Below are 70,487 nucleotides of genomic sequence, written 5' to 3' on the forward strand. Positions count from 1 at the left end.
TCTAGCTGTTTCGCATCACATATGAATCAATAATCTCAAGTTGTCTTCTGCGATTCCTGTGTTTCTGAGGTTTTACTTGTGGAGGTCTGATGATCGCCTAAAACGAATGGACTGCTTTGCGGTTTCACAATGATCTGAGTGGTTTGTTTCACTCTCCGGTGTTTTTTTACAAACAGAATACTCTTCCGCAATCAAATAATATTCAGCACTTGCTGACCAGTAGATATGCAAGGCTAAACGTTATCTTGGGTTAGAAAGATTCTAAACCTCTAATGTGCAGAATTTTGCATTGTGCTCCTTTGCCCTTTTCCAATAGTTTGCAAATTCAAAAGTTCATCAGAATGCTTTGCGTCTACTTCCGGACATGTTTCTTCTTGAAGAGCATGGAAAAAATAACTCTTATCCCTCCCCATGCTTCGGGGTTCAAGCAATGTAACATTTTTACGGTAGTTGGAACTGTAACTCGCATGACTAAAATCTCCACTCCATGGGTAGATGCTGAATTTGGGTGGTGTTTCGTTTTCACTTTCAGCATCTGTGGAAATTAATTTTGTGCTCTAAACGGTGTTATGAGGCCTTCCACCGCTCGTCCAAATATGAGTATAGGCTTGGACTGATGGGGGATGGAATAACAGCCCAAGAGGCTTGTCGTCTCGTGGGGTGTCGGGTGAGGTCTGAGAACGCTTGACCCACTAACTTATCCAAGACTTGTTTATCTGTAACCCGCTCCTTCTGGTTTTCTAAGAAGAGGGGGCGAAAAACCTTTGTGGGACCTTTTATTTTTATTTATTGCTCCGAGCAGGATTGTAGATAAGGTCACAAACAACGTCTTGGAAATTGAAGTTGGAATATCTTCATTCCCAGTGCCTGCAATGGCTGCTCCTCTGTCAACAGCTTTGGATATCTATTTTAGTGGGCATAACTCAGACACCAAGCTTACAAGGTTCCGCCATACCTCTCTCCAAAACAGCCATAGAAAGCTCACTATTTGCTGTACTATTTCCAAATCCACTCCTGAAGCTCCTCCTAGTTCAGATGGACCCGACGACAAAAACCCTTCCTTGTCTGAGCAACTCCGACCCCTTGCCAACACCACGTTATCTAACTCTTCCACGCACCAACCCTATGTCTTGTCCAAGCCTAAATCCACCTGGTTCAACCCAACAAAGCCCAAGCGCTCTGTGCTTTCCCACCAGAGGCACAAACGCTCTCCTTACAATTATAATCCCCAGATCAGAGATCTCAGGCGCTTTGCTCAGAAGCTCAACGATTGTGATGCCTCGGAATCAGATTTCTTGGCTGTTGTTGAGGAAATCCCAACCCCGCTTACCAAAGAAAATGCGCTTTTAATTCTCAACGGTTTGAAGCCGTGGCAGAAAACCCTTCTGTTTTTTAATTGGGTCAAAAAGCAGAATTCGTTTCCCATGGAACCCATATTCTACAATGTCACGATGAAGTCTCTGAGGTTTGGGAGACAGTTTCAGTTGATCGAAGACCTTGCGCATGAGATGATTGAGAAAGACATTAAGATGGATAATATCACTTACTGCACCATCATAAGCTGTGCCAAAAAGTGTAATCTGTTTGACAAGGCTGTGCATTGGTTTGAAAGGATGTATAAGACTGGTTTGATGCCAGACGAGGTGACTTATTCTGCTATTTTAGATGTTTATGCCAGGCTAGGAAAGGTTGAAGAGGTCCTTAGTTTGTACGAGAGAGCCAGAGCAACAGGGTGGAAGCCTGACCCTATCACTTTCTCTGTGTTGGGAAAGATGTTCGGCGAGGCTGGTGACTACGACGGTATCAGGTACGTTTTGCAGGAGATGAAGTCGCTAAGCGTGCAGCCCAATTTGGTCGTGTACAATACGTTGTTGGAGGCAATGGGAAAAGCTGGAAAACCAGGGTTTGCACGCAGCCTGTTTGAAGAAATGATTGACTCGGGTATAGCTCCAAATGAAAAGACTTTAACGGCCGTCATCAAGATATATGGGAAGGCAAGGTGGGCTAAAGATGCTCTGGAATTGTGGGAGCGAATGAGGCAAAATGGCTGGCCCATGGATTTCATTCTCTACAATACATTGTTGAATATGTGTGCGGATGTTGGACTGGTTGAAGAAGCTGAAACGCTATTCAGTGACATGAAACGGTCCGAGCATTGCCAGCCAGATAGCTGGAGTTACACTGCAATGTTGAATATATATGGGAGTGAAGGGAATGTGGAGAAGGCAATGGAATTGTTTGAAGAAATGTCTGAATTGGGTATTCATCTTAACGTGATGGGATGCACTTGTTTGATTCAATGCTTCGGGAAAGCTATGGAGTTTGACGATTTAGTCAAAGTTTTTAAAACTTCAGTTGAGAGTGGAATCAAGCCAGATGACAGGCTATGCGGTTCCTTACTATCTGTTGTGTCTTTGTCTCAGAATAGCAACGATGAGGAAAAGGTGCTTGCTTGCTTGCAACAAGCTAACCCAAAATTGGTCGCTTTTGTAAAGTTGATGGTTGAAGAGAAAACTAGTTTTGAGACAGTGAGAGAACAGTTCAAGGGTATAATGAGTGACGCAGCTGTAGAAGTGAGAAGACCCTTCTGTAACTGCTTGATTGATATATGTCGTAATAAAGATCTGCAAGAGAGAGCACATGAGCTTCTCTACTTAGGAACCTTGTATGGATTATACCCAGGTTTGCACAACAAGACAGCAGATGAATGGTGCTTAGATGTGAGGTCACTGTCAGTGGGAGCGGCTCAGACTGCAGTGGAAGAGTGGATGGGGACACTGGCCAGACTGGTTCAGAGGGAGGAGACACTGCCTGGCTTACTCTTAGCCCAAACTGGAACGGGAATTCACAAGTTTTCCCAAGGATTGGGCATTTCGTTAGCCACTCATTTGAAGAAAATGGGTGCTCCATTTAGGCAGAGTGAGGAGAAAGCTGGTTGCTTTGTGGCAACAAGAGATGATTTAGTGTCGTGGGTGAAATCAAAGGTTCCGTCACTTGCTGTTACGACCTAGATGAGGAAACGGATTGGGCTTTCATTCACCTTCTCGCTTTGTAGCCCTAATTCCTTCGTCGTCGCATAGTACCAGAGAAGGGTTGTAATTTTCCCCTGCGTTTATTATTGCATAGTATACGCTTGCCTGGCTTTTACTGGTTGCATTCTTGTTGATGTGAAATGTGAATCGGTCATTTTTTATAATTTTATTATTAAACGAAAATGTTTTCAAGTTTCAACCCACAAAGAAAATGCTGTGGGAAACAAGAGTGAACACTGCATTTCAATCTTGGCAGTAGTAAAATTTGATGACAACTAATTTTCAACGTCTTGTTAACCATTTGAACGTCAAAGTTCTTTACTGTAAGCAACTCTCAATGTTTTCTTCCCAAAATCAAAAAATCAGTAAATGGTCGCAACAAAAAAAAAAAAAAAACAACGGCAAACACTGCTAATTTCAGCTTGAGTTCAGATTAATCCCCCCTTAAACGTTTCTCCATACAAGTATTTTGAGGAGAAGTCATTTTCAATTTCATACGTGCAATACTATATGAAATTATAAGATTACTCTAAAGTTGCATGTCTTTTACTAATTTATTATAGTGAAGTTATCAATTATTAGTAAGAAAAGAATTCTTTCTTCACTTTCCACCCTTTTAAGTTCAATTGACAATTAAGCAACAATAATTAACTTTGACAGTAAATGACAGCTTCAAAAAAGGACGTAAGATTTTAGATTAATTTTGTGAATTCATATAATTTTTGTGTATTTAAATTACTTTTTGTACAATCTAAAAAAAATATAACTTCATACCCTTATACTTTGTTTGCGTTTTACTATTGATTCTTATATTTTTTTCAGTATTTTTAGTCCCTATATATTTTTTTTAATTATTCTAGCTCCTTCTAAGGTCTTTATACTTTATTCATGAAGAGACCTAAGACAATGAAAAACAAAAGTAGAAAAACCAAAAATACTGAAAAAAAAATATAGAGACTAATAATAACACACAAGTAAATGTAGATATTTAAAGTTATATATTTTTTAAAATTCTAAGAATAATTTTCCCTAATTTTAAGAGTCAGTGTATATTATAAGAAAAAACATGACATCTATTAAAGTAAAAACATCAGAAAATTATTTAAAATAATTTGGATATATATTTAAAAAGCCGTGAGAAACACGAATAAAGAGAGTTGAGAGCAGAACAAATAATCTTATCTTGAGTCTCTAAAAAAAGGGAGGGGAAAATTAAAGAATGTTTATAGAAATTATTAAATAAGATCTTTGGATTAATATTAATAATATAACTAAACACTTAATTATTGATTAAATATATGATATTGTACAACCTATATAGCAAATAACACGTAATGAAATTAAGGTTTGTTATTTTGTATATTCCTGGTCCAATATATGTAATTTGATGCATCTAATTTTTTGAATTAATTCTTAAATATTTTTAAATTTAGAAAATAGCCCCGGGTTTTTTTGGGGGGGGGGGGGGCGATTTTTTCCTGTATCTTTAATCCTTTACATGTACTTCAACTTCTTTTCTTCAAGTAGTCGTACGTACTTTTCTTTACGTTAGTTAAATAAGATCAAAATTCAAAAATCGCAGACTTGTGTTAATATAGAAATAAAAATAAAACTAATTTCACGCTAATGACTATATCATCCTCAACTGGTTAGCCGTGCAGTCGCACAATTCTCAATCTGAATCATCAATTCGAAACAAATAAAAGGCCCTCTCGTCTCAAGCATGTTCTAGATCTCATTAGGAGCTCTAATTTGCTAAAATGTTAATTGAAGACCCAAAATAACAATTACCCCGGACCTGAAAATTCAATTACATAATAATTTAGTTTTTTTCATTCAATAAGCAGAAAACTATGAATAATTATTTTAAAAAACAAGCATTTATACCAAAAACACATTTTAAAAAATAATTTGAAGATGAAAAATTTAGCATGGATTTGTTGCATCCGCAGCCTAAAATGGCTACTTCAAGGAATCCAGAAGTTTCAGACAGAATAGCAGCATATCTTTTTATACAAAAGGAAAGGCAGGTGAAAAAAGAAAGCAAGGCTTGGTACTGTCATCCTGAGATCCCCCAGTTAAGATTTCGCTAGGACCTATCTCATCCTACAACTCGAAATGATTTGATTCACAGAGATCTCAGTAATTCGGAATCATATCGATCCGTAATGGCGGAACCCCACCCTCAATTACAGATGCTCGTTTCTGACTAGGGAATGATCAAGTTAAAATAAGTACATTTGTATCCCCACCCCACCAATGTACACCCATATTCTTTTGGCTCCAACAAAGAAAGAAAACAAAATGAATAATAGAAAGAGCCTCCGCTACGCAAAATTTCTATTATTTTTCACCTCTATAAACTGGGGAAAAAGAGAGAGGAAAAGAAGACAGCTAAAGGGGACAAAAAGAAGCAGATTCATAAAGACTTCACTGCCTTCTCCTCCTAGAGGAATCCCTAAAATTCCACCAGCAATTTCCCATCCTCGAGCCCAATCCCAAATTTTGGATGAAATTCTAACGGTAGTCTATTGCGTTTAACATCTGAGATGACTATACCTTCATGCCGCAAAGACCCCGGGAAAACACCTTAGGACCCACGAAAAATGGATCAGCTGCAAAAGTTTGGTGCCAATTGGATTTCACCTTCAGGTGAAGAAAAGAAACGTATAATCACATGTATAGAGCCACCAGCGAGTTGAAGGTTGGCCTCACAGATACTTCCCTGATGATTTCCAGATTCTACCTTCAAGTGATATCACCATGACAGTAACATCGTCATGGTATTTCCTCCTGTCTCCTTGTGGGATATCCAATAAGTCATGTAAATCCATTCCTACAACAGTTGTTTGCACCCTCATTAAATGCGAGTTGTACACGGCACAATGTTTTGGACATATCACATGTTCACAGATAGCACATGAACAGGCCAGTATGTTGAACACGTCAAAGAGGGAGCGTGAAAATAAACAAAACAATAGCCAAAAATTATACGCCATTAAAAATCTGAAAACAATGCACGAGCAAGCTGGAAAAGATTGTTATTTTGATATTTGCCTTATCAGAACGAGATATCAATCCAAAATTATTCCACTTCATAAACCAAGTCATTTCAACACCATAACATGACTGCTAAAAGAAAAATAGTATGTCAGAAGACTTATTTACCAGCTTTCTTAGCCGCACGGAGGAGAAGCTCCTCAATCAAATGTTGAGCAGGATCTCCGTCAGGAAACTTTTCCATGAAGCTCTCAACTTGAGAAACCACTTCTTGATTGCTTAGATATTGATATAACCCATCAGATGAGAGGATCAAAAACTGATCTCTTGGGCATAATCTATGATGACGTAGCGAAGGGCAGCAGGATATATATGGAGCAGTACCAATATATTCATTGCGGAACATTTCCAGTAGAGGATCATTCCACTTTGGCTGCAGCAACATGCAAACAATACTATCATGTAAGCACACGCTTGTTAAAAGTAATAAATACATGCAGCAAACGACCAGAGACAGGGAAGGGAAGCAAGAATGAAAAATCCTATTGGTGTGCATAAGCATTAGTGTAGGCAGCAGAGCCATAAGCACTTTAGAATTGAATTTATATGACTTGCGCATCTCTTCCATGGTCAGAGCTGAATCTTAGTGCACTCCACAATGACAGAATTCACTTCTTACAACCAACCACAGAGACAAAGACAATTAGAAACATAAGAACCATATACTGGATTTCTGTGTGCACCCTTAGAAATTACTAATATACTTCTTATTATACTGCTTATTACTAATTTTTTACCAAACCTAATGTCTAAACTCAAGGTCCAAGAAATGTATGAAGGAAGACTTCTCTCTGAGCAAAAAGACCTTTTAATGAAGCAACATATAGTCATTTTTGAATGTGTATCGATATCATTGCTGTATCTTAATACTGGATACCTGAACGTGTTTCAATTATATATTGGACTAGTTTCATGGCAACGTCAAGGTCTTCAATGATTTTTTATTTTACACACACTAAAATATGCGCCCACGCATCCATATCCTAGAAGTTTCTAGAAAATTGTCATATCCTCATATCCGATAACTGACATCTTGTAAACCCAGCCTCAATCTTTTTAATACGCCTTTTTTTAAAAAAAAAAATCTCAGTAATATAAACACACACACACACACACATCAGAGCAATAACACAGTAAAAATGCACAAGATTAATAAAGAATCTTCATTCACATAAAGAACTGAGAACCAAGATAAATTGTTGGATGTCATAATTATGAAACTATGGAAATCTACATATTCTCTTCTTTTTGAAGAAGGGAGAGAGGAGTTCAGAGGAGAGTTACTAAAGAGATTCAAAAAATCTATAAATCTGCAAAGTCTATTAGATGAACCTGTTTCAAAAATCCTGCCCCAAATGCTCTGGTGACCTTAAGACGACCTTTAACTCTGTCATTTACAATACAATGATTGTCATCTGGATGTTCATTCTTAATCCTGATGACTTCCTGCAAAAAAATGGACTCCACGTTTTAGAAAACTAAAATAACATGAAACGTAGCATGACTGGAGAAAGAAACAAACAACAAAATCATCAACAATTACAACTAAAAGCAGAATTTATATATCAAAAGGAAAGTTGCAGATAAGCACAAGACTAGTGATCTAATCTAAACGTCAACAGTGGTCTTATACACAATCAGAAAGATAGGCTCCAAGAAAAACAAAAATGGCACAGCTAAGAGGAATGCACAATCTGCTCAAGGAAAATTACACAGGGACATCCAGGGAAAGCATATATGAACCTACGCGAAAAGCATAAATGGGATGGGTGAGAGAAAAGGCCAACGGACAAAAACTGAATAAGGAAAAAAATAAAAGAAAACCAATAGAAAGGCAGCCAACGTATTATGTTCCAAAATATTTCCAAATGCATTATTGGACTAGTTTCATGGGCGGCCAAGCTTTATCAAATTTATGGAGAGCAAGTGCAACCTGACTGGAAGAAATATAGTGAAAAGATTGCAAGGATGCAGCTGTATATGCAATGAAATGGGACATGTGCATATCCTTATAGTTTTCAACCAAACGTGGCTGGAGTGAAGGAAGAAAATTTTCATATCAATCTAGTAAAGATTCGTGTGAATCATGCACATGTCTAAGGCTTGTGTGGGAGTAATAGGAAAAATACACAATACTACATGCTAAATCAATATCTAAAACTTATCAAAGTTATTTTGCAGTTAATATTCTTGAAAATGTAGTTAAAAATAAGAAAATTACCGACACCAAGAGATTACAATGCATGAGAAGTCCACACATGCAACCAGACAAAAGCTTTTAGTCGTTTATTTCTATAGAATACATCAATTATGCATTTTTCATGAAGACTTCAAACATCAAAAATTGGCTCAGAAAAGGAAATCACAAGGAAACTTCCACAGCTGCAACTTCTTTGTCTGGACAGGGGATCAGAAAAACAGCTAAGACAAAATAATACAAAAGACAAAAAGGGAAAATAAAACTGTTATACGATCCTTTTCCCTTGGGTAAGTGAGTAACACTCATTAGTGATTAGTGAAGTAAATTGGACAGTACATTAGGATACCAACATCAAATGTCACTTAAACGATCACATTGCTCAAGAAGCCTGAAATGTATATTGTTTTTGGAAAGTTTACTGGTTACGGAAAATATTCACAATAATAGGTCTAGCCGAGCAGGAGAAATTCTCTCAAGCTGTCAAGTTCCAGTAGTTAAGTTTGAATTGAAGTTTATGTGTTTACCAGTACAATGAACAACGAGTGCGCATATAAGAGGAATAATAGTACAGTATGTGTTAATGAAAAAAGGAAGGCGGAGGAAGAAGTAGCTGAAAAGCCAAAACATTGGAAATTAAAAGGACCTCTTCTATTATCCAAAAAATTTAAAAAAATAAAATGCACCTCTTCAATGCTTGTGCTGTGGTCAGTGGACAACTGCAATGCAATCAACCTCATGTCTTGAGCAGGACCCTCAATCCCCAACTTGTTTGCACTTTCACCAGGAGCTAAGGACTCCTCGACTATGCTCTCTGTGCTTGACCCCTTATCTCCTTTGCTCTCCAATTCCACGCTAGAATTAACCTCTTTGGGCTCAAACTGTGCAACAATGGCTCGGCTATCTCCCACATTCATCACGTACACATCTTCATCCCTCATCAAAACAACTAACAGACATGACCCCATTAAAGCAATCTCCGGGTTTGTATCAAGAATCTTATCCGTCATGTCTAAGTATGCAAGTTCGGTCAATTCAAGAGCCCGAGATAATGCTCTCAAAACCGAATCATGATCCACGGGACCCACTTTCCGCCTCCTATTACCACGGGATGGCCTTTCTTCAGCCCGATTTTCTACCTCAATCTTTTCTTTATCCTCTGTGCCCAGTTTCCAGGGAAACAGCTTGCTACCTTGACCCTCCTTTTGTTTTGATAATCCATGTTTCAACTTCGATAATAACAGCCACCGTCTGCTAACTGCTGAGCCCGCATTGCTTACGCTTAGAGCATCATCAACGGAAAATGCAAATCTATCTGACCCTGAAAGGTCAAGCCCGTCTTCAGCATCAGCTTCGGCGAGTAACTCCCATAATCTACGCCGCCTGCTTTCCGTTCCGTCTGCTTGAAACGTGACTCTCTTTGCTGATTCTCGATCAACCGGCAATTCCTCTCCACTTACAGATGCGTCTCCGTCGCTTTTTAAGTCTCTGTAGGAGATTTCAACCGATGGCTCAGACTGCTCTCTAAGTAATGCATTCTCGGCAGGCACGGTCGATGGGTTAGTTTCCCCCACTTCTTCAGCTTCCCAAAACAGACCCTGTAACTCATTGTACACAGCACGGTAAAGATGACCCATCAGAAATTCCGGCGCGTCAGGGCCATTAAAGCCGTCGTATATTCCAACAAACAACCAGCCGTGCTCTTCAGAGACAACTACATGTACCCGATCCTCTCCCGCCTTCCCAAGTGCCCACTGTACATTACTCTCACTCTTTATCTCCGATTTCTCTTCGCTTGACGGAACATCCTTTCTTCCTACGAAATTCAACACTGGCACAACCCACGGCCGCTTCTTCTCCGAAAGGTTCCCGTGGAATGCCTTTCGAAACCCTGAAATGCTCCTCTTCCGCTTCTTTTTTACATAAAAGCCACCAAGAGGCGCCGAGAAAGGGACGCCGCCTCCACCTTCGGCGGTGGCGTTGGGTTCGAGAGGTCCAGAGAGGGCGCCGCGCTCAATTGGACCAGATAGAAAGAAGCCTCCCCTATCTACCGGACCTGAGGGGTCGCCCCCCCTGGGGACAGGCTGGAGCGGGAGAGCACTGAACGACGATGTGCTCTCGAAGCCATTGACAATGTTTCCTCTCACGCCGCCACCAGCAGCACAGTCCGCAACATCATCGTGGATATGGTCCAGCTGGAGAACAGTTTTGGGAGTGGAACTGTTGGCGCTGACGGAAGCTCCGGAAATGGCCTTGAAGACCGTTTCCGGCAAATCGGGTCGGACTCTCGATACGGGTTCATGGGATGGAGAAAAGCGGAGGGAGTTAGAAGGCGAGACGAATCGATCCGAGTGAGTGGGGGAAAGAAAGCGAGCAGAAGATCTAACGTAGCAGAACGAGTGGCCTAGGGTTTCGTCCAGGGGCTCAGTGGCGGCAAAGATCACCTCCTGTTGATCCGGTTGGCTGGTGGTCCGGTTACCCGGTCTGCAGCAAGGAAGGAGGCTGGAAAGTCCGCTTCCCATCACATTTGACTAGCGCCACTGTCTTGCAAGGAAGAAAATCGCCGAAACGATTTTCCGGCTAAGTCCGAGGAGAGGCGAGAAAGGAGAGGGGCCAAAAAAAAAAATATTTTTGTGGGGGCTGAGGAGGGGAGAGCGAGAGAAAACAAATAAAGTAAGAAGAGGGAAGAAAATAGGGACTGAGCGTTTATTGTTTTTTAATATTTCTTGAGTTGAGGAGACTGACCTGCTTGGCTTTGTAGTAGACAGAGATTGAGAGAGAAGATCGGCTCCTCTCTCTCTCAACTCTACCATGTTATTTATCCGGTTTGTTTTCTTTTTTCAATTTGTTTTCATGTCGTGAGCGCTTGTTGGCTTGCCTGCAATTTCACGTTGAATTTCCTCGATGCTGGTGGCAAAGAATTCCGTTACATGGAGTTCGGACTATAGAACAATTATTGTATTAAATATTGTTTTTTAGGAATACAGAGAAAAAAATATTTTCATTTCGTTTCCAATTTTATTTCATCTCATTTTGTTTTTGTATGTCAAACATGGTTTATAAATAAAATTACCCGACTCCCAAATAAACGCACTGCGCCTGGTCCTGTTACGCCGATTTTTTTTTTCCCGGCCAACGGGTCCCGTCACGCCAATATTTTTCCTCGTTTGTCTTGACCCTTGAGGAAAATGAAAATTTAAACTATTGAACATAGATTTTAATTTTAACGTAACAAACTTCCATTTTTCCCAGAGTTTCTCGGAGGAGAAAGAACAATCTACAAATTTACAATATGAGGTTTAATTGTTTTTTGATCACTGTCTCTTCCCTCTGAAAGCGACTTTCAATTAATTTTAATACGCTTTGTTTCTGATTCAAGTGTTATATTTTAAAATAATGCAGGAGAATTAAAAATATGTTATAAGTAGTCTCTTGGCAGTTACTCAAATATACATGTGAAGGCTGTATACGTTAAAGTATGTATATTTGTGTTGACTAGGAAGAAGCTGGAAATTAAATATCTTCCACTGGTGATATTAGGTGGCATAATTAAATTAATTAATCTGTCATCATAACTTTCTCCTGTCCAGTACTGGTATATTTTTCTCTCCCTCCGCGTATAAAGTTAGTTGTAGTGTTCATGATTAATCAAAGTTGAAATTGCGGCCATCATGACTCGAATTAAACAACGTAGTTGAACCCGCTTTGCGGTTGCTAACGATGCCGCAATTGCATCCACAACACAAAGCATTGACAACAATAATTATGGCAATTACGATATTAGTCGCTATAAATAAACGTATCAGGGTCACGCTGGCTCGGTTCGAAGGTGGTTCTCTAAATCATTGTCGTCTTATGAACCCATTGACATTTTGCTGCTGCCAAAAACACACGCAGGACCTTTTATTATCAGAAGAAAAAAATGCACGACTTGAGGTTTGAACCAGCGTTATCGTCTGTCTTTGATCAGGATTTATGGCGTGGAATTTTTGGCTGCCTGGTAATAAAATAATATTTTTTTTCAATCGGTAAACAAAAGCATATTAAATATTCCGAATGCGTAATGTCAAATGAATATACAAAATCCCGAAAAGTTATTTCACCCTTAGTTGCTGGCGAAGAAAGAAGTCTTTAACTTATCGTATATTTGCCAACCGCGCATTGGTAATTTGCCGTGGTCATAGTTGACCATAATTGGCTGGGGCACGGACATAATTCTCGCTGATTTTTTCAAAATGACATATTCAAATTTGACAATTACTCTTCCGATTTTTTATAAATTATTTTTATTAATCTCATTAATATTAATATAAAAAATATAAAGAATAAAATTTTAAATATATTTTTTATAATAAATTTAAAAAGTAATGTCATGTTAATTTTGTCTCATAAAAAATAATTTTAAAATTTTTTAAATATTATTTAAGAAGTCACACTGTAATTTATAAATAAGCTAAATTAAATATTTTAAAATATAATTTATAAATAAGGTTAATAGAAGTACATTGTAATTAAAAGTAAAATACCAAAGTTCAAGGGAGATAATTGAACAGTAACATACAGTGCGTGCACTCTCAATTTGGCCCCCCCAAAGAAAAAAGTACGGTGCCCCAAAACAAGATTTTGAGTTCAACTCTTAAATTTTGTGGGTAACAGCATGCGAGTCACAAAAAAAAAAAAAAATCCCGCAACCTTCACATAATTTATAATTGATGACGGATTGACTTTTTCCCTTTAGGCTGGGGTATCTGCAATGGTTTGCAGTTTGAAAGATGTCAGTCTACCCAATGAAAAAAAAGAAGACAGGGTAAGTTAATACGCTGAAAATAATCGCAAGAAGAATAAAAAATGAATAAATTATGTGAGAAGTTGTATTTGTACATATTTTGGATTAAATTTTAAAATAATATATTTTTGTAATCGTTTTATCACCAAAAAAAAATTATAAAAAATATTTCAGATTAGAAAACATGAAAAGGGGATTGAAAAGGAAAGCGGGAAGGGAGGGAAAAGTGATGGGCCGTTAAGAAGATGGGTTGACTTGGCAAAGCCCAAAAACAGAATACATACAAAGGGTGTTGATTTAGTCCCAAAAAAAACAAGGAAAAAAAGAAAAATACTTTCCTTCCATATCCCCTTTTTAGATATGAACAGAATTTTTATAATTAAAATAACAATTTTTAAGAAATATATACATGAAATTTTTTAATTGATTTTATTAAGTGAAAGCATCATTAAATCAAAAAAATTAAAGATTAATCAAAAAATTATTTTAGTGTAATGTTTTTAATTTGAAAAATGATTATTAAGATTAATTAAATTTTTGAAATTGTGAATTATTTAAAATTGATTTATATTTAAAAATAAAGTGAGTATTTTTTGGAAAGTTGTGGCGGGGGCATTATTATTCTTTTTTTTTAATAGATGGAGCGTTATTATTGTAGTTGGTTCGAATTTTATTTTTTGTTGGAGAATATAAATGGAAATTAGTGGTGGATTGGGGGAAGAGTTAATATTGGGAGGAAGGAATTCCCGCCTTGAGAAGGAAATAGGAAATTTGGGGGTTTTTGGCGGGCTCTCTCGCTGTCTCTCGCCCTGCAAAGTCAAAGAGTTTGTTGGTTTGGGTGGACACATGGCGCTACACGACGAAGTGTTTACGAAGTCACGCGACTCTTGTAGCCTTTCTCTTTTTCCTCCTCCTTCCTCTCCCTTTCCTTTCACTGTCACGATTTTTTTTTTTTTTAGTTTCTCATCAATTTATGCTTCTTCTTCTTCTTCTTTTTTCAAAAGCATGATGCTAACTCCAGCATTTTAATTAATATTTTTGGCCAGTAAATTTTAATTCGTGTTCGAAGAAAATTTTTCCTTTTTTAAAAAATGTATTCTAGAGAGAATGTTTTTAAATTTTAGTACAAAGTATGCCAATGATTTTTGTCACTGAATTATCTTTTTGTTTTCATTAAGTTAAATATTAAATCAATAAGAATAAAATTAAGCTCTCATTAAATTTTAGAACAATGTAATAAATTATAATTTCTTCGGGCATTGTCTTAAAAATTAACCAGCATGATTTTTATAAATAAAATTGGAGTGAGTGCATCAAATAGAGATGATTTTTATAACGCATCACGAATGGAGCAACGAGAACTCTAGACGTGTGCCATCGCATTGAACGCAAGAAGGAGCATTCTGCTATAAACTGCACTAGAAGATTGAGCGGAGAATTTGGAATTTAAATATGAAACATTTGAATTGATGGATTTTTGATTTAAATTTGGGATTTAAAATATTACATTTTAAATATTATATATTTTTATTTAAGTAATTTAAAAAAATTCAAATGAAGAAATGAGATAAATTAAGATTTGAATGAAAATAACAATTTAAAAATAAAGACTCTATTTTTATTTTTTTAGTCACGAGAGATGAGAAAAAGATAAGGGAGACATGGAGATATAACAATGAAAACACAAAGAGAATAAAATATTTAAAATAATTAAAATTTTAAATAATTATAATATAGAGAAAATTTGAAATTATAAAAGAATTACAATTTAAAATAAATTTGGTCAAATTTATAAAATTTTGTGTTTTTAAATAATAAAAAAATCTAACTCAAATTAAAATGCAGATGTTCATTAATCCAATTATGCCATCAAGGAGATGCAAATTCTAGCAAGATAATGAACGAAATCTTGGGAAATAAATTGAAGGTCAAAGACGTGTGCAAAAGAAAATGGCTACCAACGGAGCAGAGTTTAGTGGAAGAACTCCTAAGCCATGAACTAAAGACAGGAAAAGAAAAGAGCTGAGAGAAAAGGGGAACTAAAATAAAAACCGACAACAATGGCAGTGACAAGTAAAAACAAAGGGGGTGGAGGGGTAGGAATAGGAGGACAGTGATCAGTCGGTCAACGACCTTTGACAGTGCTGCAGAAACGTAGCCCCACCGATTCTCATGACCTCATCTCCTGTCCCCTCTTCTCCGTCTCTCTCCGCTTAATCATCCGTTGACAGTTTTTTTATTATTGATTTAAATAATTATGATTAAAACAATAAAAGATTTAAAAATGCGTCAACTGGCCTTAAAATAGTTTAAAATCTTATTACATTTTTTATTTATGTTTTTATTATAATTTCCTACAGTTTTTTTTTTAATGCTTACTGGTAATTTTAAGGTTCGAACAACTCTACCACAGAGTGAGGCGACAGAGCTCAATTCAAATGCATTTTTTATTACATTTTTGCAATAAATAACAAAATTATTCTGTATATAAATAAATATGTGTAACATAAAAATTATATTTGTATTTTAAAAATTATATATTTTTTTAAATACACTCTCTCATCCTTATATATAGGATGATTTCTATAAGCTTCTTCTTTTATTTTTTTTTTATTTTTTTACAGGAAGGAAGCCAAAGCCCAAAATAAAAGTTTTACTATAAGTTTATTTCATATTTAAATATAAAAAGTGCTGTGATATTTTTAAATGATTGAACAATTTTGCTTTCATTGTCTTGAAAATGAGAAAAAAAACACAATAACCATGTATTTTAATTTTATGATATTAATTATAACATTATTGTAGAAAAAACTGAAAATTTATTATAATTTACATACTTTCACTTAAATAATAAGTTTTTATTAGCACGCAAAATTGGAGTAGAAACACTTTGTATACATAAATGGAAGATGAAATTATTAAATAAAGTTAAGTTGCATAAAATAGAGTAGGCTTGAGTGAGAAAATGGGGTCAAAGGAAACATGGGAAGGCACAAAACGGATCGGTCTCCCAAAAAATATATCTTCAACCGATACACGCTTGCTATAGTGTAGTGTAAGTGAGCCATACCCAATTCTAGATTTAACCTTTGGCCTAAAACCTAAATCAAATTTAAATTTAAGTAAACTCTCCCAATCCTAACTGCCTGCTCTTCCAAGCAAAGCTATCTTATATTCCTCACTCTTTTACGTTTCGGTTTTCGAGTCTCTGCTCCATTTGCTTCTCTGGCTCCTTCTACAACGTGCCTGCTCTTATTATATTACTTGTTCTCTTGTCTTCATCGTTCAAGCATTAAGATGTTCATTTAATGACATCAAACAAATTAAGCAATGGCTTAAAATAAAAGGCCATGCTTCATTCATGTCACCTGCTTTTGACATACGTGCCGTCAAGGACCGGGACTCCGAACTATCATATCATATCATTGGCCATTCATTCATCGCAATCCCCAACAATATTTCATATTCTTCCTTTCTATTTTCAAACTTCAAAACCAGGCCCAACCAACGTACCCACGTTTCAATTTTTATTCTTTTTTAGTTCTCTCTTATTTTTTCTATCACGAGTCACGACTTTTAAACAATGACGTATTACTACCACAATTATGCCTGCAAAAGCTTCTCTTCCTGACCATATATGCATGTGCATGGAAAAAAAAAATCTCCGCTCAACCAAACCGCTGAACAAGCTGAAATAAATTAACTTAGTTGACCAGTTCCACCAGTACATCTTTGAATTAGAAGATTTGGGATATTTTTGAGTAAGTTGAATTTAAAATTTGAATACGTTCGTCATCACTTAATGAAACAGAGATATTGTCGATGGAAAGTTCTCAAAGTAGAAAAATAGTGCAAAATAACAAAGGAAGGTCAAAGTTGAAAAAAAAGGTAAAGTAGTCATTTTCAAATCACCCAGAACGCCAGAATGCAGGTCTCCCTACACAATTTGAAAAACTGCTTAGCCCCGGCCTAAAAGTGAACTACATATCAGACGCATAAAGAAAATAAAGTATCTTGGCTCGAAGAAAAAACACTGTTTTTTGGATTTTGTAGTAGCTGGAAGTAATAAAGCCATTGACTGAACCAGGGACGTTTAAAATGAATGGGACGTCATTAAAGTAAGTGTCAAAGGAGACAAGTGTTGCGTTATGGATAACGAACCATGAAAGGACTTGTAAAACATAAAAAGGGGAAATACACACATATATTGACCACATGATTCTTTCACTTTGCTCCTTTTATTCAAATTCAAAAGGATAAATTTTGCGCAAGTCAAGTTCCTTTATTCTGATAGCCTACACATTGGTTCGACTACACCATCACCAGTTCACCACTGTCTCATATTAGCCTCGCTGGAATCACTTCCTCTAACTGGTCACTTAAGTCGTCAAAATCCCTCATCGGAGGTAAAATGAAGGAACCCAAACCATACAAGACCGACCGCAGTGCGCTCCATGAAGTACCATCCTGGTAAAGCCCACAGATTCTATTTAAGCCCATGTGGCTCTGGTTGTCCAGGTTGTTTTTTCCCTTTCATCAAAGCCCACGAAATGAGTATTAACTTTTTTCGTCAAGAGAATTGGCAGCGAGAGTGTCCAGCTATTGTAATGGTTGTTACTTGGTAGGTTTTTTTTTTTTTTTTGGGGGTACATGGTTACTTGGTGCAAGCGGTTTGAAAGGCTCTTTCAACCAAAACCAAGAAAAAGGGGCTAAAAAGACTCGAGCTGCATTATTACGGATCCATCTTGGGTGATGGTGCTAATGAAATCTGAGGTCCAGATTTAATAGGTTATTTTATATTTATTAAAATAAAATTTTATAAAAATTACTCCTTCCGTTCAAAAAATATAAGACATTTTTAACCGAATCTCACCCTTAATAAAATAGTTATCTACTTTTCAACTAACCCTATTTTTTTATATTTATCCTTATTAAATATCCTGCAATAAATATAAAGTCATTATTAATAGAGACACTTTTGAAAAAAATAATAATTATATTTTAAAAGGCTAAAAATATGTTATATTTTTTAATATCTAACTCTTTAAAAAATGCCTTACATTTTTTTAACAGAAGGAATATTAAAGAATTATAATGAATTTTTTTATTATCTATCAGATCTAGGTTTAACTTGAAAATTTTAATTTAATATTAAAATTTTTATATATTAACTGCCCAATATACCCTACACTGTTAGATTAAAAATTTTAAACTTGCAATTTTTTTAAAAAAATATTTTATATTTTCATTAAACCTGAATTGTGTAGAACACATATGAGTAGTGAAAATATAAAATTATAAAAAATTTAATATTAAATTGATATATACAGAGACATCTGATTAGTTAATATATAAAAATTAAAAAAATAATATTAAATTGAACTCTTCAAATTAAATAGAAATCTAATTGATAAAAAAATTTATATAATTTTTATTTTAATAAATATAAAATAATTTATTAAATCTGAACTATTCAGATGTTCATTATCTCGATGAGCACCTGAGCACCTAAGATTATTATCCACATGCGCGAGTTCAAATCTATTCGGATCATGTCTAAAGTGTCGGTTAGTTAGGAGGTGAATGATGACTGAGTTTGCTTCCTCTACATTTGTTTTTGGTGTATTGTACGGTTCCTGTTTCTGTGAATTCTTGTTTTGAATGAATTCCAGATTTTGATTCCAAAAAAAAAAAAAAGGTCTCGGTTTGTGATCCTTTCTTTTCTAGAAAATTCCAAAACACTCGGGGGCCAGGTGAGTTGAACTGTATTAAGCGGCACTTTTGCTCCACATATAAAAAAAGGTTTCTTGTAATTCGTCCCAACACAGCATCACCTTTTTGGAGGGATAAATGAAGGCGTGACCAGTGAACATAGTCTGCATTCTAATATATCAGAAACATTGTAGTGGCGCTTATAACTGGGGTTCTTCCGCTGCTAGTACTCTCAAGATCTTGTGTTCTCCAGATACATCCCCACCGGTATTGTACACAATGACACGTATCTACTTAAATTCACACCTTGTTAGTTCTCTATTCACATGAGTTAATGCCACTTGCTCCATCCGTTTATCTTCATTCGTTCGCTTGAAGTTCGAATCATGTGTCGTCGTCACATTCCTGATTAGCGTAAGGAATCTGAAAATATAATGCAGGACCATCTAGGGGAAGCAGTGTTCATGGATCTGCCAGAAAAAGAGAAACCGAAACACTTGCACGACCTTAATTCCACTTAACATGCCCGGTTGGGAGAATTAGTTCTTAGACATGATTAAAACCCTGTCCCAGGTCATGGAGCACTGATGATGTCGTGGCTTGTTGAAGGGGAATGCATAATATCACTAAACAAATCAATTAACTTGCTTCAAGGTCATCAACTCAAGCCCGTCTGAAGATGGCTGGATGATCAGAGTCAGTAGAGCCGAGCAATCCATCCGAATTAGATTCTTGTGTGGTCCAAAAGAGTGCATCAAAGACGCTGCTTGTTAAGTTATCAGGTTCAAATTATGCCTCCAGTAAACCAAACCACTAGGACTCTTCGAGTATTTGTCAGAAATGCCACGTATTGTTTTCCATAAACACCTCTCCAAGCAACTGTTTGTTGACCAAAGAGGCCAAGCTATTTACTTAGCGCCCCCCCCCCTTCCCTTTATAAAATACATATTTGATTATGGATGAGAGTCCAGAAAATTTAATTAGCAGGGGCAAATTTTAACCAAATATAAATATTAAAACTTTATAAAAATATAATTATAAATATTTGTTAAATTAATATATAACCAATATTTTTCAAATTTTAACCTGTGACGGACTGGCATATTTTTATAACCAATACAATATAAAACTATATTTTTAAATATAGGTTTCATGTTTTTTTAAAAAATAAATGGGTTCAAACGTGTATTTATTTATTGACTTGGGGACAAAATGAAATTTCTTAGAGGGGGCATTAAGGGAGTTACATGTGTTGTGCTTTATATAAAATGGACCTACATGTAATATTTACTTTTTGTTAGTGGTTAGTGTGGACACTTGCCCCCACTATCATAAACGTAGGTCAGTCGTTCCGTGGGACGAGGATGAGGTACTGTTTATTGGGTTGACTCAGTCTTGGTTGGGGTTAAAAACGTAGAACAGTGGAACTAAATATTCTGACCCGGTGTCCCCGGTTGGGTGGAAACCGGAAAGAGAAAGTCAGGTGAGTCAAGAAATTAAGAGGTGGGTTTCAATGTTTCATTCATAGTTTCTTCGAAATTATATTTATTTGACTGTATATTCTACCGACTCTCGGCTAAGCAATATCGAGATTTGCCGTTTACTTAGCCAACAGGAAGAAACTGATAGAGCCCCAAAAGTACTATAATATAGTCTGCATGAAAGAAAATAAAATCACTGCAGCATTATGAACAAAAGACTCCTAAGTTCTTTCCCATCAACCTAATTTTGACATTTTTTTAGGCTTTTTTTTTTATAAAAATTATGTAGTTAGAAGAGGTGGGAGTTGTGGACTTTGCATTAAAAAAAAAATTGAGGTGTGGGCCTAAAAAAAGAACATACCAAAATTTTTAATTTATGCTACTCTTGAATTATAATATATGATATTTTTTAGAATTTTGCTTGATCTAAAAATTAAAGTATTGGGTATATTTTGAAAACAACTAAATTCTCCTAAAAGGAGCCCTATAATTAAAATTATAGAGATTATAAAATAATATTATCCCTATTTAAACTCATTAATTAGGAGAGAATATATAATATAAATTTTAAAAAATTTCATTTAAAATTTTATAATACTATTTGTCTATTTTTTTTATTGAAATCATTAAGTATCTCCTCCATCCTATTATCATCCATTTCACTATAATCAAAGGAAAAATTAATGTCCCGTGCATCATACTAGTATAATATCTAGTTGAATATTAAATATTAAACTCTCCAATTGGATCTAATTAATTAATATATTTGGAGCTATAGATGTACGAGGGCAAATAAATAATATAGGATGGAATTTGAATTTAGTGACTGTACTTAAAATAAGTACTGAGTGCTTGTAGCATTTAAATCATTAAAATTTAAATTAATGATTCTAAATTTATACCCCACTTAAGATTAATAAATGAGCGACTTTATCTAACCAATTGATAATTTGGATTTTAATAATTTAAATGTTACAAGCACTCAATGTCTATACTAAGTACAGTCATTAAATCCAAATTCATATAGAATGCTTGTTAGGCATCATTGTTCAAGATGAGATTTAGACTATTTATATTATAATCTAATTGGTCTAAATTTAAAAAAAAATTTTATATTTACATTTTATATTTATTAATATAAAAATTATCATAAATTTGGCCTAAATTTAATTTGAAAAATTCAATTTAATATTAAAATTTTTAAATTTTTCACATAGTGATTATCTAAATATATTTTGAACAATTCAAATTTAATATTAAATTTTTTTATAATTCTTTTATTTTGATAAATACACTACTAACAATTAAAATGTATAAAACTGGAACCTTTTTAAAAAATTTATAAATTAAAAGTTTTAAACCTAAATTATGCAAAATACGCATTTGGATGGTCATTATGGAAACATTATAAAAATTTTAATATTAAATTAATCCTTCAAATTAGATCTAAACAATATTTCTATTTTAATTTAGTTGGTTTAGATTTAAAACATTGTTTTATATTTCTATTTTATATTTATTAATATAAAAATTATTATAAATCTGGCCTAAATTTAATTTGGAGGATCCAATTTAATGTTAAATTTTTTAAATTTTCATATATTGATGATCTAGTTTAATTTCTTGTTCCAACACACTGGGTTAATTGATTTTATTTTATTTTTAAAAGAAAACTAGAATTAGAGAGACAAAAGTTTAAAACTCGACTCTTTATTATTAAAGATTAGCCATTTAAATTTCATCAATCAGAATGATAACAAAAACAGCAAGAAACCCATATCCATATCGCACCAAAACATCAACTAGATAATTAAATATTGAGAAATCAAATAAATTTGGCAAAAGCAAAATTTATTATTATTTTTAAAATTTGTTAAGTAACAAGCAATCCTCATTTTCATAATTAAATCAGCCAAAGAGGCATATTTCAACGAATACTAACTCCACAACTATTCAACTTTTACAATTCGCGCAAGACAGTTGTCTGAAGGTCTGGGAATTGGCAAGTAGACCAGAGGACATTCTTCATTCATTCTCTCCATCCTGCACCATAATCATAATTAAAAGAAAAGAAAAACAATTACTGTATTATTCATCCATGGGTCTCAGGTTTCTCCTTTGTTTAGATGGAGAAATAGAAGTTAGCTTGATAGCGAACCTGTAGCTGAGAAGAAAATGGTGAAGGAAAATGGCGACCTCAAGCTTGGCCAGCTCACTTCCAGGACAGTGCCTGCTTCCTAATCCAAAGGGAAGGAATGATCCTGCCTTCCCTTTGAAATTCTGCACCACATTTTCTATATATTGTTTAATATGATCTTGATCACTAAATTTATCACTACATAATTAGTAACAACAATTAAGACCGAACATCGACAGTCCACGTACATCCCATCTGGAGGGATCGAATTCCTCTGGGTTCACGTAATTCTCAGGATCCATGTGAATACCTCTGTACCAAACCAGAACTTTCCACCCTTTGGGTATGGTGTAACCTAGATTTTTTTTTTTTTCAAGGCAATGTGGACAAGTTTATTACTAACCCGAGAAAAATTGAAGTTGGAAAATAATATGTTAGGGATATTGCGACCAAACCGTTCATGTTGACATCGACTTTTGCCTGTCTGAAGTTTGCAAATGAGATAGTCGTTCTGCGCAGCACCTCGTCAATAACCTGAATAAAAATTTAACAAACCAAAAAAAAAAAAAAGCTAAGAAAGATTCTTCGTGCAACTCATTGTTGTTGGATTTCTCTGTTTTTAAATGACTGACGCAGATTATGGTTCACAAGCATGGATTCTGGGCTAACCCAAACTTAACAGCTCAAGCTGGGAAACTCCTAAAATACAACCCAATGGGACATAAAATAATAACATTAACGCTACCGAACTTGTAAATATATAACTAAATATACCTTTGAAAGATATTCCATTTGCTTAATTTCCATAAGATTCAGCCCTTTCTGCGAGGAAGGTCTTCGTCCCGTGATCTCTTCTTGCTCTTTCTACAGGTAGGTACGTTTAATATTAATCATGAACAAACATTACAACTAATTAATGTGGGGAAGGGAAGTGCAGGTGAATATTCTGATAAGGGACAGGAGATTATTCACATGACGACGACGACGCAACAGTAGTCAAACCTTGGCCTTTTCGAAGGATTCTGGGTGTTGAGTGAGGTAGATGAGGGCCCACATTATAGCGTGAGCCGAACTTTCGTGACCGGCCAACAAGAATACGAGAAGCAGGTCCGCTATGTCCTCGTCCTCTAGTTGCCATCCATCCTCGTCTCTCGCCTCCATCAACATATCCATCATGTCTTTCTTCGTCTTTCCCTTAATGGTCGTCCTCTTCTGCTCCAGCAAACTTTGCAGTTGCTTCGTCAACTTCTGTCTTGCCTGACATTTTATTATTTCACACAACAATGTTTAACTAATGTTAGCTTTTAATTACGCTTGTCACGCAAACAGTTCATGGTGGTCAACTTCCGTTGGCCATCGATTAAACAAAACGAACTTAAAGAAGAAAATAGAGCGATATATAAGTGATTATTTAACCTTGAGTGCCTTGTGGAAAGCAAAACCCGGTAGATTAATGGCGAGGGACTTCATTCCCCGATTGAGGTCGGCGTACAAGTTTTCGAACATGCCGAGGTCGATGTAGTTGACGTCGGAGCCGACGAAGATGCTGGTGATGACAGCAAAAGCAAACTTTCTCAACTCGCACAGCAACTCAACTGGCGCCTTGACGCTGCTCCACTCATCCAACAAGCTGACGGCCATATGTTGGATGAGAGTAACATAGGAAGACAAGGCATCGTGGCCGGTAATGGGAGCGGTGGTGAGGCGGCGGATGCGCTTGTGGTCGGCGTCTGAAATACTGTGCAGAGATCTCCGGCCGGTAAGGGCGATGGTGGAGGTGGGGTAGCCCAGCTTGAAACGGTCTTCATCTGTGAGGACCTTGCGACACGTGTCGGGAGTGCAGACAATGATGGTGGGGCTTCCAAAGAGATGAGTCCGGTACATGCCGGTGGCGCCATGCCTGGAAACAAGGCGAGAGAGAAAGGAATCAGGATGAGATCTGACGGAGGAGAGGAAGGAAGGCATGGCTCCCAGGAAAGGCCAGCCCATATCACCAGGTGGAAGACGAAACGCATCGTTTCGCCGTCTTCCTGCATAGTACCAGTCGTTGAGTCTCCTCAGAAACCGGAACACGAATGCATATCCGCCCAACACAAGAGCCGCTCCGACCATCACCGCATCAAATATCTCCATTTATTATTGCTTTTTCTTCTTTTCCTTCCGGTCTCTTTTACTGATACGTGATCTACCTCTCGTCCTTTTATATATACTGCCGCTCTCTCGACTGCAAGTTGTCGCATACTCGTACAGATGTGCTCGCTCCCCTTGCCGTCGGATTTGGACTGGCCGTTTATCTTATCGACGGACTCGGAGCTTCCACGTGGCTTTTCACCAAAGCCATCCGTTAATCTTGACTCGGACGGATTTTCCTCCATCTTCTTCGACGGGTTCGATGTTGGTGTTTGTATTTATTTTCTTTTCAGTGGGTTGGGTTTTCCAAGTGCAGAATTTCGGATTGCTTCCGCTCATTACATTTCTCGCATTCGGATTTGTTATTTTGGTTTTCTTGTGGGGGTGTCTCTTGGAATTCTCTATACTTGATTTATAGATTTTAAATTTTATTTTTAACTTAAATAATAATTTAAATGATTATTTTAAGTTAATACTTGATAAATTAAGTATTTTTATTGCTGGCTCAAGAAATTATTATTAAAAATAACACGATCCCAGGAGGAATCCATCTTTTCAACTTAGAAATTTGGTTAATTAAATTAAAAGTTAATATGGAATTTAAATCTTAAATTATAGGTCTATAGATAATTTATACTCTAAATTTTTAAAAGGTACATTTTAAACTTAAAACAATAAAAATTGGATCAATGTTATCTCATCATTAAATTTCAACAAACGTCCATTAGTGTTTTAAAAATTAAATTTTAATGTGTAATTTTTATTAAATTTTATCATACGTAGCTCTATATATTCTCATTTGATGAAAATCACATATTAAATTTTAATTTAATAGACGTTTATTTAAATTTAATGGTGAAATGAAACTACCTTAATTTTAATTGTTTATGTTTTAAAAGTTTAGTGTTCAAATCATTCTTAAACTTATAATTTAAAATTTAAATTGCACGTCAATGCTTAAATTAATTGATTCTTGCCTGTTAGTAGTACAGTTAACGTTCGCATGTAAAATAATTAGATTTAATAGTGGCTGAAATACTTTATTCATATTAAATGCTTCACGACACGACTTTGAGCGAAGAAAGAAAACAACATTGAAACGTGATATATTTATCTTGCATGGCATGCGTAAGCTAATTTGACTAGCAACCCCATGTCAAAAGAAGCAGCGTAAAATCTCACATCCGATGAACAGGTCGCCTCCCGTCCCTGTGGGTTCTACCTCGGCTACTTCACTTGGTTGGTTCGTTTGAGACTAGAGCCTATGAAGAGACTGACGAGTCAAGCTAGTGTATTGGCTACCCAACAAATCAAACCAAATCAAAAAAGAACGACGGTCAAGTTAATTCCATGTTTGAATGAGTAATAACTATGACTTGCTCTCTCAGGTGGTAGTGACATGTGCATGTTATGTGGATTCACCTACCCAAATTAATGTGACCGAAGAATTAATAAAACATATATTGCTTATAACTTGTCATCCCGTCGGAGAAGCTTCGCATTTGTTAGCTGCTGCCAGTTCAATAAATTCTTGCCCCCCCGCCCGCCATAAGTTGCCTCGGACAAGAAATCGACTTATGATATGTATTAATGTATCCCAGCTGAAAACAATCATATTAGACGGTGAGACTGTTAGACTTTATCAACATAATTAACTTTGCACGCAATTTAATTTAATTTAATTACATGTCCCTCGCGGCAATAATTTGTTTGTTTTTGGATCCGCGGGTTACGTTTTTGCCCATTACACAACCAGCTGTCAAATTAACCACGTACGATACCAACACAAAATATGGAAATTAAATATATTCCATGTTACGTCTAATTAGACATGTACGCAATTTCTAAGTTACAAGTATTTTTGGTAGAAGGGAGTCACTCCTCAGAGAAACAGAAAAGGGGAGAAAGGAAGGCAGAGACTTTTCGCAAATTAGACATGTACACGCGTACATGCATAACATCCTGTGACAAGGACTGTTCAGAATACAATCTACGTACAAAGATCACGACTAAGACTAATAATATAAGATTAATTTTTGGTCGACAGTCATTCATGTGTTATAACCACGTCCACTGAAATAAGTCATCCATAATTAATAATTATCTTAAAAAAGTAAGATGACTAAATTAATATTTGTATCCTAGAAGATTATTCGTTTCTTAAGTTGATTTTGGAACTCTTGCGAAAAAAGGCTAATTTTTTAACTGAACTCTATCACTTTAGTCAATGAACAATTTTTTTTTGGAATTATTTTCATTATTATAAAAGATGAAACGGAGAATTAGCATTTGACTCTAACATTTAGAGAATAATAGCAAAATAAACTAAGAAATCAAAACATAGGGTTAAACCTCTTTGAAAAACAACAACTTTAATTTACTAAGAAAACACTGGATTTCTCGAGAATTTTTTTTTTTACTAAAATTCCATAAGAAAAATTAAATTCTCTCCCTGCTCGCTTCACTGAAGAAATTATAATTTAGAAATAATCCCATCAAAGTGATAGCAGCCAACTGATAAAAACTAATGTTTGAGTTGGGCTATTATTTGGGAAACCCTATGGCCTGAAGTCATGCTTAGCATAAGGCAGGCCCAACAGTCTTTGTGCAAAAATATGAATGAGAAGATGACATTCAAATAATCAAATCCAAAACAATAAATTTATGACAGTTAAATTTTCAATTTTTTTTTTGTAAAATCAATTATAAATATTAACTTAAGATAATTATAAATTAAAAAATTTTAAAATGCAAATAAAATATTTAAATTCTAAATATAATTCTTATTTTTTGCTTACAATTGTTTAAATTAATATTTAGAACTTATTCCAAAAAAAAATTATCAAAATTCTAACTACATAGATTCTCTATTTTGTAATTTTATTGTCATTTTTCCAAAATTCAGCAGTGATTGTACCAAAGTTAACAACAACTATGTGAAGATTAATCGGCTCATTATCTGAGAAACCCTTGAGCTTACGTTTAGCATAAGAAAGGTTAAAAATACTAGTAGAAAAAAGAACTAAGTTTGAATCCCTTTCATATAGTTTTCAACCATGATTCAAACAGATCATGTTCAATTAGGAGGTACCTGTACACAATTAAAAAAGACAGAGAAGAAAAAAGAAAAGAACAAAGCAAACAAGGCCTTCTAATTGACGAACCAGGGCGCGAAAAGAACTCGAAACCCCGAGGAGGTTAGATTAGCCAAGAGCCGAGGACTGATAAATGACGAACCAAGAGAGAATGGAGCATACAAGCAACATCACGCCAACCCTGCGCTCCGATCCCATAGCGAAGGATTGAATTCTGGATGCATATGAACAGCTCCTCTGCCCACATCAATCCTTTCAATCCTTTATATTTTAAAGGAGACGTCAAAATGTCAAAAAATTCATTGCACTTTTAAAAGAAAAAAATATATTATCAGAATATTAACGCAACTGACTCTAACTCACTACACTTCACCACACTAACAAGCCACTGACAACCAGCAGCTATACGCAGAGGGTCAAGAAGACGTCAGCACATGAGAATATATTTATAACGCACCTCGGATTTGTATTGCCCCAAGCGTTCTTTCTGATTCTGAATGTGGCGTAAACCATCATGAAAGTGAGACGAGTCAAATATTGAACTCATTATATCATACATGAACCAAAGCATACCTTGGCCAAAGTATTTACAACGAGATTCACAACAGCTAGTACCACATAACCAACATACCCCATAAAATAAACACGCTGAAAATTTAATCATACACCAAACTTATAGCCACACGTTAAACATAAACCAGCACATTTGTGGCTCAGGCTCCCATAGAAATTGATCAGATTTTGACATCAGGAGATTCAGCGTATGAGATTGAAATCAGTTCAGATCGAAACTTGTCATCCCCATCACCGTTTGCAACTGCAACTCCATCAGCTTTCTTAATTTCAGACCCACAAGTTGACTCCACAATCTTATCAGGTAAAGAGTTAGAGATAGCAATGAGCAACTCACGTGCAATCTCCTTAGTGGCCTTCTTGCTCGGTGATTTGTTATCCATATAACTTCTCTCTTCCTAAAATTCAAATCCCAAAACTTCAGATTCAGCATGTCCCTCAAAGGTTATCATATTCGCATTAGTATTAATATCATTCTCAGGTTTGCTCTTGTTTGCTGTGGAAACCCAGTTTACGGAATTTGTTCAGTGTGTATAACACCACTAGCACACCAATTAGATCAAAACAAGTCCACAAATGCATTGTCAAAAAGGCCATCTAAGTCGACATGCGGATGAACAGTGCCGAAGAATAAATGATAATAAGCATGATACGAAACCACAACGTAATATTCTAGAAATACCAGCGAGCTCCCCGGAGGTTTACGCATTTGGTCAAAGTCTGAAAAAGAGCCCAACAAGAATTCGAAGTGATGGCCAAATGAATCTTTGTGAAGGAGATCCCAATCTCACATGTAAATATTTTTTTTTTTGCTTAATCTTTCTTAATAGGTATTTATCACGCTTGAAATCTTTTAAGAACCCACCTCAGTTTTTCCTCCTTGTTTCCTACTCCGCTCGTACAGCCCAGAGGCCAGGTTATTGCCAAAAACAAGCTGACCTTTAGTTAATTAACAAACAACGGATAGATTGAGATGAATGGGAAGCAATGAATACTATTTAGAGAGGCACCACATAAGAATAAAGTTTCACATCAGGCATTTAAAAATTGATATATAAATTCAACAAAAATTGATATATTAAAATCCCAACTTTTTCAACCAAAAGATTAAAAGCATATCTACGAACAGTTTAATTTGTATAACAAAAATCTTAATTTTTTTTTTTCGTTTTTTCAAAAAACCTTTGATATTATATATTTCTATCGGCAGAGGCCGTTTGATCAGGTTGATTAAATTATGCAAACCCAACCGTTCAAGCCAAAAATCCTTCAAACAGAACAAAACCCAACCAGGCAGAATGGTTTGGTTGGATTTGATAGGTTCGCAACAGTTAACGTCCTCTTTCGATTGATTATCCTGTTCGATTACCAGCATCATTAATTAGGGTATCAAAGAAACCCTATGTTTCGATTTGTATGAAACAGATTTCTAAATAATCAACAGAAAAAGGTCAGGAATTTGATCTCCCAACAAGTTAAAAGACTAAAACAAGGATCTGGTTCCACTAATGTTCGTGATATCGTTCCCAGATGCGAATTAAGCAGACGCTAACAAACGAACAGTCAGAGACATCAACACGCAAAAAGTTCAATATATTTTCCCTGGAGAAAAAATCAGCGAAATTTTTTTGGAGATCGTACCTTCAGGATTTTGCCCTTGAACTTTTTAGGAACGCGTCTAACTTCTCCCCTTTGGCCCTCTGCCCAAGTGACCTTATTGTTCGAGCTTTTCAAGAAAACTACGGTCTTGCCACGACGCTTTGGGAAAAGTTGGCAACTTGCTCACGGCTCTAGAATTTTCTGAAAATCACAGCCTTCCACCGAGTCTTCTGTCGGTCTCTTTTTCCTTGTATGCTAAATTCTGGTAAATAAAAAATTACATTAATCAAAGCAAATTATACTTTTTCAAAAAATAAAATCCATTAAAATAAAATGAAATACATAATAAACCATCCAAATCAAAAAAGGTTAATTTAATTTAGATTTTGAATTCTAAAATGTATTACACGAGAAAAACATAAAAAATAAAACAACAATAAACTAACAACTGACTGGCAACCAGATAAAAGAAATGCAATACAGTGATGATATATTTTATATTAATTTATATTTATGGGATGCTCGTAGAGGCTGTAATATTGTGTCTTTCTTGGGTGGATTCTGGACCTTAGCCCCCTATGCGAAGTTCATTTTAATATTGACGCGCTCCCATTGATTGTATCGAGGGGTCAACAATTCAACTTATCAATATATGCGCGTGCGTGTGTGTGTTTTCTTTGTAATAAATTATAAAATTCACAATATAAAACTAAGTACAATTCATCTTTTAGATTTGTTATAACATCCCCAAAAAAATAGATTCATATAATTTTAAAAATATTAAAATATTTTTAATTGTTTTTTATTTAAAAATATAGGTTGTTACTAATTAAAATTGATGTTAGTGATAGAAGTTCTTTTCACTTGAATAAGTGATTGAAAATTTGAATTTTAACCCTTATTTATGTAACAATTAAGTTAAGAAATATTTATTAATTACTTTCAATAGCTCGTCAAAAAAAATTTATAATTAGCTTAGCTTACTCTTTATACTTGAACAAAAATGACAAGTTGCTTTTATTTTAGGTAAATAATGCTAGCTTATTGATAAAACTAAAATGTTCTTGAAATATAATTATTTGAAGAGATTAGATTCTAGGGTTTCCAACTACAATTGAAGATATTTTAGAATTAATGAACATTTTAAATTTTATATTTTTGTGCAAATAGCATCTTATATCTTAAACTTTTAAAATATGTAAAACTCTTTTTAACTTTTAAATTATGAGTTCTTGAAGCCTTGCCATTAAGTTAGAAAAAATGAACATTATTTTTATAATTGTTAGGTTTAGTCCCACATTAATTTAACACTTATCTTGATCTTTAAAAATAATGACTATTTTTTTTAATTTAATAGTGAGATTTCATATGCTTAGAATTTAGAAATGAATTTTTTTTTTACATATTTCAAAAATTTATAGTCCAAAATGTTACAAGACTTTTTCTAGTATAGCAAACTTCAGTAAAGGATGACATCTAACATGTTTTGTAAAATCGTTCGATTTTTAAAAATAATCATAAAAAATTCAATACAGTATCCACTCATTTTAACATTATAACAACATCCACTCATTTTACTTTTATATAATATATATACTGTTGATTATTTTGATAAACTGGTCTTGTAAAAAGCCAAGTAACTAGTTTCAGATTATTTTAAAATAAAAATTAAAATAAACTTGAGAAGATAAAAGAATTAGGAGGCAGCAGAAGTGAAGAGTAAGAGTGAAAGATCAACTTATTTGATCTGAAGAAAATTCAATCTACAGGACTCATCTGTAAGGAAGAATCTATACTTGATATTGCACAAGAACATTGGAACTGATCACTGCCTTCCTAAACTAGCACCTTACAAATTAGCAAACATAGTAAGTTAACCACGCCAACTGTTAGACCTCTTGGCTTCAAAAGCAGCTCCGTCATGAAGCATATCCTGAGCATCGGTTTCCATTCCCAGCTTGGACAGAGCAAGTGCCTGCAGGTAGAATGCCGTTGGCCAATCAGGAATGCACACCTGTGCCTGCATCGCATCCCGTAGCGCCAGCTCTGCCTGCTCATTCATCAAGTATGAGAATGCTCTTCTTGCAAATACTGTTGCCGAAGGAACTGACATCATCACCACCAACTGTTCAAACCAAAATAAGTCCCCCAGTTTCAGACTATGTTCAGCTTTGCAATTCATAATCTTAATCATCACTCATACATTCCTCATCCAGTACTTTAGTTTGAATTATCCCCCTTTAATCAATGCTCCAAACGTTATGGCATGGGATGTGGAAAGATAATATTTAGTGATAAAGGCTAATCAGCATGACAACTAAACAATCAGAATACGGGAAACGAGAGGTTTTTTTTCGGGAGGGGGGTTCATCTACCTTGGAATAATACTCAATTGCGTTCTTGAAATCCTTGTCTCTGAATGCTATATCCCCAAATTTTTTTGTGTTCAAGATCTCTTGCACTTGTTGTGTCCACTCTTGGAATGAAAGCTGCAAGGTTACACTCAGAAACTAGATAAGAACAAGCACAAAAGCAAGAAAGATGGCATAATAGCTAGAAATTAACAAGTGAGGTTTACGCTGCTTAGTCCTACTCAGATACGGTTAAACGTTTCTAGTTTATATACACATTCATGCCACTGACAAAGACAAAACATGATACAAGATAAAGCCTGTTAAATTCGACGCCTTATTCCCGATATAGTATCCCAGCATTTCCCTTGCTCCAAAGTCCAAGTTATATCACGTCTCATTCACTGAGCTTCCAACATAAATAGAAAAGTATTTATATTATACGAAAATACAAAAACAGTAAAACAGTGAACAAACAACTAAAAAGAAAACCTAGGAACTCTTCAAGCAGATTGATATATGGTGTACCACATGCTGTTGACCACAGGCAGATATTTTGCTGAGGCATTCATGCAAAATACTGGTAACAACCAGTAGAGAGAGGAACAATAAATGATTTCAGGGGTGACAAGGAATGTTATAAGTCTCGAAAGATGAATGTAAATCAGACACGTACATCACCAGCAAAATGAACCATATTTGCAAATTCATGTGATCAACCAAGTTTATTAATTTGAATATAGGAGTCCAACAGGTATATTAATCTCAAATTTGAAAGGAAAAATCCAGATGATTCAACATACCTCGTTCTCAGCACCTTCTTCATCTTTATAACCTGTTTTCAGCAATATATCATGCACAGCTGTGAGATCCATCCTTGCACAAGCCTTTCCTAGAGGAGAAAGCATGGTTGGTAGCACTGCTGTACTTTTTGTCAGGCCCATCAACACATGAGATGCTACCTGGAAAAAGAAAGTGGGGAAAATCAGCAGAAGGAATAAAAGACTTAAAAGAAGATGGCAAAATTAGAACATGAAGTTGAACACAATTGAAATGGAGAAAAAGGACAGATTCCACTACACGGCTTAAAATTTAAGGTTAAAGCAGGGGGGGGGGGACCTCTTTTTGCTTTTGAAGAGGTGCAACTGCCGTAAGAAGAAACTTGACATCTGGGCGTTCTCTAGCCTCAAACTGAAGACATGTTGAAGCAAGTTCAACCAACTTTGTAGCATCATCGTTTGTGTATTGCCCTTCTAGGGATGAGTCCATTAGCAACAAGGCATTTTTACCTCTTATAAGATCAAGAGCCTGAAGGACAAAATCAATCTTGTTAGCAATTTTCATACCCTCAGGTTCAGCAAACATAAGACTAACTATGCAGCATGAATAGGCATCTCTATTGCCAATAATTAAAGATAATAAAGAATTGGATAATATAGTTTTTTGAGGCTATGGAATATAGAGAAAGAAAGCCATCTTCAAATGCAAGAGGAAAAGAAGTGATCTAAAAGTAATGGTCAACTTCTAACATGCATATCTTCAGCTAAAATTTGTATCAAATGTATCGTCCCTCAGCTAGCTTCATATATATGGAATAAAGCATTATGCACACCCTTAATGACCAGAGTGTATGGAGTTCCTGACTCAGTTTCTTCTGCAAATACAACAGATATTTGGTACATATAAGCAACTGGAAAGGTTGGAAGGGATGGTAACATACATGGCTTGGAGGAATATGCTTGCCGCTCAAAAGATCCAAAAGAACTGTTCCATAACTGTAGATTACACTCTCTGGGATAATCCTACCTGCAAAGGCTGTAAACAATCAGAATCACTGGATACAAAACTGCATAACTCGTCAACCATCCCTCAATGTATTTAAGTACCATGATGCCATCAATAATGTTGAGTAGCAAAACAAAAATCTCAAGCAAAACGATGTTCAAGATCATGTACTCATTAATGGAATATTCAATTCTAAAAGCTAGAGAGCCACAGATCAAGCAAGAAATTTTTCAACAGCAAAAGCTTCTATCAAGTGATATTAAAAATAATACTTAGATTGTACCATATTCTTCTCTATATTCGATTAAAACAGTGACAGATCATTTGACCATATGATCAAATGTATACCATTGCAGCTGGAAATTCCATGGGAAGCAACAAAATTACAACTTCAATCAATGTAAGTTGTCCAGAAAAATACATGTTGCCGTTAGCAAGTAAATACCTGTCCGCAAAAACTCAGGTGGAGTATATGCTAAGTTGGTACTGTAGCTTTTACCATCTCGACTATTTTTCATAAGCCCAAAACTTGACAATCGGGGATCACCTTCCTGACAAGAAGTAGGCCAGTCAGTAACAAGTCTGTTTCAAAGGAATAACTTCGATATTGTCTGCTGAATGATGCTGAAAGCTTTAATAACATTAGCAGAGAACAGTATAAATATAACTAAAAACCAAATATCCATTTACACAAATAATGTCTCATGACAAAGACAGCAAGAATAAATACACAACATACCAAACAAACAACTACGTTTCTCTGCTTACCTCATCAAAAAGAATCCTGTATGCATTCAAATCATGATATATTTTACGATTTTCCATGCTACAATGATCTAGTGCCTGGGCGACATGGTATGCAACTCTTACACGCATTTCCCATGGCAATGGCTGCTTGTCCCCTGCAGCATAAAAACCAGGTACGCTATAAGTAAAGAAATGATGAACAATTGAATAAATTTTCACAAATTATCATCATGTCATTGACAAGTGCAGGAAATGCTGTTTCTTTACTCATTTTAGTGGTCATAAAATGCTCCCTTTTTTTTCAAAAAAAATTACCATTCACCTTCCTTTTCTGAGAGGAAGAAGGATTGGTGTTGGTCAGTTCAAATGATAAACAAGACCAAACAAAGAACAACTAAATAAAACAGGATTTAGGATTGGTGAGGTGAAAAATAAATGGACAGACTCTTTGTACCAAGACAGAAGAAGGAATAAATAGAATAGTGTACTATATATTAATTTCTACATAGTCCACAGATGATCTTGAGTAGCACAAGCAATTTAAACATTTAAATTTCCCTGAAAAAATAAAAGCATGAGAAAGGATACTTTTTATGGTTCCAGTATTTTTTATTCAAGATCCAAGTTAATAATGGTTATGAATTAGATAGTATGAAACTAAGTGGCCTTAAAATGAAGAATTTGTCAGAGTCAGGTTCTTATCAGGAAGACATGTAATTTTAGGATAGATTTTAATAAGCTTCTTCCAGAACTTCATCTGTTGCAAATCCATATTGTCATGCATTACATACATTGATAAGGGTCGTTGCATGAAAAATGTAGAATTAAAAATTTCCAATGATTACAAAAGAAATTGAATAGGATGATAAAGAGTAATACAATGAAAGAGATGCTTCGACAAAGTATCGTTTGGCATGTACTCTGCCACCAAAAGCCGTTCGTCTCCTTCAGCACAGCAACCAATTAGATTTACCAGTCTCTTGTGCCTCACTTTACCAACTCCAGCAGCCTCTGCCTGACCAGTAAAAACCATCAACATTGTTTATATTTTCATGTTAGAACCCCATAATGCGCATCTTTTACAAGAGAGGTCATGAAGTAATAGTGGAGAGCTTGACCTCCCCGCAGAACTACCACAAATGCACCTTCAACTTCAAGTCAATTCGGAATTTCAAAAAACAATACGATTGATAAGGCCACCTACATTCTTGTTTATTGTACTATTCCTTTTTGGTTCAATTTCTAAACAGCTAAATTGAGTGTAAAGAAAAAGTTCGTTTTTCCTCACCATAAACTGCTGAGCGTCGGGCCAAGACTGTTTGGAGAAGCGTTTAATAGCGACTAAGCGATTGTTCTCGAGCTTTCCTTTGTAGACCACATTGGGAGCTTTCTCGCCACTCTCCGACACTATGTAATTTGTGCTGAACTCGTTCGAAGCCCTTCGGAGTTCGTTGAGACCGAACTCTTTGAATGCTGGGACATGGCATTCTTGATCAAAATCATCCCCATTTGCTTCAAAACCCAAAACCAAGATAAAATAAATATCTATTCTCAATAGGAATACATCCGAGTTAAATGTGAACTAGCAAGTAGACCCAGAGCAGCTTAAATGCCCTAGCTTTAAGATCCAATGACCAAATGTCCCCCAGAAACAATCTTACACCACACAACTTGAAACGGCAAGAATGCTAGAACCCAAAACAGCAAAGCGAGCAGCTTGTCACTGGTTAGTTAAAGAGAAGTCAAAACACCAAAAACAAAAGGTCAAGATTGAAGAAGGAACCTGGATCAGGTTTGTTAGCGTCAGGGAAAGCGGAGGGATCGTCAGGGGAGTGAAGGTGAGCTGTTTTAGAGTTCAAGCAACCCATGGGCAGGTATCGGCACACTTCATAGAATCGAAGCTCAACGAATCAAGGAAGACTGAAGCGAAGGTGGAGCACACTAATCTGCCCTAGGGGATAAAAATACTGGTCGAGGAGAAGCAGCTTCACTTGTTTCAAGCCAAAATGCAGGGCCTGCACATGCCACTGGAGAGTCACTGCTCCTTTTGCTTGTTGCTGCACGGAAGGAAGAAGAGAGAGAGTGTGTGTGGGGTTTTTTTCTTTTTTTTGGCGGGGGGGGAGATGTGGGTGTGGGGATAAAAAGGCCAAAAGGGCAAGTGAATGAATCTGTGAAAAGGCGAAGAAGTGGAGAGAGATGAGAGATGAAAGCAAAGGGAAATCAGGAGACAGAGAAGGTCACATGACAGGGCTACGGGAAGCACGTGCTGGCCAGGCGGGGGCTTGGAAGCAACTTCTATGGGCAAGAGCAGTTGCATTGAAATTGGGACGTCAGCTCCGACCAGACATCAAAGCCGAACCTCATTTTACCGCTGTTTTATCGTTTGCCACATTATCTCCTTCCCTTGTTTTATGTGGTCATGTCTCTTTCTCTGCTTACTCTCTCGCTCTTGTTCTTCTACTTGCTGATGTTGATGTATCATTACATTATTACGATCTTGCTCTAATTTTTATTTCGTGATCAGGAAGAAGAGGATAGAAAGAAGCGAAACAAATGTTGGCGTCGTGACAATAAAAGACGCCTAAGTATCACATGAGATTAGTTCAAACCAATTGGATTTTAAGATTTACCTGGTGTTTGGTTGAATCCCAGTAATTCTTGCGAATTTCATTAAAATATTCCCTCTTCTTCCTGTGTCTTTTGTTTTTTAGCTTTGTACTCGTGGAAGTGTGACTCGTGACAGTGCAGAGGAGCATATGATGGGCCCTAGTCCCAAGAGCATAAAATTCATTGTTCATGGAAGTAGAGGGCTGTGTGAATCATTGCAGCATAATAGTGAGTGACAAGGCGCGGAAAAGAAAAGGAAAGGATATGGTTATCTCCGCCACCAGATTCTGTGATGCCCCACCTCAATTAATGTCAATCTACGCGAATTTTGCCTTTCTCAGAAAGCCCCGATTGTCATCTGTTACCTTGCACTTTCAACGGGATGCCGCATCATTATCATCTCTTATTCTCTGCTTTGACGCATCTTTTTAGACTTGTTATTGCAAGTTACTATTATAACTTGTTCTCGATTCATTTGATCCACAGTTTTACTCCAATTTTTTCCCATTTTTTTATTTTTATAATATATTATAATAACGCGTGAATTTATTTAAGATTCAAAGGAAAAATCACAGCCCCTTGGTTCTCGGCAACATTGTCATCCCCGCCGAATTTACTGACAGTGACAAGTTCTATTTTCGTCTCTCACAGGGATTAAATTTCCTCTGCTCCAATTTGTTTCTCCAGAATCTGCGTCCGAGCAAGTAGCAACAAGGGTTTGAGTTGGAGAATGAGCTTCTCAACTCTTATAGACTCTTATAGTTAAGAGTAAGCAGAAAGGGCTGTTTCGATAACGTGTAGAATCAATTTTAAAGATCAAAATATGATTTTGTGAAAATATATCCAAATATATCTGCCGTTGCATGTGTTAGTAAATATGTGTGTGTGTGTGTGTTACATGCTAAAATCATGAATCTAAAATTGATTTTGGTACGCATAAGAATATTTGGATATTTAAAAAAAAATATCATGATTTTAAGTTCACATGTGATTTAACATGTACAATAGGTGTTTAAATTTTTTTTAAATATAATTTTAGATTCATAATTAATTTTAACATGTAACAGGAATATTGGAATATATTTTTATAAAATCATGATTTTACCTAATTTTTTATTCTGCTTTCAATTCTACTTTTAAATTCTGATTAAAATCAATCTTATTAATTTTATAAATTAATTATATACTATATAATATAATCAATTATATTTAAAATCAATTATATTAATTAATTTTTTATAATTAATTATACCCAACTAAAATTTAAACACAATCTAAAATACTCTAATCACATTTTTATTCTGTCTTAGTTACATGAATTTTTCCTTTATTTTGAAAATATACACTTCAGTCCAAATTATTAACACCATTAACTAAAATTCTAAGCCGATTCTAAAATTATATTTTTATTGAAAATAGTATTAGGATAGATCATATTTACTAATTTAATCTTCATCATATTAAATCCCTAATTTATCTTCAACAATTGATTTAATTTTAACTTATTATTAATTTAATATTTTTAATAAATTTAAATAGGTTAATCATTTTTTCACTTTAAAAAAATAACAGGTTGATAAAAAAATTTATTGAAAACAGTTAACTAATTTTTTTAACTAATACAACTATAATGAAATGTACTTAAAAATTTTAAATTTTAAAATTGAGATATTAATATCCTATACTCAAAACCATGACATTTTATGATTTTATAAAATAATTGAATGTTTATATATGTGCATGCCTTAAAGACTTTTTTTTAGCTGTGGCACATATTTAAAATATTATTAAATAAATAAGTATAAATATTTAATATTACTGGAGCAATACAAATTTAGAATTATAAAACTAATCAGCATAATGATATAATAAAAATTAATCAATTTAATGATATCATAATGTGAAATATGCACATTAAAGTTATTTTTTGGATGAAGATAAGTGTTTAAATGATTGTTAAGTAATTATTATGCTAAAAAGGGAGCATTTGGGTTGAAACGAAATATCAACATTATAGAATGAAGGTATTTATAATTTAGATTAAATAGAGGGAATGTTAGTGTATTTTACTTTTTAGTTAAAAAACTCTTATGCGCTTGTCCATCAGGGCATGAGCCTCGAAACCCTGTTTTTCTCAAATTAATTGATTCGTAAGACGCGGCGCTAATGATGAGGGATTAGGTCTAGCGTAAAAAACTAGAGCTATCAATTAAAGCCAGCCTGGCCTTAAAGGGCCGGCCCTTGAAGGACCAGGGCCTAAACGGGCTGGCCCTAATAAGCCCGATTACATGTCAGGGTTTCATTTTTTAAGGCCCGGCCCTAGCCCTCAGGGCTAAAGGGCCGACCCTCAGGGCCTCGGCCCTTTTTTTTAAAATTATTTTTTTAATTAAAAATTATAAAAAAATATATTTATAATCATAAAAAAAGTTATTATTCATAAAATTAAGTTTAAAAAAATAAATTTAAATCAATTTACATCACAACAATAAAGAAAACTAAAATATTTAGGTCTAATATCAAATAGTAACATCAAAGTGAATACCAATAAAAATTAAACTTAGTTAATATTATCAGCTAAATCTTAATAAATAAATGATGGATGGATGAATGCATTTAATATGTTCATTTCTTTGAGTTTATGTATTTAATCTTTTATTTTTTTATATTATAATTTTTAAAAAATTATAAACAGGCCTAAAAGGGCCGGCCCTTTTATTTTCGGGCCTAAAAGGGCCCCCTTTTAGGCCCGATTTACCTTTTTAAAGGTAAAATAGAAGCCCAGCCCTCAATTTTTTCGGGCCTAAAAGGGCCGAGCCCGTAATTGACGGCTCTATAAAAAACCATATTTTTTATTTTTATTTAAAATATAGGATTATTAATTGAAATTCACATATGGGGTATGAACCATATAGCTCATGCACATAGTGCGGATAAAAATACAATAAAAGATGTAATGCCTTGACCTTGCTGACTTAAAATGCAATCAAATATGATGGAAATAAAAAATAATAATAAAGATATTTACCATGATATAAGTGTTTAAAATCAATTTTTTGAATTTAATTATTAAAAGGCAACCATGATAGAAAAGAGTTAAACTAAATTCCAAAGAGCTACCATAGTTATAAGAATTCACCTCATAAACATATACTTGAAAACTAACCTTAATGGAGGAAAGATGAAACCAGTCAACAAGGGATTACCAATGTTATAAAAAATTAATGTTAACATTTGAAGTCACAAAAACCACCCTACCATAGTAGATAGAGAATAACTTGCAAACAATTAATTAAATTTATTATATAACACAAAGCTTGCACACATCAAAACACTCCAAGTTTCCTATTCTCCTTAAGCTTACAAATAATTGAATTTACAAATAGTCGCACAATAAATCCAAACAGAAAGAGCTCTCAATGAGAGTCTATACAAATCACATACATACAGAAAATATTAATACAAAATTTAAAGTTATTAAAAATTACCCTCGAGCTATTATAAGGTTGCTCTAAAATTATTCTAGGACCTTAATGCTACCTTGGAGAACCCAAAATTATCTTTTAAATCCATATCCATTTGTATAAACTAGCTTATATATATTTTTAATTTACTAAAAATTTGTTTTTAGCTTAAAAGTCTTAATTCAAAGTCTTTATTACTCTCATATATTTATTCCAAACTTCAAACCTTATTTTAAGAGTCCTCAAATCTCATAAAAAATTTATATAGAAAGTTAGACCTTTTCAAAACTCAAAATAGATCTATATATATCTTTAAAGTAACCATCTATTAGCAAAAATAAACAAGAATCCTAAAAATGTTAGATTCTAAATTTTTCTACCATCAAGAATCTAAAAATTAAGGGGACAAACAAATGGAGCAAAAAAAGTAAAATACCTGCATAACCTTAAAGATCTTAGAATTGCTCATAACTATAGTCTAATATCATAGGGCTAATCTTTTAACCCATGTAGCATTTAGACTCTATCCACCGAAAGATATTAAGTAAGTTTGTTTTGTAGATAGGAAGATGCTTTGGGCAAAGTTGAGAAATGGAAGTCTTAAGGGCAAATGTTGAATGAGAGAGCTTGAAGAATATGAAACTTGTATTGCTTTAAGAATTTAATGATGGTTACGAATGAGAAAGACAAAATTTATAGCCCCCATTGAATCTAGAGAGTTCACGTCTCCTTAATGGATAGCGAATGTTAAATTGATCATGTGGTCATCATTGATTCTCTAAGATTCTCCATTAGATATTTTACAATAAATATCTAAATATTTATAAAAAATTCTCTAGAATCCATATTAAAATATTTATACTAGAGTTATGTAGATTTTTCTAGAATGTCTTTTCACACTCTAGCATTCTTAAGAGACTTCTAGAGGATTTTGAAACATTTTGAACCACTATAACCTCACAAAAAATATGGATCGTGACATTCCACCCCACTTATTTTTGCAACGCTCTCGTCGCGCATTCCTCCTTGTATGAATATGGTCAGTGAACTTCCACACGAGGTCTTCAATCATGTTCCCAACTTGCCATAAAGTTTTCTTAACTAAGTATTCAATGTAGTTGGGAACTTCTCTCTGTTTGATTGCCTTGTCAACTAGAATCTCCTTGATTTCCTCATCGTCCTCGGTGATGATTACTATTGGTGCTCTCTTAGAGATTCCTTGCGATGGATTTTCTTCATCTTCATTGTATTTCTTCAAGAGACTTGCATGAATGACGGGATGAATTTTGAGATTGGGAGGGAGTTGTATTTGATATGCAAACTTTCCCACGCTTTAAATGATGGGAAAAGGCCATTCATATCCCCTAACCAAACATTTGCGCACCTTGTGCAATGACTTGAATTGATTTAGCAATAACTTTACTATGACCAAATCATCAACTTGAAATTGACTTGGGACTGTTTATGATCCCCCAACTTCTTCATTTTTTATGAGGCTTTATCCAAACTTGTTCGTGTGATGTCTACTTCTTTTTATCATTCTTTTGCAAATTTGTATGCGGCTGAATTGTCTCCCTTATATGGCATGAAAAGTGCACCGGAGGTTAGAGGTTGTTGCCTAGTAACTATCTCAAAAGGGTTATTACATATTGACTAACTTCGCTATAAGTTGTAAGAGAATTGAGTCACATTAAAAACTTGGCTCAATTTGAAATATCTCCTTTTATCTAATCACAATTAATGGAATTAACCCACAAAAAGAGATTATTAAGTTTGCAATTTGAAATAACGAGATCCCTAATAACTATATCTGTAGTTCTATTTCATTCATGTCATCATCGCAGACTTTAGACATTATATCTTCTATCCTTGGTCACGGCCTACGATAATGTGAAAGAAACATTGAGAGAGCTAAAAATCAAGTATATTTTGTGAATTAGCTTGTGAGCTAGCCAATTTGCTAATCAATAGGCTAAGTTGGGTTTTTCAGCCCATTTTATCTGACGAGTTGACCCAATATAGCCTGTTAACCCACACGGGTTGGTCTATAACTTATGTGCCCAATGCTAGTTATGACTATGTGAAGATGTACACATGTGTTTTTGGGTATGTCAAATTCAAATTGCCTTCTTCACTTTTTCTTTTTACATGTATACGTGTAATTATTATTAACTTACATTGTAATTGTATATGTATAGTTATTCCTCATTTTTTCTCTCATGTATATTTGAATGTTATTATTTTTATTATCAACATCACCATTATTGTTGTTGTTGCTCTTGCTACTGCTGTTGCTATTTAAATATTTTTGATTTATTTTATTTTAGATAAATTCTCCTCTTTATATTATGTTATTTATTCTCTAAATTTCTTTTACAAATCCTCAATAAATTCTTTGTAATTTCCTTTGTCTCAAAATTTTCCTTTCATATCTCAAAATTGTCTATATTTAATTTATTATTTAAAGATTAAAATCCAGCATGTTATAAAATATACATTCTAAAATGCTTTAAGTGCGATCATTGAGGAGTAAGAAAAATAAATGTAAGATTGATTGAGAGATAAGAGGGCGTGAGGTGAGATTATTTGAACTTTAAAAATAGAATGGATGTCCCTTGATGTCAAAACCTGGACATGCACTAGCTTAAGATCCCACAGTAAAAGGGAGAAATTATAGAAAAATAAATCAAAATAAAAAATGACTTATGGAATAACCCACGCCTGGCCCATTCTCCATTTTGCTTTTGCTTTGTCTATATCCATTCCTAATTTTTTCATGCCTTGTGAGTTTCAAGTTTAAAAGCCCTTTTCTTTCTTTCCCTCCATTTTTTTTAGCCTGCCCTTGTTAGAAATATGAAACTAAAAAGGCCAACTTTGTACTCTTGGCTCTAACAAGGGTCACCATTCTACATATTTAATATTAAATGAATTTACATTTTTGATCTTAATTGGGTTTTTAACTGCTTGTAATCCACTAATTCTTATTTAGGGTCAAGCCTAGGGCTGTGTAAAAGCTTGATTATCCTGTCCAACTCGAATAAGTCTAGTCCGGTTCAATCCAACAAAAAAATTGGTCCAAAGGGCCAAATAGTCTAAAAAGATCATATTAACTTATCAGATTAAATTAGACAAAAGACTACGCTCTCAAACCACTTGGCCACTCTTATCCAATGAAATTATTTTAATATAATTTTAATTGTTTTGAATGTATTTGAATAGTTTGATGTTTTGAATTTTGCATTTTTTTTTCATGCATATTTTACCCTTTTATTTAATATAATTTTAATTTAGTTTACTGCTAAATTGTTATTGTAATGTATATTAGATATATTGTTAAAATTTGTTGAATGCTGTTGTTGCTGTTGGTGAAGTTATAATTTGAATCATTTGGACTACAATATTTTTTTATTATTAGATATTGTTATAAATTTTTTATAATTATAAGTATTTTATTATCTTAATTAAATTTATTACAATAAAATGAATTATTATTTCTTATACAGGAAAGAGAAAAAAAATTAAGTGAGTATTGAATCATAGGACCAATCTTCTAGTATGATGAACCAAATTTAATCTTATTAATTTTTAAATTATAATTGAACTAGACCAACTTATGGGGTTGGCTAATCCAGCGAAAGAAACAAAACTTTAAGTCATGCTAAAATTTATTTTTGCTCAATCCTTTTTGCGGTCATAATTGGGCCTAATTGAAACAAGGGCTTGTTCCTGCCAGCGTACCTAACAGCCCAAACAGGCCGCAATAGAGTTCTGCAAAAAAACCTTAATTGCATAGCCCAACTAGACCTCAACCCTGTATGGAATAAAAGGCCATAGGCTATAGCAACCCACGAAGAGTCTGTATCTGTCATCAAATCTAAAAAGCCTTCCCAATTCCAATCTACTGTTTTAACTTTTTTTTTTTTGGATTTTTAAAAAATTTAATTATAATATAATGTTTTAAAAACTGAGTTAGAAGTCAAACTAAAGGCAGCGGAGGTCGAGTGATGGTCTTACGGTTCTACTGGATGACCAATGGTTGAACCGCGATGAAGCAATTAAATTAACTAAAAAAATAAAAATTAATATAGAATAATAAAAACAAAAAGTTAAAATGGAAACAAGTAAAATACTTTTATAAACACATTTTAATAGTATATAACACTAAATTTCTTTTGATTTTTTCAATGTCAGCAGAGTGAGCACAAGGCTCAATAAAACTGAATCAAAGTGGTGATGACTCCCTCCCATCCTATCCCAAGTCCATCTTCTCACCCAAAATCACCGTTTCATATTTATATAAATATTTTTTGACTTTTCTCGTGTTGCCTCTTCGTACCATCCTCTCTTTGAATCACATTTCTCTCCCTTATCAACCATTTACAAGCTCAGCCTCAGAGATTAGCAACGCATTGACGGAGGCTTGCAAAGGGGAAGAGTGAAGACGGCAACAGTGATGACAGTAGATCTGATTGTGTGAAGAAACATGATTTGAACGATTAAAGAAGTGAAGTAAAAAACATACTTTCAGTAGCAGCAAGGTAGGAGTCACGAGGTTTCTTTTTTCTTTTAGATCGCTTGACTCGCTATTGACCAGCTCCAATTTCCAGTTCGAATTCGGTTCACCAAACCCACATTCAACTGTCCAAATGGTCCAATTAATTTAATCGAGCCATTCCCAAAGGCAGGTGATAGTTGGACTGATATAATCATCTAAGTTGGTCCAATCCTGAAAACACTTCTTTCTCAAAAATATTCAACTCTCCCTTCCTTGTAAGGGAAGGAAAACACGCATGCATACGAACATATCAATGTTGTGTTTGAGCTTAGGAGCTTTTTTAAACAAGGATGCTTTGATAACCAATCTGCTATTCAATAATTACATCAGAGAGTATAAATTGCATCCGGTTCTTTGATTTTCTTTTTCATTGGATTGTTTTTAAATAAAAGTCAGAGGAGCAAGCACTAATAGCCTAAAATTATAAGTGGGATAGAACCCATAAACTCTTGCTTATACGAGAATGTGCACATTTTTGGACTACGATACTATTGATTTTGTAGCTGTACTGTTATTAAATTTACTTTGATTTGATCCCTTCTTTTTATTTATTTTATTATTAGAATGAAAATTTCAAAATTTTATTCAAGTTAGTCAGGGTTAATTATGAATGACTCTTTCAAAAATATTTGATGCATTGACATGAATTCGAACCCAAAACCTAGTGCTTAAATAATCATAGTTCCCACTCATTTTTATTGGCCAAAGAATGATAAGCATGGAAGGAAAGGGTCATAACAAGGCCATGAAAATAATCGCACTTGAGAATTTACATTTAACTTCCCTTTCTATTGAAACTAACGCTTGTTGATACCTTACAACTAATATGTAATATCCACCATGGGTTCTAAATCCTATTCGCAGCTCAAGTTTGGTGAGAGGCGTGAAATAAAAACATTCGAATAAGCAAGTAATTACAACGCTTGTTTACTAAAAAGATAATTATAGTGTGTGTGTGTCCTTATATTAACACTCAACCATTCACCTACATTTTAAGATTTAATCAAACTATTATAAAATTTCCCATGACAAAATAATTGCTTGATCAAAAGCCTGATTTGATCAGTACTTGTCTGTGAATTGTTAAAGCTGATATGATAAAGAGGTCAAATTCACATGGTTTTCATCCCTAATTCATCCTCACCCTTGGATCAAGCCTCAATGGTAGTGGGTAGGTGTCAAACTTTGATCTTAGTGACAACTTTAAGTCATTTATTTAGTTTCAACAAACTCGTGTTTCATGTAATATGTAACACACACTATGTATTACTATAACATCTAATCTATAACAATCTATTTCGCACTAACTTTGTCTGGCCGCCCGCCACTACCCAGTCACTCCCACAAGGCAATCTTAAATGTCCCAAAATATTTATTCCCATTAACACACGCACACACCAACCAAAAAGGGGGGCAAAAAAAAAAAAAAAACTACGAAGAGACCCTTTTATTTTCGCTTAAATCAGTAAGTTACAATCACAGTTGTGCCTCGCGTGATTTGGATAATGTTTAGTTGTTCACTTACTGATAAGGGATTGAGTGCCGAGAAGAAAGTAACATTAATTAAGAAAAGTTTGATTTCAATTAGTAGTTAATAGAGGCTCATCTTACTTAGCAACCCAATTTAACGGAAGTGGAATGCTCTAATCAGAGGGTAATACTAATAGTGCCTTCTTATTCATCTACTTTTGTCCACGAGTCCTTTCCATTTTTCTAGGATCTGGAAATAAAGAATGAAAGAATGAAAGAACGAAAAGGACGTAAATTTAAACCTTAATATGCCATTCTTAATCACCCTTCACCCATGATAAAATCCCAAGTTGAGATCAAGGCCTTTTCTGTGTCTAAAAATGCATTTTTTTTATAATGTGATTAGATCTTCAATCAAATCCAAAAAATTCCATAAAGCCAGAAAGTGGCAAGGTTGAAACAGCAAAAATTAAAGGGCAGGGCCATATCTCGTGATTAAACCTTTTTTTTTTTTTAACATAAAGGACAAGTTGAACCTAACTTATATGAAGGAACTAGCAAAATGGCACTTTTTATGGTTGATATTACCCTCCATTCCACTATAGCTAATCCTTTTGCTTCACCTAACTTATATTTGATTGTTTATACAATTTAACTACATTCATGCTAGGGGGAAAAAGCAGGACAGTGAAGTGTTGCATCTGAATCTTAAGGCAGTGCCTTCACTCAAACCGGTGTTTCTTTCCTCATCCACATGATCAACATAAATAAAGGAGGCCTTAAATAATCCTTCAAGAAACAAAATCTTTAAGGAATGAAGATGGTAAAGCCACTAAAGTCGTTATTAATATCTTTCATGTTCTCTGGCCGAAAAGAAAAAAGTCTTTCATGTTCTTTCAACCATTTTATACCATCTGAAATACAACACAGCTCTTTCATTCCTCGTTGAAAAAAGGTTGCTGTGCCTGTGCTAGGGTCAATGTACTGTTATCCTGGCGTCTTTGTCAAAGGCTCAAACTGTGATAATGTGTCTGTATTTTATCTACCAGCTCAGCTGTCCCTTGGTTTGCCACATTTATTTCAATCTTCAATCAGATTTGGATCTTGATTCCTAACTTTATACCAATCTTGTCAAAGATGGTACTATTTACACTCGCACGCATGCACCATTCAGAGATGTGGAATGTTTTTTAACACCACTAGGTACTGATACCTTATGTGTAAAAATGAGTAGATAACAGGTGGATTGCCAAGACTGCAATGGGACAACAGTCATTTTTTTGAATAAGAGGACAAGCTTAACAACTTGGAGCAAGTAGGATCAAACCCGCGACATCTTCACAAGTAGGGTGGCTTGGATGCCACTCTGCCATGAGGATATTGGTGAACAGCAAACATTTTGAGCATTACCTTCACTGTGTTCTGATTGAAAAGACTCAAATTCAACACTCAAAATTACAGAAATCAATTGTAGTTTTCTCACGTTGAGGCTATAGAAGACCTTTCTAGAAGGAAAGCAAAATATTAGTTTAAAGGAGGAAAGAATTTTATAATCAGAAGGCAAACTTCCTGACCCCAGATCTTTTATTTCACTCTCACAGAAACAGTGCATGCTTAGCCCATTTTTGCTACTTCCTGGGTACTCAGATCAGAAGATCCACGTCATAGTTCCATGAGATTGTATTGATATACAGGTTTACTTGTAGATAAGAAAAGTTTAGCTTAATTAGGTGTTGATAATGATACTGGGAACACAGTTAGCAGCAATTCTTAGCTGAAAATTCTATGGGATATGTGGTTAAAAGGGTGATTATGACGTTTGTGAAATGTGTTAAAACCAGTGCAACACAAGTGTAGTTTACTGAGCAAGTGACCTAACCAGATCGAGAAAGAGAGCTAGTGGATGCTTGTGCAACCTATGCTTATGGCTAGGTTTCTGTCTTCCACTGGCAGCGAAATCATTGTCACACGTCTTACTGTTCATTTTCAAGGTTCATATTACACCTTACGTGCTCAACTCTTAAATCCTTAAAGTCACACCTACTACTATCTCACTTCAATTCTTCATTTAGTGGCATATGACATATGGCACAATGCAATAGACAAGTCGTTTGCAAAGAGACAAACTTCATAGTGGATGGATTCAATTTATACAAATTAGATAGACCGAGTCAAATTTATACTTCAATGGCATGTATATAATAATCATAACTGATTTTCTATACTTGGGCATATGTATTCATAAAAATGTGCGGTGTATAGAAAATGTAACATGTGATTATACAGCTACAGCTTCTAGTTTTCACTCATGAGCTTAGCTATAATTGAAGCCAACTAGCAAGGTCGAAAGCACATTCCTCGGCTTCTTTTCTTATGGTATTTTTTAATAATTTTTTCCCTGTCAAATTGCTTTCGAAGATTTGCTGTTCTTTTTTCATGAGGGCTGTGATTGGTTCTTGCATATTTAAGGATAAGAAAAGACAAGTCTAACACTGCAAGCCACACAAAATTAATAAAAGAATGAAATGAGAATTGAACGAACCATTTAAGAGAATGGGATTTATTTTGTGGGATGACCTAAATGAAAAGAAAGCTCATCATGCACAAGGCAAATCTCTTTAGTCTTTACCACAAAGGAAGGTCAGTGTCTTTCCCTCATTATCCAATCATTGTTGATTATGCTTTTCTTTACAAAAATAAAAACATGCTTGCCATCTTCCTGTTTCCTGTCCAATCTGTGATAAATTTGTGCACCGGCATTTATAAGCATGCCCACTAATTAATTATAACCATCTGATATTCTTTCCACTAACTCAAATGATAAACAGAGAAAATATGAACGGAAGGAAGAAGATATTCATATAACACTTAAAAATCATTGACCTCAAATCAACATATTTGTGGTTCAAACCAGCTAAACTACCGGTGACAAAGTATAAGATTCCTGGTAATGCCATTAACAGATATCAGCAGGGCGTGAGAGAAGAGTGATAAGTGAATTAAAAGATTAAGTCAGTAACAGTAAAATATTTGACTTTTGTCTTGGTTATATTATACAACCCCAGAGAAAGACCAAACAGAAGACCCCACAAGAGTGTAACCAATGAATAAGGACATGTGTGCTTATGAGCATGGATTAAAAAACCGGTCATTGTCTACCTCAACCACACCCTTGTTGATGATGAGACATCATGTACAAATTGGAGATCCTGATTTAATTTGGTCATGACGTTGATGTTTGTGAGCCATGGGTGGGATCTGACTATTGAAATAGACTTAAGGATTAATATACAGAGATGAAACAACAACGAAACATGGCTGATTACAATAAGACAGATTTTTTTTTATACCGAAAAATGAAGCAGATTTTTTATTTTTAATTGCAGAAAGTTGAGTGCGCCCGTGCGTAAGAAAATCCACAATTTGCTTTTATGGTGTTCACTATTGATAAGTCAGTGCATAGACGCAATACGAGCAATTCCATTTCACAGCCAAACCAGTGAAGGCTATGTATTATCAACTTCTCACATAAAATCAATTTCTTGAGGGTCAACACAAAAAATCCTTTTGTTTTTGATTTGAGGTCCTACCTACTGAGTTGATATTAAATCTTCCTCTACCCTTCATATTGGCATCTCTGTGAAAAGCAGATGTTGGAAAATGTATTAGCAGGGCAGTGTTTAACTCTAAATTGACTTTGCTATTAATAAACTTTTTTCTCTATCTTTTTCATGCAATTTCCTATGGTGCCCCACATGTTATGCCCAACGGGTCATCTTGCTTTTGTCATCTTTGTATAATGTGTGCGTGCGTGCGTCGTTTTCCTTGTGCTAGAAAAGAGGAAATGGAGAATGTTAGGTCATGCTTAACAGTTGTACTCCTTGTAACAAGCTTCTTTTTTTTAAATTTACTTTGCAGAATTTGACATTTTGTGCAGAAATGGGTTCTGATTAGGACATGGACGAAATGAAACCAATCTGTCACTAGCAGCTGCAAATAAATTAACCAACACATCACATCCTCGATTAAAAAAAAAAAGGTTTGTGGTTTAAATTAGACTAGCTACTATAAATATATCATGCACAGTAAATGAAATTCATTGAATGAAAGTAATTCTTGCAGCAGATAACAGTTACCGAATTTAGCATATCTGCCTTTGATTACCAGTATCTCAGGTTATATATGTATGTATGTATAGAGACACTCACAGTCACCAACACATATTATATATATTGGCTGATGCTGTACTGCTTACTGGACCTTGTATTCCTGTAAAGATAGCGCACACTCTTTTCTAAGGAAGTAACTTCTGGAAAATACGTTTTCATCTTATTTGGAGCTTTTGTCAATTTTTGCATAAATCTTTGTTTTCGACACAGAAAGCAAAAGTAACAGCGTACTCACGTGGCAACAAGACATGTATATATATGCATATATCTGATGACACTGAGAAGGAATCTGATAAAGAATTTAACATCCATCACAGAAACACTAAGATACCAGATGGTATATATTCTCTGCTAGCCATTATCTTTTTTCCACGAGTATGTCAGCAAATTCTTTACTATGCATGGAGAAATACTAACCCATTCCTTTCGAGATTTTTTATGCGAAGTTTTCCCGCCTTTCTTTCGTCGTCTTCTTCTTTTCTTTGGCCAAATACAATGGAAAGTTAATCAAAGACGAAATGAACATTCGAAAAAGTTGACGAACTTTTTGGAGGTCCAAGTATGAAACAAGATTTACGGTTCGGTTAAAGGCTGAGATTGTATTCTTTTCTTATTTTTCTTTTTCATTGTCAATATACATATACACCTCCGCAGCATCGTGATGATCTTAAGCTTTGGAATCACATTATTAAACATTCCACCTTCCCTGACTGTTGTTAACATAAAGATGATAAAAAGCACTCCCACCATCAGACATTTTTAATTGAGATTTGACAATCTCCACATATCAGACATTTTGACCAAAATAATATTTGATTAACGATACCTTCATAATTTTATTATTCTCATATATTTCCTTTTTTAATATTTTTTTATAAATAAAATATTAAATGAAATGCATGTTTGAAAATTTATATTTTTATTTTGAAAAGGTAAAATTATAAAGTGTATTTAATAAGTTTTATTAATATATGTGATTTTATTTAAAAATATTTTATAAATTAGGAAGAGGTAATAATACTGAATTAATTGCAGATTTCGTGGTTAAGGATTGATGCAAATCGAAACATCAATAATACAATAATGCAAGACTCTTTGTCTATGTTTTGCAGCTTTGTTACACAATATATAAACTGATTAATTATGCTCATAATTTTATTACTGAAAATATATTTTCAAAAGACTTGTTTAAAACTAATCACCAGCGTGTTGACTTCAATATTCTGTTGCTGTAGGTTATTGATAGGAACGTGCTAAATTTTTTTTTTTTTTAAATTGTTCAATTTAATTTTGCTACAGCAATCCGCCAGGGGAAGTATCAAACAAAATCTGGTAAAAACAGCCAATTACAATGAAGGTCAACACTTGGAAGTTGATCAATCTATAAATGAAGAAATAAATTGGTTGGAATTTATTTCTAAAATCAGGCAAAGGAAAATAGTTATTAAAGCAAAGAAAAAACATAATTTTGGTTGCCTGCACTTTTCTCATATTTTATTATTGATCTTTATATTTTTTTTTAATATTTTAAGTTCTTATACTTTTATTTTTTTAAAGATTTAGGTCTTTACAAGATCTTTACACTTTGTTCATTGAAAGGCCTAAAATATTAAAAGGTGAAAATGTAGGAACTTAAAACATAAAAAAAAAAGTGTAGGAATTAATAACAAAAAATGAACAAAGTGTAAAGGTTTAAAATTATATTTTTTCTAAAATAAATCTAGACTCTTTATTTCACCCTCCCCTCTCTTTGGCATCACACAGAATAATATTACAAAATATTACATCTATATAATATAAAAATTCTAATAAATTATACTATCCATGAACTATGCGGAGCGTGACTCATCGATCTCTTCAGAAATACAACATACACAGGAACCACACCAGTTGAAAGGTTCTGATTCTATCATTGAGAGCATTTAAAGGATAGCATCAGAGAGATCTGTGTATATAGTAGAGTTCCAAATAAAATCCTAATAAAAAAAAGCATTTTATTATGCAATTTCTGGTAATGGGCAAACTTTATATTTGTATTGGTAAGTTAAATCATTAATTACGTAGTAATTGACAAGTTGCCTAACTTCAAGGGAACGGCAAGATATCCTCTAATCTTATCTCACTTATCTTAAAGGACACAAGCTGGTGGTATATAGGCATATCCATAGAATTTTGTTGGAGAATGTTTCATCAACTGGGGATGGAGAAGTCAATAAAAATGTCGGTCATTAATGAAATCAAATTGATCTGAATCAAAAGAGGGATACGTAATCCACATACACGCGTCGTTTCCCACAAACGGAAGAGATGCCTAAGAAATATATACAGACCTTATTGTTTGTTTGTTGTCCATGAATAAAACAAGCATAAATTTAATGGAATATCAATGGAACCATATCCCTCTTGTTATAATTGAGTGTAAAGCTATTAGCAGTAAACCATCAAAGAAGCTAGGCGACTGATCTGTTTAATTTATTCCCTGGAATAACATTGATTGTTTCACACTTCTTTCGGGGATTCGCACGAGCCTGAATTGCTAGCTAGCATGCGTTTGTAACTAAGAACAATTAATATGGTAATTACTTGCCATCAAACTAATTAATCGTGTTGAAGAGGAGACAACTGAGAAGAAAGAACTTTTAACTTCTGCGGCGAGGGAAAAAAGGAGCTATTTGGAAACGAGTACAAATTAACGCCATGTGAGTGAGCATTTTTTCTCGTTGTCTTTGCCCCCACCGTGACATCTTCTTTGATTAGCTGATGATATTATTCCTTCTGGAAGCAAAGTCCAGAATTCAGTGGATGAAATCGCTTCTCGTCCTTGTACCACCTTCACATCGTAACTTCAATTTGTTTAATTGTGTACGGGTGTCTTTTTATTGAAAAACGCAGTCCTGTTACAAGTCGAAAATGCAGACACCTCTTCGACCTGAGATTCGAACTTGGCTTGCCATGAGGGACTACATATATTATTATCAGATCAACTATGAAATATGTTACTTATTGGCCATTGAATTTGGCAAACAAACTATCGAGTTTAATTATATTGAACAAACAGACTGAATTGATGTGAAGCCAAAATGTGAGTGTGAGTGTGTCCACTTGGAATGAATTTAAGAGAGTGTTTGAAGACTGTCAGTGTCAAGCTGCAGAGTACTCCAGCCAATGAGAGGGTAGGTGTGTTGTAGTAGTATTAATGCATTAGGTGCGTGGATATCGTTAATTTTAAAAAAGGGAAAAAGAAAAAGAAAATGTTATGTGGGGATGAAAAGAAAACAAAGATTTGCCATGTATTTCAGTCCAAGAAAATTGCTTTTTGACACATTTTAGGATGATTCTGCCACCTGTATGTCCCCACTTTTTTGCTCTGAAATCTCCACCGTTCATGCCTCACTCGCTTCCTCTATTTATTTACTCCCCATTTCCTCCCCCTCTCAAGCAAATCACTCGCTTCTCTCTGGCATTCTTCCCCAGTCAACACCTTTCCTCTGTCTGCATTTCACTCATAAGGTCTTACAACTTCGCTCTTCCTCATCGCCAATGGCTTGCTTGGAGCTCTGTAAAGAGGTCAGTTCATTTCTCTGGAAAATATATTCTGATCTCCTCTCTCTGTGTCTCTAAGCGCCACCATTAATTCCGGCTGCTTCAGAGACCAAAAGCCTCGTCATTTTTTTTATTCTCAGTGTGTGTGTGTACAATCAGTTGACGCCCAGTGCATTGATTGTTTTAATGTGAAAAACTTTGTGCAGAGCAAGTACAAGGAAGAACCAGAAGGGTTAACTCTTGATGGAAGTTTTGATTGGCATGGCCGCCCTGCTATCAGAGACAAATCCGGAAGATGGTTTGCCGGAATTATCATACTCTGTAAGCGCCCTCCCAACACGATTTCATGACCCCCCCCCCACACACACACACCAGTTTGAATTAAGTTTCATCTGCCACAACCATGAAGTCGCATGCCGTGGAGATCTCCAGAGAACCTGGGCTATGTTCACGTTCTCATGTTAGAACTATATTTTAACTGAAAGGCGGAGATTGCATGCACATGCGACTCGTATAGTTTATGGTGAGAGAGTGAGGAGGTGGGCGCGCGAATAGAAGTTTCAGGAATCTCTGTGTGTCGAGAAGAGGTGAAGAATGACACAGAGAGAGAGAGAGAGAGGGAGAGAGAGAGCTTATCGATGTCCCATGAGCTGCTCTCGGGTGCTCATATCAGTTACTTGGAAGTATAAAATTGAATTCAAACGAACGGCATCAGCAACGTGTTTGCCTTTGCGTATAGAAACATCACAACTCCGATCTAATTCACATTATCTTTTTCCTGTATTTATGCATTTGCATGTTGAGAGGTCACTTTGAGAAGGAATGAGGATTCTGGAAGGAGCTTCGCTAGAAAACAATTCAGGAATTAGGATCGCCGTCAGGGACCCCCGTCCCCGGGGACTGTGGGAACTAAGAGCCTGACACGTAATCATTACACGCAAGTTTGCATGGGCTCGCTCCCTGCCACGTGTCGCCGATTAGGTTAATTAATATCTGATTTTACCATTTTTTTGGGGATCGGATCTGCTGCCGTAAATGAATATATAAGAGTTAAAAAGAGTTACGAGGCAAATTAAACTTGTGAAGCTTTTTCGTTTCGTTTCGTGTTTGCTGAGACGAGGGCGCCGGCAACAAACATGCGTTGCATGAAAGTGTAAAATCTTTGATTTCGTATGTCATACTCACCTGCGTGCCTTTCTTATTACTATATACAAAATACATCTTATCACCGAGACTGTTCCCCCAACCCCCCTTTCTTTTTTTGGCGTTTCAAATTGCTTGCTTGCTTGCTTTAATTTCGTTTATTTATTTTATATAATACTATTTTTTTTTTGTGTGTAGAAAATAAGCCTTTCGATTATATTTGCGAGTGGGTGTACACACACACTCTCTCTTCGGCTTGATAACTTCTTTAGAGTTTAAACGGAAAGAAAATATAGAAGATACAAATAAAGCAACGCCATGCTGCAATGAAAGCAATTTGTAGAGGTTAATGTGTAATGACATGAAAATCACTTTCAAAAAGAATTAATATAGTATAGAATAATACGCTTCATAAATTTGGTCTTCATAAATTAAATTGATTTCCTATTTAAAGCTCTTTTTCTATTAAATTTTGGATATAAATTAAGGCCTCAGCTTAAACTTTTCCAGCAAGTACCTGACCTACGGAATATTTGTTATACTTTTGTAGTATTGAAATGATAAATTGAAACACAAGAAAGCGATCTAATGGCCAACGGAGACAGCCGTTCGTCTTTCCCTTAATTAGATGCCAGATATTAATTACGTTACTGCTATTACGAGTCAGTATATTATGTTATCTATTACTTAATTGATAAAGTACATATATGCTTTTTCTTCACGCACCCTGATTAATAGCCATGGGCGAACTGCGCTAATGATTTGTTATGACCACGTGATGATCTCGAGTTCCTGGCCAAACTTGTTGCCATATTTAGAATAGAAGTGTCTAATTTCTCTTTCGAATTACGTATAGATGCGAAGTAGGTTGGCGCCAGAAGCGAGCATGTGAGCGTATTTAACACGTGGTCCACAATAACACAAGAAAGTGTAATTAATTAGGAAATCCGCCTTCAAATGACTTGAGTTTAGTAACTAAGATGTGATTAATTAATGTAATAATCAAGACTTCTGATTGTCGTGTGTCTGTTCATTTGTGATCATCAGTGAACCAAGGTCTGGCAACCCTAGCATTTTTCGGGATCGGAGTGAACTTGGTGCTGTTCCTGACTCGCGTGTTAGGCCAAAACAACGCTGACGCCGCTAACAATGTTAGCAAGTGGACCGGAACGGTTTACATCTTCTCTCTCGTCGGTGCTTTCCTCAGTGATTCTTATTGGGGCAGATACAAAACTTGTGCCGTCTTCCAGGTCATCTTCGTCATTGTAAGTAACCTTATTCTTGTTTTTATTAAATTAATTAAATTACCTGAGTGATCTGAAAGCGAATTAAGGTTTGGCATTTGATGCTATATAACAGGGTCTGGTATCGCTGTCGCTGTCGTCGTACGCTTTCTTGATCAGACCCCAAGGCTGTGGGAATGAAGCACTTGAATGTGGGAAGCATTCGAAGTTAGAGATGGGCATGTTTTACCTCTCCATCTACCTCGTTGCCTTAGGGAATGGAGGGTATCAACCAAACATTGCTACGTTTGGGGCTGATCAGTTCGATGCAGAGCACTCCAAGGAAGGCCATTCCAAGGTGGCCTTCTTCAGCTACTTCTATCTTGCCCTGAACCTGGGTTCTCTCTTCTCAAACACCATTCTCGTCTACTTCGAGGATGAAGGAATGTGGGCTCTTGGCTTTTGGGTGTCTGCCGGCTCCGCCTTCACCGCCCTCGTCTTGTTCCTCCTAGGGACCCCTAGATACAGGCACTTCAAAGCCAGTGGAAATCCTCTTTCCAGGTTCTGCCAAGTCCTTTTCGCTGCATCCAACAAATGGAGGGCTCAAATGCCACCCAATGAAGAGGAATTGTTTGACGGGGATGCTAAGGAATCTTCCGCCACAAGCAACAGAAAGATTCTTTATACCCATGGTTTAAGTAAGTGCTTGATCCTGTTTGGATAGAGAAATTCTTATGAAAATTTACTCATGGAGTGTTTCGATAGTGGTCAGATTCATTGATGCACGTCACACACTCTCCAAAGAGAAACTAGAAGGTTATGATTTCCAGACAAACAAGACAAATTATGATACTGGTAACCAAGTCGTCGAACTGAGCGAGTATTTTTTTGATTGTAGGTTCTTGGATCGAGCAGCATATATATCATCTCGAGATTTAGATGACCAAAAACGAGGGGTTTACAGCCCTTGGCGTCTCTGCCCAATTAGTCAAGTTGAAGAAGTGAAGTGCATTCTAAGGCTTCTTCCAATTTGGCTGTGCACCATAATATACTCGGTGGTTTTCACACAGATGGCTTCTCTGTTCGTGGAGCAAGGTGCCGCCATGAAAACCACAATTTCCAATTTCCGAATCCCACCAGCGAGCATGTCCAGCTTTGACATCCTCAGTGTGGCTATTTTCATATTCCTTTACCGTAGAGTTCTCGATCCACTCGCGGGGAGGCTTAAAAAGACAAACTCAAAGGGACTTACAGAGCTTCAGAGAATGGGAATTGGCCTCGTGATAGCAATTATGGCTATGGTCTCCGCCGGAATAGTCGAGTGCTATCGGCTTAAGTACGCAAAGCAGGGCAGCACCAGCTCTCTGAGCATCTTCTGGCAAATACCACAGTATGCTTTCATAGGAGCTTCAGAAGTGTTTATGTATGTGGGGCAGTTAGAGTTCTTCAATGCTCAGACACCAGATGGGTTAAAGAGCTTTGGAAGTGCACTGTGCATGACATCCATCTCTCTTGGAAACTACGTGAGCAGCTTGCTGGTGAGCATGGTTATGAAGATTTCAACTGAAGATCACATGCCGGGGTGGATACCTGGAAACCTCAACAAGGGCCACTTGGATAGGTTTTACTTCCTCTTGGCTGCCTTGACGTCCGTAGACTTGTTGGTCTATATTGCCTCTGCAAAGTGGTACAAGTGTATACAGCTGGAAGGGAAATGTGGCGAGAATGATGAACCAGGCAGCCTCAGGGTCTAACTTCAAAGGAGAACAGATACAGTGGCAACATATATAAATAAGAGGAAGAATGGAGCCTCTAGTCACAACATCATCGGTTATATATAGTACCAACTGTTCTAAAGAAAATTTCTCTGGTTTGGTAAGAGAAGCCCTTTTTCCCCGAGCCTCTTCAATACTATATCATACCATTCTTAGGACCCTAACTGTATTTTCAGTTTATCTTCTCGGTGCTGGTTTGTGTATTTGGGTTAAACCATACTCTGAAGAGGCAATGACTGCTTTAGGGTCTCTTTTAAACTTCCCCTCTTCCTCGTCTGTTTGTTCCCTCACAGAAATGGATTATATGATATGTTCAAGTGATTTCCAAGTCTAAAATGGTTTTCATTTCTTTGCTGAGCTTAGTACGCTGGAGCAAAAATTCTAAAATAAACTGAGAAGTCACGAAAGATATAGAAATCAATATTAAGCATGTTGAACACACTTCTTGATAAGATTTATATCTGACAAGTTCGCACATTTACATGTACTCATGATGAACTTACATTACAAAATTTCCATATAACGAGTTTATTTAAAATTTTCTCGTCCTCGAGAGCTCCTACAAATTGATTTCTTTTTTCTTCCTTTGTTTTTTCCCCGGTAGGGTCCTACAAATTGAATTTAATTCAGCTATTGGAAGCAGGCATCCCATTGCCAAGAAAAACCCGAGCTGACGGACTAGAACGTTAAGCTTACAGTCATGTTGACAATATAACAGCACTAACACCAAAATTAAAAAAAAAAAAAAAAAACTGTGCAAGAAAATTTTAACAAATTGCATTGAAGGGTGCCGTCCGCTGCGCGTTGATCAGGATTCGGCAATAGCGTAGGGGAAAAGAACAGAAACAGACAAGTGAACGATGAAGCGCACTTAAAGAAAATACGGCTCCTCAGCGGATCAAATCACAAAACTAGCATGCCACCAGAGGTTGTAGAAGCAGCTATACAAGGAACTATCAAAATGGCTTCTTTTTTCAGCGAAGGAAGAAAAAGATCAAGATGCCTTTGATTGTGTAAACAAAAATTAGACAAAGCTTTGAGTGGGCAACAGCTAAGCCCCCACTTGGATTTGAGAATGCAAACAGTATTCAATTTCGGAGTTTCAGAAATCCATAGCTATATTTCGAGGAATGACAAGAGCCAAAAAAAAAAAAGTAATGAAACATTAATAAAACTTCTCACTGTAAAATATCTTAACGAGACAAAGCTAGTTCAGAGAGGAATTTCTTCATCCTTGAACCGTACGAACTTGTATGTGGTGAGTAGATTCTTTACGCCAGATTGGTTGTGCTCCACTTTGAACAAGAGTAACATGCTGTCCCTCCTCTACAAGCCTCTTTCTCTGAAGCATGAAAAATCCTTCAGAGCCACTACCAAAGACACCATTAATGGAAGAAAGACGAGTAGAAATAACAGAGATCTTACTTACCAACAGTAGCTTGAGAGCTCTGGAGAAGGTTTCCTCTGCATCATTTGAAAATTGCATGTAGATGGGCATGACACCATGATAAAGTGCAAGCCTCTGCTTAATCCTCTCTCTGCCAAACATCAAAGCATGTTAGATCACTACATGAACATGCGAGATAATAAAGACTCAAGAAACTATAAAACGGTCGAGAAACTTAAATCTAGAAAGCCAAAGTCACTAGCTGAGACGGCCGAGCTACCAAACATCAATAATTTGCAGAAGGGGTGGGGACCATGGTTGGTGTGTCCGCGTGTGCTCTAAACAAGTTATCCTCCAGGAAATCAATGTTTTTAGATACTCAGCAAGTAGAACACAAGTATTAAATTGACCAAATTAAATAACATAAAATTATCTCCTGATGGATTCCTGATCCACAATAACTGGATGACAAAGTTCCAAGGAAGAAATATTGAAAAAGATCCATCAACAGCATCTGAAAGAACTGTCTGAGAGTAAATTAAAAAAGTAATAATGACATAAGACTTGCGCCAAGCATCTCACTCTTGTTCAACTATATCTTGCGCCAAGCACCACTAACTCTTTTTAATTGGATAAGCCGGTAGGAACACCATGTTACCTCAGTGAACATTGTCTTAAAAAAGGATCCAGTCTTCTACTTCTATCCTTTTCTCTAAGCATGTGACGAGATGTTTTATAAGTCAAATTGGGAATCAAGAATAGCGAGGTGTTTGACTGCTCCCCTGATGGTGGATTCATTGACCAAGCCCCAAAAATTTACCATTTACTTTCATCATTTAAAATTATCATTGCTTGCCCAAAAAAAAAAAGCAATAACAAACCAAGGTAAATGGCTGGTGCCTAATTAAACCTAACTTTTAAAAATAAAAATTAAAGAATCACATGCAGCTGCTACTCACTCATTTGTGAATGCAAAGATTGTCGAATGGGGCCTATAATGGCTCAAGAGAATAGCCATGGATCCTGTTCTGGTAAAAACAATTACAGGATTATTAAGGGTGTTAGACATAATTGTTGCATGGAAAGCAAACATTTCTCCCATATGGCTCTGTCAAAACAATAAAAAAAATTAATTAGATTTCAAAGGAGCAGAGATCAAAAGATAAGAAACTAAACTCTAAAACTAAATATCCAAGTTAAGAGGAAGGACTTCTTTCTAAATTTAGCGCTTACCTCGTGGGAACTTAATTGATTGGGAAGAGTGACACTGCTTCGAACGCTTGACTCTGTCCTTAGTGCCACTGTATGCATTACTTTTACAGCTTTCAGTGGATACCTGAAGAGTTGGAATTATTTCAATATAATTTCATTATAATTATCAAGAACGTATACAAATGCAAAGTTCACAGAAAGAGCAAAGCATTCTATGTAACAAAACAATAAACATTTCATCTATACATGGAAAATGGTTCTGCTTATTGACAAAATTCATTTATTAAAAAAAACCCTGAAGATATTGACTTTACCACAATGAAGAAACGAAACATAAGAATATAAACCTAGAACAAGCCAATACTTTCACCTCTCTTCGCATAAGGTAAATATATTTAATTAAATCCTTAATTTATCCCATCTTCTAAAAATCCTTAAAAGTTGACACAGAGCAAAACAAATACAAAGACTTCATCCTGTTTTAAACTGGCTCTTTTAACTGGTGGATGTACGATAACAAGGACATTCCAAAAAGTAAACTCATGTATTAAAGAAACAGCGCATTGGAATTTTCAGGTAAAGCATTCATTGAAGTTCTGTCTTCTAATCTTTTAAAGAAACCTTAACGGAAGTAAATGAAAATGAAATACTAGAAAGAACCATCCAAGAGCACGGGCTAAAACACAATTTTGGTTCCTCTGCTAGCAGTTTCAATTTCCCATTGCAGCAAATCAGTACTTTTAGTTTCCAATTTTGTACAATCGAGTCCTTTTGCTAACTTCCCATTCAACTGAGGACAGAATCTTACATACGATTTAAGAGACTTGCGAAGTTTTATGATGGTTTATTCTCAGCCAAACGTGTTTGAGCAGAGAAATAAGCATTAAATAATTCACGAAAATTACAGAGTTCTATGAACATTAAATTCATAAATCTTGTATGCCTGCTCTACTGACTTGAAAGCCATTCATGACTATGTATTATATCTTACAAGGCCACACACATTATAACATGCAGATGAGTCAGTAAAGCAAACTAACTTTCCATGTGCAGTCTCTCCGGAAAGCATGATTCCATCAGAACCTTCTCTAACTGCTATTGCAATGTCTGAAACTTCTGCTCTTGTTGGTGTAGGGTGACCAATCATGCTTTCCAGCATATTGGTGGCCACAATTACTGGCTTTTGCATACTGTGACATCTTTTAATGATGTCCTCCTGTTTGAAAGGGTCAATGGGACATAATACAGAATTTATCATACTCTCACTTTCAAGACACCAGTGAAAAGATACTCCCTCCAGTCTATAATACAAGACATTTCCTAGAGGTCTTGGTCCACAATGTAAGGCATTGAGTAATTTTTATATTTTTTTTTCCAATTATATCCTCACTTCATTTATTATTCCTTTTAAAAAGATGGTCCATTGAAATTTCAATTATCATTATTAAGCCACTCATGTAGGATATTTAACGAGGGTACAATTGGAAAAATGTACGAATTTTTAAAAGATCAAGGTTTCATTTAACTTTTTTTGAGAACCATGAAGTAGTTAGGAATGCTCTATACTAGAGGGAGTACATCGAAAAATTATTCAAATAGAACAAAATCATACTTAAGATGGAACAAATTTTGTGTCCATCATTCATGTCCCACTACCATGTTTTGGTAAAATGCTACTGATAGAAGTCATTATTGGTATATAAAAGACGGAAGAAGGATTTAAGTCAAAATACAGCAATGAAGTTAGTTGATAAGGGAGTTATTCATGCTGAATAACTACTTCTTATGTGCTGTCAGGATTTTAATATTGCAGTTTATGTTTCTTATCTTAAGAATGCTGAGTTGTCAAGTTTTAGGATGTCAGTTTGTGTGTGCTGTCAAGTTATGGTTGTAACTGCCACTTCATGGTGTTATTTAATTGTAAGTTAATTGAGGAATGGATACGAATGATTTCGGACTCTTTATTTGGAGATTCTCCCTCTTGGCTTTATCTAATTTGAATGAGATCCTTGTCCAGATTAGATAAAGATTAACTTCCCTATTTTGTTATTAAGACTTAACATTTTGGGAAACAGTTCTATCGATCCCGCTGCTCCTCCAGCAACCTCTAATTTATTAGAATCTATAGTCCAGCAACTAAATCAACTTCTTCTCGTTTGAATGTGGTGGATGAGATTTCTATAGAAATAGCAGCAGTAACATTACAGCAGCAACATATCTTAGATGATGCTGGGCAATCTTCTCGAAACAAAGGCAAACAACCCGGGAACTCATACTCTGCAGCAGATGAAGAAGACGAGAGAAACATACCTTGGTGGCTTCGAAACCCCACAAGGAGACCACATACCAAAGTTGATTTTCCAAAGTTTGATGGAGGCAACCCTAGAGGCCGGATACTTAAAGCAAAAAAGTATTTCAGATACTACCAAATTCCTGAGGATGTGAAGGTTGATGTTGCGGCCATGTACTTAGGAAGGCGGCGCATTAGATCTTTTTGCATGGGCAACTTCTGAACACTCAATAATTTATTGGGAAGATCTCGTGCGCACTCTTCAGGAGAATTTTGGTCTTGCAGAATTTCTAATGAAGAATTAAGCAATCTGGAACAGTACAAGAGTATTAGTTGGAATTTGCAAAGAGATCTACTAGAGTAAAAAATTGGCCACAACATTATTTGTTGGGGGTTTTTCTTAATGGGCTTAAAGAAGAATTACGGGCTGATGTCAAAATTCAAAAGCCCAGATCTATTTGCAAGGCATTGAGTTTAGCCTTAGAATATGAGTCCAAATTACAATATGCAAAAATTCCCAAGACTTATGGAACTTCCCAAGGCATTCGCTTGCACGTAGCAACCACGTGGCCTTCAAAAGACACTCGCACTACAGGTACAGCAGCAGTGCAATCTTAGCCAATTCCTCACTTTTTCATAGCATGCAAACACGAACTAGGATGCAAAAAAACAATTAAGACGAGATAAGGGACTCTGTTTCCGTTGCGGTGATATATTCCAGGCCATTGCTGCAAAAATGTTAATTTGACTCTCGTAGAGATCACTGAACAACCCGATGTAAAAGCAGAGAGGTCTGAAGAACTGAACTTAAAGGTGAACAAGAAGTGCATGCAGAGATATCGCTTCATGCTATTTTAGGACACCCTGCGAGTACTACTATGAAGATGGAAGGCATCCTAAATCATCATAAAGTGCTTATTTTGATTGATAGTGGTTCCACCCACAACTTTATTTCTACATTGGTGCAATATTTGCAGATTCCTACTAAACTGGTTCCTTCTTTTGGAGTTCAAATTGGCAATGGGCATGTAACTTATTGTAATAATATATGTCCTCAAGTCACCTTACGAGTTCAATCATTGGAAATTATTGAAGAATTTTTTCCCTTCTCTTTGGGTGGTGTTTATTAGTATTGGGAATCAAGTGGTTATCTTCTTTGAATACGGTTCAAGTAAATTGGCAACAGATATTCATGGTTTTCTAGGTCAATGGGAAAAGGAACAATCTCTAAGGAGTCTGCACTGGCAACCAAGCAGAAGCTAGTTTGCGTTCGATGTCTCAACAACCTATTATAGACCCAGATGCCTTCTAACAATCGTTACAAAACCTTCTTGATGAGTATGTTTCTATTTTTGATACTCCTTCGGCTCTTCCTCCTCTTCAACACAAGTTCCATTCTATTGATTTGCAACCTCAAGCTACACCACCAAATATTTGTCCATATAGATGCCTACATTACCAAAAGGATGAAATTGAACGCCAGGTGGCAAATTTATTAGCCAAGGGTTTTATACAACCCAGTGAAAGGCCGTTTGCAAGCCCTGTATTATTGGTCAAGAAGAAAGATGATTCTTGGAGATTTTACATTGACTACTGAGAATTAATAAGCTAATTATTCCTGACAAATACCCTATTCCCAATATTGATGAACTCATTGATGAGTTACATAGGGCTACTTTCTTCTCAAAGATTGATTTGCATTCTGAATATCATCAAATTAGAGTTAAACCTGAAGACATTCACAAAACCGCTTTCCAGACTCATTTAGGACATTATGAATTTACAGTCATGCCTTTTGGTCTTACTAATGCTTTGGCTACCTTTCAATCTGCTATGAATGATCTTTTTCGACCGCATCTAAGGCGTTTTATTCTTGTCTTCTTTAATGATATGCTAGTCTATAGTCCCACAATGGCTGACCATCTGGTACACCTTCGTACAGTCCTCTCAAGACTACAACAGGATGCTTATTTTGCACATAGGAAGAAATGCTCTTTTGGTCTACCTCAGATGGATTTTTTTAGGTCATGTCATCTCATTTGGAGAGGTTGCTATGGATCCTTCCAAGATACAAGCTGTGTTGGAAGGGCCTAATCTAACTAATGTTACTGAATTGCGGGGATTTCTTGGTCTTTCAAGTTATTATAGAAGATTTGTGCATCATTATGGCCAACTTGCTCATCTGTTACATGACCTCACCAAACAGGGTGCTTTTCATTGGTCTTCTTTGGCAGAGCAATCTTTTCATAAACTTAAACATGCATTAATTAATGCACCTTCTCCATTTACCAGACTTCAACAAGCCCTTCATCGTAGAATGTGATGCTTCATCTTTAGGCTTTGGTGCCATTCTTATCCAGGATACTCATCCCATTGCCTACTTCAGTAAAGGATTTACATTTTCTAATCGTGTCAAATCTACTTATGATAGAGAATTATTAGCTCTAGTATTAGCTTTGCAAAAGTGGCGTCATTATCTCCTTGGTCGCCATTTTGACATCTATACTGACCATTACAGTCTTCAATATCTAATGGATCAACAACTTTCAACTCCGGATCAGCAACGGCTTATAATGAAGTTGTTACCTTTTGATTTTACCATTAAACATAAGAGTGGCTGTAATAATAGTGGTGCTGATGCTCTTTCACACCAACCTCAACATGCTAATTTCATAGCTCTTGCTATTCCACATAGTACAGATTTTGATGACATAGAAGCATGGATTAATCAAGATCCTTCCACTCAACACATTAAGAATTCCATTCTTCAAGATACTAGTACTGTTCAACATTATGCTTTGGTCAATGGGAAGTTGTTTTATGATGGGCGTTTAGTCATTCCTGATCATCCTACTCTTAAATCCAAGTTGATGGCAGATGCTCATTCATCTCTTATAGGGGGCATGGAGGATACCTTCATACTCTCAAACGATTACAAACTCATTTCTTTTGGCCTCATATGAAGCGAGATGTCAAGCTGCATGTTCAAGATTGCTATGAGTGCCAACTTTCAAAATATCAAACTTTGTCTCCAGCAGATTACTTCAAGCCTATTCCTCCTCCACATCATATTTGGTAAGATATTTTCATGGACTTTATTGCCGGATTACCTAAGTCATGTGGAATAGATACCATATTTGTTATGGTTGACTGTTTTAGCAAATACATTCATCTTATTAGCCTCTCTCATCCTTTTACTGCCAAGTCCGTTGCTGCCATTTTTAGCCGTGAAGTAGTCCAACTTCATGGTGTCCCCACTTCCATCATTTCAGATCGAGATCCAATCTTCCTAAGTACTTTTTGGCAAGAACTCTTCCGTCTTAGTCACACTTAACTCCGAATGAGTACAGCTTATCACCCAAAAAGTGATGGACAAAGAGAGGTGGTCAATCATTGTGTCGAAACCTATTTACATTGCTTTGCACATGAACAACCAAAATTATGGAGTAAGTATCTTCCTTGGGCTGAGTACTCTTTCAATACTAGTTTTCATACTGCTATAGGCTTCAGTCCATTCGAGATTGTCTATGTTGTTCCCCTCCACCTGTTCTCCCTTATATGTCTGGTGAAACCAAAGTCGCTAATTTAGAAACTCAACATTTAGAACGAGACGCCATGTTGCAGATTATTCAGGATAACCTCCTCAAAGCTCAATCCAGAATGAAAGCTTAAGCTTATGCTCACAGACGTGATATTTGCTTTCAAGGACGGGGACTTGGTTTATCTAGGAATCCAGCCTTATCGTCAATTCAGTTTAGCAAAGAGAAAGTATGAGAAGCTGTCTCCTCGCTTCTTTGGCCCATACCAGATTGTTCGTAAGGTAGGACCTGTTGCTTATGAGTTGCTCCTACCTCGTGATGCCAAAGTTCATCCAATTTTTCATGTCTCAATGCTGCGCCCTGCTCATGGCACTCCTTCTCCTTCCACACCACCTCCTCTACCACTTTCAGACACTTGGGAGCTTCGGTTACAACCTCACAGTGTCCTTTCTCATCGCTGGATTTCATCAGGAAGCTCCAACATCCTTGAAATACTTGTCTCTTGGCTTGGCCGTCCTCAAGATGAATCAACTTGGGAGGAATATGACCTGATTTGGGACCAATTTCCTGATTTCAGCCTTGAGGACAAGGCTGTTTTTAAATGGGGGGATACTGATAGAACTCCATTATTGGTATATAAAAGACGGAAGAAGGATTTAAGTCAAAATACAGCAATGAAGTTAGTTGATGAGGGAGTTATTCATGCTGAATAACTACTTCCTATGTGCCGTCAGTATTTTAATATTGCAGTTTATGATTCTTATCTTAAGAATGCTGAGTTGTCAAGTTTTAGGATGTCAGTTTGTGTGTGCTGTCAAGTTACGGTTGCAACTGCCACTTCATGGTGTTATTTAATTGTAAGTTAATTGAGGTATGGATATGGATGATTTCTGACTCTTTATTTGGAGATTCTCCCTCTTGACTTTATCTAATTTGAACGAGATCCTTGTCCAGATTTAGATAAAGATTAACTTCCCTATTTTATTATTAAGACTTAACAGCTACATGGGTTCTTCATATCTCATTTCTAACTTGAAACTCTCAACAACACTAGTTATCCACTGAACTTGTTTGCCAACTATTTCATGGTTTTGAATTAGAACTCCCTTTTAGATTTCAGTCATTTATATGCAATACACAGATCTATAAGAGCCTAAAAGGTTTAGTAGGCTTTATCTCCCTCTACAATAAAGGAAAGGAGTTCATAATAAACCTAATAATTACAGTGAAGAACTCATTTTTCCTAGATCATGATGTTGTATTCTATAGTTTACAAGCAGCAAGAAGGGCTTTCCTCATATTCCATCCAAAAGACTAGGACTGTAATGTTGAGAAATGATGAACATTCCAGTGAAGAAGTTCACAACAGGTTATGCAATAGCTCTGTATTTAATCTAGCCAATGATAATTTTACCAACACAAATGATGAACATTATGGTTTGTAGATTATTTCAAGAAAAAATCATACTCATTATAAGTTTTAATGAAATGGCATACAGGCATAGATATGATGTTAATATATTCATCATGTTAACCTGCAATAAAGGAACATCTTCTATTGGGAGTTCAGCCCCAAGATCCCCACGAGCAACCATGGCCTATAAAGTAAATAAAAGTTAAGTTATTGAATGTTACACCAAAGATACATATAATGGTACTTTGCTCCATAATATAACACAACGTTTGACAGCTTTATCCAAAATAAGCTTTTATTGCAACTTAATTACTGACAGGAATTACAGATATGCGATATCCACATCCATAGTTGATATGACAAGTAAGAAACTTACCCCATCTGAAGCTGAAAGTATTGAATGGAGATTTGGTATTGAATCAGCACTTTCAATTTTGACAATCACATGTATATCAGCATCGCAACCTACACAAAAGGCATACAAGAATTCAGTTCATAAAGACTTTATGAAGCGAAACAATCTCAAAAAAAACAAACACACAGACACCCAAAAATAACCTAGAGACACGAGCATAGGAAGACAAAACGAAAGCTGATAACATACTTTTGAGATAGTTCTTCAACTCATGAACTACTCTAGCATCCTTTACAAATGAGACAGCATAGAAATCGACTTGATTGTCCACCCCAAACTTGATATCTTCCCAGTCTTTTTCTTTGGAGTAGATACGTATGGCAAAGAGCATATAATTGTCAAATGCATTTGCTTATCAAAAGAATCCACAAGTGAAGAACTGAATTATACCAGTTATGGAAGGAAGTGTTGCACTTTTTCCACGGACATTTAAGTGACGCCTTGATTTCAATTCTCCACCATCAATGACTTCACATTTTACCAACTCATTTGTCTTTGACTTAACAGCAAGTGACATCATTCCACCTGAAACACAAACCAAAAATCAAAAGCTCAAAACATTCAACAAGAATAAGTTAGATTTGAAGAAAACAAATAGATACAGAGAAATGGGAAAAAAATAAAAATGTTTAATTAAATTACATGGAAATCATACTCTATTTTCATAAAAGTTGGTACTAGCAAGCAGCTAATAAAGAAAATGACAAAATTTCAACTAACCTAAACCGAAAGCATTGCAGAAACAGCGGTGTGCAGATTGTACAAACGCAATGTAACTAATTGAGTCAATAAAACCTTATCCAGAGAATGGTCAATATAAATTGCTGTCCAGTATCTCAACCACATAATACATGATCCAGAAAAGAAGGGGAGGGTACTTAGTGAGAAAGGAGTTGGACACAAATTAGTGAGAAAGGAGTTGGACACAAAAGTCAGAATGTTTCCATGTTTATTGATCTGGATTAAAACACAAGAAACTAAATTACTGGAGTAGAGAGAAACGGGATTTCTATCATGCAAAACTCACGGTCTGCATCAATACATGCACAAGGTATCCAAATTTACCATCAACCAGTAGTATATCTCCAACCTCCACATCATTCACAAAATCATCATAATTTACGCTAACTGTGTCGTTTTTGCAGACCCCTCTTTTAATGGTGAAATTGAATTCTTGGCCCTCATTCAGTAAGATTGGTTGAGGAACATCCCCACTTCTAACTTCAGGACCCTGTAAAGAAAATTCATATATGAATCTGTTGTAACTTTGAAAATTTTACACTACATACAAGAAGTCAAAATCAAAAAGCATTGAGCAGATTGTGGAAAGGAAAATGTACTGTATGACATGAAAATGCTGAGCAAGAAAGTTATCCCCAAGCATTCAAGCACTACAAATATTAACATAAGCGATGTTCAATGACAATTTTAAGAGGCGAGCAATTTGGAACTTCTCTCAGTCAGGAATTTCATATTAACAGTCAAATGTTCAATTATAAGAAAATTTAAGAGTGTAAAAAATAACATTTAATTCATCAAACACCTAGATGACAATCAGCATAGAAGAGTTTGGCCACTTCTGATGGTTAAAGCAAAAAA

At 35.4% G+C, this 70,487-nt stretch overlaps 6 protein-coding genes and 1 long non-coding RNA gene across 14 annotated transcripts in view; 2 read left to right on the forward strand and 5 right to left on the reverse strand.

Annotated features, from left to right (window-relative positions):
- Positions 1 to 752: 752 nt before the first annotated feature.
- On the forward strand, positions 753 to 3,196 carry LOC129322010 (pentatricopeptide repeat-containing protein At5g46580, chloroplastic). The gene has a single exon (XM_054968040.1). The coding sequence runs from the start codon at positions 873 to 875 to the stop codon at positions 3,009 to 3,011; it is 2,139 nt and encodes a 712-aa protein (XP_054824015.1). The 5' UTR covers positions 753 to 872; the 3' UTR covers positions 3,012 to 3,196.
- Positions 3,197 to 5,015: 1,819 nt separating this feature from the next.
- LOC129322345 (protein phosphatase 2C 29-like) lies at positions 5,016 to 11,078 on the reverse strand. The gene is made up of 4 exons (XM_054968656.1): positions 8,976 to 11,078; positions 7,425 to 7,538; positions 6,201 to 6,465; positions 5,016 to 5,868 (listed from the first exon to the last, which is right to left on the reverse strand). Exons 1-4 carry the CDS (start codon positions 10,809 to 10,811, stop codon positions 5,744 to 5,746), a joined length of 2,340 nt encoding a protein of 779 aa, XP_054824631.1. The 5' UTR covers positions 10,812 to 11,078; the 3' UTR covers positions 5,016 to 5,743.
- An 11,024-nt stretch (positions 11,079 to 22,102) lies between these two features.
- Positions 22,103 to 24,563, reverse strand: LOC129323184 (beta-amyrin 11-oxidase-like). 3 transcript variants are annotated; one of them, XM_054969780.1, is made up of 8 exons: positions 24,447 to 24,554; positions 23,822 to 24,305; positions 23,408 to 23,662; positions 23,180 to 23,269; positions 22,861 to 22,939; positions 22,654 to 22,760; positions 22,427 to 22,548; positions 22,103 to 22,311 (listed from the first exon to the last, which is right to left on the reverse strand). In XM_054969780.1, the coding sequence occupies exons 1-8, from the start codon at positions 24,536 to 24,538 to the stop codon at positions 22,218 to 22,220; spliced, it is 1,323 nt and encodes a 440-aa protein (XP_054825755.1). In that variant the 5' UTR covers positions 24,539 to 24,554; the 3' UTR covers positions 22,103 to 22,217. The 3 variants fall into 3 exon arrangements, with proteins under 3 accessions (XP_054825755.1, XP_054825756.1, XP_054825754.1); XM_054969781.1 differs by having other exon boundaries at positions 24,400 to 24,524; XM_054969779.1 differs by having other exon boundaries at positions 23,822 to 24,563.
- A 1,041-nt stretch (positions 24,564 to 25,604) lies between these two features.
- On the reverse strand, positions 25,605 to 30,344 carry LOC129321677 (uncharacterized). 3 transcript variants are annotated; one of them, XR_008596075.1, is made up of 6 exons: positions 30,256 to 30,270; positions 29,845 to 30,064; positions 28,541 to 28,601; positions 28,088 to 28,447; positions 25,962 to 26,136; positions 25,605 to 25,833 (listed from the first exon to the last, which is right to left on the reverse strand). It is a non-coding gene; the product is annotated as an uncharacterized LOC129321677 (long non-coding RNA). The 3 variants fall into 3 exon arrangements; XR_008596074.1 differs by lacking the exons at positions 25,605 to 25,833; positions 25,962 to 26,136 and adding an exon at positions 27,561 to 27,891; XR_008596073.1 differs by lacking the exons at positions 25,605 to 25,833; positions 25,962 to 26,136 and having other exon boundaries at positions 28,166 to 28,447; positions 30,256 to 30,344.
- Positions 30,345 to 31,522: 1,178 nt separating this feature from the next.
- Positions 31,523 to 37,030, reverse strand: LOC129321443 (serine/threonine-protein kinase BSK2). 2 transcript variants are annotated; one of them, XM_054967203.1, is made up of 10 exons: positions 36,469 to 37,030; positions 35,974 to 36,197; positions 35,565 to 35,700; positions 34,707 to 34,840; positions 34,384 to 34,489; positions 33,874 to 33,968; positions 33,273 to 33,461; positions 32,957 to 33,115; positions 32,178 to 32,291; positions 31,523 to 31,927 (listed from the first exon to the last, which is right to left on the reverse strand). In XM_054967203.1, the coding sequence occupies exons 1-10, from the start codon at positions 36,551 to 36,553 to the stop codon at positions 31,676 to 31,678; spliced, it is 1,494 nt and encodes a 497-aa protein (XP_054823178.1). In that variant the 5' UTR covers positions 36,554 to 37,030; the 3' UTR covers positions 31,523 to 31,675. The 2 variants fall into 2 exon arrangements, with proteins under 2 accessions (XP_054823178.1, XP_054823179.1); XM_054967204.1 differs by having other exon boundaries at positions 33,874 to 33,959; positions 36,469 to 37,028.
- Positions 37,031 to 54,394: 17,364 nt separating this feature from the next.
- On the forward strand, positions 54,395 to 58,967 carry LOC129322962 (protein NRT1/ PTR FAMILY 7.3-like). The gene is made up of 5 exons (XM_054969433.1): positions 54,395 to 54,514; positions 54,697 to 54,811; positions 56,681 to 56,898; positions 56,993 to 57,558; positions 57,755 to 58,967. Exons 1-5 carry the CDS (start codon positions 54,488 to 54,490, stop codon positions 58,608 to 58,610), a joined length of 1,782 nt encoding a protein of 593 aa, XP_054825408.1. The 5' UTR covers positions 54,395 to 54,487; the 3' UTR covers positions 58,611 to 58,967.
- A 643-nt stretch (positions 58,968 to 59,610) lies between these two features.
- LOC129322961 (pyruvate kinase isozyme G, chloroplastic-like) overlaps positions 59,611 to 70,487 on the reverse strand; it is a 12,416-nt gene continuing 1,539 nt past the window's right edge. For 2 of the 3 annotated variants that reach the window (XM_054969431.1, XM_054969430.1), the window contains exons 3-12: positions 69,954 to 70,119; positions 69,279 to 69,413; positions 69,078 to 69,188; positions 68,850 to 68,938; positions 68,595 to 68,657; positions 62,271 to 62,446; positions 61,252 to 61,354; positions 60,978 to 61,126; positions 60,061 to 60,169; positions 59,611 to 59,973 (exon numbers count right to left, since the gene is read on the reverse strand). In XM_054969431.1, coding sequence (XP_054825406.1) covers positions 59,860 to 59,973; positions 60,061 to 60,169; positions 60,978 to 61,126; positions 61,252 to 61,354; positions 62,271 to 62,446; positions 68,595 to 68,657; positions 68,850 to 68,938; positions 69,078 to 69,188; positions 69,279 to 69,413; positions 69,954 to 70,119 — 1,215 coding nt within the window. In that variant the 3' untranslated portion in view covers positions 59,611 to 59,859. The remainder of the gene's footprint in view (positions 59,974 to 60,060; positions 60,170 to 60,977; positions 61,127 to 61,251; positions 61,355 to 62,270; positions 62,447 to 68,594; positions 68,658 to 68,849; positions 68,939 to 69,077; positions 69,189 to 69,278; positions 69,414 to 69,953; positions 70,120 to 70,487) is intronic. The other variant, XM_054969432.1, reaches the window with a different exon arrangement.

Source organism: Prosopis cineraria, unplaced genomic scaffold (genome assembly GCF_029017545.1).
Source record: "Prosopis cineraria cultivar Desert tree isolate PC_DT_omini unplaced genomic scaffold, ASM2901754v1 PC10, whole genome shotgun sequence".
Taxonomy (NCBI): Eukaryota; Viridiplantae; Streptophyta; class Magnoliopsida; order Fabales; family Fabaceae; genus Prosopis; species Prosopis cineraria.

What these genes read in the sequence shown, in the direction of transcription:
- LOC129323184 (XM_054969779.1), bottom strand. Translation starts at nt 24,538, where the DNA reads ATGGAGATATTTGATGCGGTGATGGTCGGAGCGGCTCTTGTGTTGGGC. An exon ending in CTTTCCACAAGGCACTCAAG is followed by an intron (nt 23,663 to 23,821) that starts GTTAAATAATCA and finishes ATAAAATGTCAG; the next exon opens with GCAAGACAGAAGTTGACGAA. An exon ending in TCGATCCCTCCAGATGGGAT is followed by an intron (nt 22,549 to 22,653) that starts GTACGTGGACTG and finishes AATGTGGTGCAG; the next exon opens with AATTTCAAAGGGAAGGCAGG.
- LOC129321443 (XM_054967203.1), bottom strand. Translation starts at nt 36,553, where the DNA reads ATGGGTTGCTTGAACTCTAAAACAGCTCACCTTCACTCCCCTGACGAT. An exon ending in CCGACGCTCAGCAGTTTATG is followed by an intron (nt 35,701 to 35,973) that starts GTGAGGAAAAAC and finishes TTTACTGGTCAG; the next exon opens with GCAGAGGCTGCTGGAGTTGG. An exon ending in ACAGGATTCTTTTTGATGAG is followed by an intron (nt 34,490 to 34,706) that starts GTAAGCAGAGAA and finishes ACTTCTTGTCAG; the next exon opens with GAAGGTGATCCCCGATTGTC.
- LOC129322962 (XM_054969433.1), top strand. Translation starts at nt 54,488, where the DNA reads ATGGCTTGCTTGGAGCTCTGTAAAGAG. An exon ending in TGCCGGAATTATCATACTCT is followed by an intron (nt 54,812 to 56,680) that starts GTAAGCGCCCTC and finishes TGTGATCATCAG; the next exon opens with TGAACCAAGGTCTGGCAACC. An exon ending in TATACCCATGGTTTAAGTAA is followed by an intron (nt 57,559 to 57,754) that starts GTGCTTGATCCT and finishes TTTTGATTGTAG; the next exon opens with GTTCTTGGATCGAGCAGCAT.
- LOC129322010 (XM_054968040.1), top strand. Translation starts at nt 873, where the DNA reads ATGGCTGCTCCTCTGTCAACAGCTTTGGATATCTATTTTAGTGGGCAT.
- LOC129322345 (XM_054968656.1), bottom strand. Translation starts at nt 10,811, where the DNA reads ATGGGAAGCGGACTTTCCAGCCTCCTTCCTTGCTGCAGACCGGGTAAC. An exon ending in ACAGCACAAGCATTGAAGAG is followed by an intron (nt 7,539 to 8,975) that starts GTGCATTTTATT and finishes ATTTTTTTGCAG; the next exon opens with GAAGTCATCAGGATTAAGAA. An exon ending in CCGTGCGGCTAAGAAAGCTG is followed by an intron (nt 5,869 to 6,200) that starts GTAAATAAGTCT and finishes CAACTGTTGTAG; the next exon opens with GAATGGATTTACATGACTTA.